At 41.6% G+C, this 71,275-nt stretch overlaps 3 protein-coding genes across 15 annotated transcripts in view; 1 reads left to right on the plus strand and 2 right to left on the minus strand.

The window, feature by feature from the left end:
* The first annotated feature begins 23,329 nt into the window (after positions 1-23,329).
* Positions 23,330-30,846, plus strand: LOC145523901 (acrosomal protein SP-10-like). 4 transcript variants are annotated; one of them, XM_081535158.1, is made up of 5 exons: positions 23,330-23,476; positions 26,076-26,139; positions 26,380-26,618; positions 29,355-29,474; positions 30,464-30,846. In XM_081535158.1, the coding sequence occupies exons 1-5, from the start codon at positions 23,425-23,427 to the stop codon at positions 30,586-30,588; spliced, it is 600 nt and encodes a 199-aa protein (XP_081391284.1). In that variant the 5' UTR covers positions 23,330-23,424; the 3' UTR covers positions 30,589-30,846. The 4 variants fall into 4 exon arrangements, with proteins under 4 accessions (XP_081391284.1, XP_081391283.1, XP_081391281.1 ...); XM_081535157.1 differs by having other exon boundaries at positions 26,076-26,128; positions 26,324-26,618; XM_081535155.1 differs by having other exon boundaries at positions 26,076-26,618.
* A 4,174-nt stretch (positions 30,847-35,020) lies between these two features.
* CHEK1 (checkpoint kinase 1) lies at positions 35,021-54,869 on the minus strand. 4 transcript variants are annotated; one of them, XM_081535110.1, is made up of 14 exons: positions 54,800-54,869; positions 53,966-54,050; positions 52,022-52,245; positions 50,861-50,925; positions 50,697-50,766; positions 49,553-49,741; positions 49,032-49,136; positions 46,437-46,532; positions 44,046-44,154; positions 43,675-43,852; positions 42,955-43,086; positions 39,223-39,324; positions 37,736-37,810; positions 35,021-36,952 (listed from the first exon to the last, which is right to left on the minus strand). In XM_081535110.1, exons 2-14 carry the CDS (start codon positions 54,028-54,030, stop codon positions 36,947-36,949), a joined length of 1,416 nt encoding a protein of 471 aa, XP_081391236.1. In that variant the 5' UTR covers positions 54,031-54,050; positions 54,800-54,869; the 3' UTR covers positions 35,021-36,946. The 4 variants fall into 4 exon arrangements, with proteins under 4 accessions (XP_081391236.1, XP_081391234.1, XP_081391235.1 ...); XM_081535108.1 differs by lacking the exon at positions 35,021-36,952 and having other exon boundaries at positions 37,137-37,810; XM_081535109.1 differs by lacking the exon at positions 35,021-36,952 and having other exon boundaries at positions 37,137-37,810; positions 54,705-54,869.
* A 6,243-nt stretch (positions 54,870-61,112) lies between these two features.
* STT3A (STT3 oligosaccharyltransferase complex catalytic subunit A) overlaps positions 61,113-71,275 on the minus strand; it is a 23,210-nt gene continuing 13,047 nt past the window's right edge. For all 7 annotated transcript variants that reach the window (XM_081535061.1, XM_081535063.1, XM_081535059.1 and 4 more), the window contains 8 exons: positions 71,224-71,275; positions 70,408-70,563; positions 69,934-70,122; positions 68,918-69,034; positions 68,698-68,800; positions 63,290-63,478; positions 62,350-62,465; positions 61,113-61,393 (listed from right to left, as the gene is read on the minus strand). The exon at positions 71,224-71,275 is cut by the window's right edge and continues 40 nt beyond it. In XM_081535061.1, the coding sequence (XP_081391187.1) occupies positions 61,355-61,393; positions 62,350-62,465; positions 63,290-63,478; positions 68,698-68,800; positions 68,918-69,034; positions 69,934-70,122; positions 70,408-70,563; positions 71,224-71,275 (961 nt within the window). In that variant the 3' untranslated portion in view covers positions 61,113-61,354. The remainder of the gene's footprint in view (positions 61,394-62,349; positions 62,466-63,289; positions 63,479-68,697; positions 68,801-68,917; positions 69,035-69,933; positions 70,123-70,407; positions 70,564-71,223) is intronic.

A 71,275-nucleotide genomic window follows, 5' to 3' on the forward strand; every position in this document is an offset into this window, starting at 1 on the left:
CTTAGACTTAGTAAAGTGCAGACCAGACACAAACAGATTTTGACGATAGTGTTACCAACCAGGGTTCTTGGCCTTCTTAATCAATAGAAATTGATCAGAGGATAGACAGAAAATTCAGGCAAAGCTTTACTGGGGCCCCTGCTGCAGCAGGGGAAGCAGGAACAAGTAACAGGTTCACTTGCTCCCTCACTAGCTCAGGGGAGGCAAGCTGGTTCCTTATATGGGGTGATGGTAGGGGTGTGTCCAGGGGTCAGGCAAGAAGGGTTACTTAGGTGGTTTGCACATCCCTCTAGTGGTGTTGAGTGCAGGGGCCATACACAGTACTCTACGTTTGCTCCCAGCTCTTCAGTAATTGGGTTTTTGGTCTCTTTGCATCTTGTTGTCCATAATCTGCTCCAACTGCACATGTACGCAGTTATTTTTAGTTTCTGTGGGTTTTGCTCAAGGAGACATTTGTCAGATACAAGCAGTGGAGCAAATTGTCCCAGCCTGTTTGTCAGACACAGGCACTTGAGCAAAGGATCCCGGCCTGTCTTGGTAGTATTGTTTCCTTTCTTGGAAATGAAACACAATTGCATTTGTTTTTTTCACTTTTTGGCAAATAAGAGCAAAATGGAATATTTCTCCCCAAGTCATCAAGATCTGTACTACAAGTGTTACCGAAAGAGTGTAGGGGTTCCGGCTGCTCACTGCTCAAAAGCCAAAAAAACAGGCCAGGTTGGTGGAAAGTTTGCTTTATTTCAGGTTTTGGCAACTGGCGGTGGTGGGGGAGGTGGGCAGGGAGGGTGGTGGACGTCTGTCCAAAGGCTGACTCCCCTCCCTCCCCTGGCAGTAAGTGGGGCAAGAGCTTTTATAGACAGAAGGAAGGGCCACATGCAGAAACAGCACAGTCAGCTGCTTCACACTGGTCATTGATAGTCTGGTCCACATCATCTTGACTATTTTAGGTATAGTGAATCTTCACTTCCAGGGTCCATTTGTCCCCCTCTTTTAGACGAATTCTCAGAATTGTGACAGCTTATGTCACGGGTACAGTTTGGTCATAATGTAGCTAATTTCTTCACACTAGTGTTTTCGTATCTATAAAACAGCTCACAGGATGTAGCTCAAAATATTATCTATAGTCCTTAGTGGCTCAGATGATAAAGAATGTGCCTGTAATGCAGGAGACCCGAGTTCAATCCCTGGGTCGGGAAGATCCCTTGGAGAAGCGAATGTAAAATACTCACTCCAGTATTCTTGCCTGGAGAATTCCATGGACAGAGGAGCCTGGCGGGCTATAGTCCATGGGGTCACAAAGAGTTGGACATAACTGAGTGACTTTCACTTCTCTTGAGAAAGAACTAAAAGTCCTTGACTATATTCAATGACCATATTATTATTATTTGGTCTCCTTTGACTGTTTCCCTTTATTTCTGTATTTCTCATTTCTCTGATTAAACTTATTCTTGGACTAAAGTTTTCCATAGACAAAAGGCAGGTACAGGACATGGTGGGGTGGGAGGGAGTGGGAGGGGGTGGGGAAGGACCATAGGGTCCTGCTCTGTTTCACAAGAGACCCAGAGTTCTCATTATTTTTTTAATTCTCATTTTTCCTTTTTAAATAAAATTTTCTTTTCTATTCTGGATGATGGACTACAGCTAATGGAGAACTCATTTTCCAGAACGGTGTCAGGAGAAAATCTGCCGACCCATCCCCACACCATCCAATGAAATAAGTATAACTGGCCAAAAGGATCTTAAATACAATCATTCTAAATCTCTGAGAATTGTCATAAGGGCATATAGCAAATCAAGAAACTTTTTTTCAAGAAAATCTACTAAATCTCAGTAGGAACAGTGAGAATCTGGGCAGGTAGCAGCACCAAAAGTGGGATCCAGATTCTTGCCACTCAGAAGCCATTGGAGAGGCCAGGTTGATGAAAGGAAAGTTTGCTTTAGTTTGGATGCCAACAGTCCATAAGAATATAAGAATCTGAAGTTCTCACCCAAAAGAACAAACTTGATTTTAAACAGAACGTGGGGATGTTCAAGAAAAAGGGCTCCCTCAAAACAATGGAGATTTTGGTGGTAAGTAAAGAAAAGACTCTTATCTCCCTGCAAGGAACACCGTAAGCTGTAGGTTAGCTAGTTTACCAGAGAGACCCAGAGAGAAAAACAGCCGAGAAAATCCTACTTGGGTCAGAACAGATATGAAAGACTGGCCTGAAGGTTGACCTTTGCAAAGGGGCTTGAAAATAATTGAATCAGACTCTGAAGATTTTCATGTCCCAGGAGGCCATCAGCCAGTAAGCATGAAGTCCACAGCTTGGTGTAATGACAAGTTTCACAGAAAATTAGGGAAAGAGATGGTTTTAAGAGATCTGGCATACCCCTCTCATCCCAGGATGGCTGTGCCCTCTAAGGGTGACATCAGAGCTGACATACTACAGGGGAAATAGATTTCACTACACTTGAAACCGCTGGGGTGTCATCTCAGGGGGCTCTGAAGAGCACTGGTACCATAGTCCCTTATGTCTCAGCACAAAAAGAATTCGGTGAGAGGCAAAGTGATAGATGAGCTTCCCAGGTGGCACAGTGATAAAGAAGTGCTCTGCCAATGCAAGAGATGCAAGAGACGCAGGTTCAATCTCTGTGTCAGAGAAGATCCCTTAGAATAGGAAATGGCACCCCACTCCACTATTTTTGCCTGGAAGATTCCACGGGCAGAAAAGCCTGGTGGGCTATAGTCCACGGGGCTGCAAAGAGTTGGACACAGCTGTATTACTGAGCACACACAGAAGAGCGATAGATAAGAAGTGATGTATTAGAACAGGATGCTTGTGAGGCTTACAAGTAGGTGGACGAGGGGGTACTATGCCCTGAGAACTTATGGGGCTACAGTTTTATAATCAAAGGAAAAGTGGGGAAGTGGAGAACTTCTTGGTCTTTCTCAAATAGATATCATGTTTCTGTCATCAGCTCCTCCTCCAGTTGACCAAGGGAATTTTCTTATTTCTACATGGTCAAGCTAGGCTCACAAATTACTGTTTTTGTGTGTGCAGAGCACATGTCCTAGGGATCATTAATTTACTGAGCTCACCGGGAAGGCTGTGGGTCTCATACCACTATTGTTTTATTGTTTGGGGCTATGTCTCATGCTTCTGTCTCATGGTTTTGTTGCTAAGCAAGCCTGCTTGGTTTTGTGATTAAGCAAACCTGTTTTCTTGAGTAATCATTAGCTTAAGAAGTCTCTCATATTTTTTTCCACTTACAATCCTCTAGTGGGATTAACTAGTCACCTACTTTGTCCCTTTACTCTGTCCCTATCACAGTAGCCCAACCAATTCACTAAACAAATAAACAGAAAGTCACAACAAAAACGACAAACCCTGGGAGGTAAGGTGAAAGAGCAAGAATCAATATCCAGAATTGCAGTGATGATTTATTTAAATGTTCAGTTTTCAACCCCAACTCATGAGAAATGCAAAGAAACAGGAAAGTATGACCCATACACAGAAAAAAAAAAAGAAACAGGCAATAAAAACCACCTGTGATTGGGGGGTGGGAGGTGTGGAGGGGGAAATGTTGGTCAGAGGGCACAAATTTTCATTGTAAGATGACTAAGTTCTGGAGACCTAATGTGCAGCATGGTGACTATACTTAACAAAACTGTATCGTGTACTTGAAACTTGCTAAGAGAAAAGATCTTAAGGGTTCTTACAACATACACACCCCCCGCCAAAGATAACTATGTAAGATAGATTTTTAAAAATAATTTTATTTATTTATTATTTGTTTTTGGCTATACTGTGTCTTTGTTGCTGTGTCCTGGCTTTTCTCTAGCTGTGGCAAGCTGGAGTTACTGTCTAGTTGCAGTGCTCTGGCTTCTTATTATTGGTGGCTTCTTTTGTTGAAGAGCACAGACTCTAGGTGTGCAGGCTTCAGTAGTTGCAGCACATGGGCTCAGTAGTTGCGGCTCCCAGGCTCTAGAGCACAGACTCAGTAGTCGTGGCCCAAGCAACACACGCTCTGTGGCATGTGGGACCTTCCTGGACCAAGATCGAACCTGTGTCTCCTACACTGGCAGACAGATTCTTTACCACTGATCCACCAGGGAAGTCCCATAGATATTTTAATTAGCTTGACTGTGGTAATCATTTCACAGTGTGTACATACATGAACCCATCACACTGTATCTTTTAAATATACATAATTGTCATTATCAATTATACAGCAATAAGGGCTTCCCTGTGGCACTAGTGGTAAAGAACCTGCCTGCCAATGCAGGAGACATAGAGACAAAGGTTTGATCCCTGGGTCAGGAAGATCACTGGAGAAGGGCATGACAATCCACTCCAGTATTCTTATCTACAGAATCCCATGGACAAAGGAGGCTGGCAGCCTACAGCTCATAGGGTCACACAAACTCACACTATTGAAGCAACTTAACATGCATGCATACCTCAATAAAGCTGGGGTAGGGGTTTCAGCTAAAAAAAAAAAGTGCAGTCTAAAAGTTGAGTTGTTTTTCAGTCGCTTAGCTTTGTCTAACTCTTTTTTGATCCCATGAACTGTAGCCCAACAGGCTCCTCTGTCCATGGGATTTCCCAGGCAACAATATTGTAGTGGGTTACCATTTCCTTCACCAGGAAATCTTCCTGACCCAGGGATTGAACACGTGTCTCTTACATTAGTAGGCAGATTTTTTACCACTGAGCCACTGGGGAAGCCTATGTTGAAAGTTATGTCAAATGTTTATTGATAATTAAAGAAAATCAGATATCCCAAGTTAAGGAATTTAGTGCTTTTCTATATATGGGAAGATCCAAGAATCTGAGCTCACTGAAATCATTCCTTTGCTATGCACCTCAGCTATCTGGGGCCAGTATCACATCCTAAATTCCCTCAGGGCTCACCAGTGTTGCAGAGAAGAAGCCAATTGTAACTCCATGTTGGAAGCTGTTTTTTTGACTTGCTTTTCATTGCTGCTGTTATTATAATCATACATAATGGCTTGCCTCATAGGACCCTACCCCTATGTCTATGTTAAACTAAAGTGCCTTTGTTCAGCTCACAGAGAGATAATCTGACCCTGCCCACGTGTGAATGGCTACAAAAAAGAGATTAACACACCCCTTCCAAAGGCTGGCCCTTCCCAGAGATGTTTTGCAAGACTGAAGACCCTTCTTACTTCCTCTCTGCCTCTCCCTCTCTATTCTGCCTTTTGACTTTAGTTCCTCATTGCTTCTGTCTCCCTGACTCTGTAAAAGAATCTGTCATCCAGACCCTGACAAGATGGTTGCTTTGAGATATTAGTCTGCCATCTTCTCGGTCAGCCTCGGATTTATTGGCCTCTCATGCAGTGAGCAGAGTGAGCTTGGACTTGGTAACAAACTTGGAAAACTGGCCAATAAAACTGAGAGATGAGATGTTGAGGCAAGGAATACAACTTTATTTGGAAAGCCGGCTGACTGAGAAGATGGCAGAGTAATGTCTCAAAGTAGCCATCTTGTCAGAGTCTGGATGCCAGGTTCTTATAGGGTCAGAGAGAGAGAAGCAATGAAGAACTAAAATCAAAGACGGAATAGAGAGGGAGAGGCAGTGAGGAAGTAAAAAGGGTCTTCAGTCTTGCAAAACATCTCCAGGAAGAGCCAGACTGTGGAAGGGGTGTGTTAATCTCCTCTTTCTGTCTAGCTATTCACAGGTGGGCAGGGCCAGATTATCTCTCTATGAGATGAACAAAGGCTTAATAGTTTAATAGTCAGGCATACAGGCAGGGTCCACTGATGCAGGCCATTGTGTATGATTGTAATAACAAAAGCAACAAGAAGCAAGTCAAATAAATGGTTTCCAACATGGAGTCAGAATTGGTTTCTTTATAACAATATGGTTGGTTCTGTTTCTCTGGGGAACCCTGACAGGTACATTATCCAGAAAGCTCAACAGATTCTTAATAGGGTAAACCCAAGAGAGATTTACACCTAGGATTATCGTAGTAAAAATGTTTAAAGATCAAAAAACATCTTGTAAACAGCATGAAGGAAAAAATGACGCATGACATACAAGAGACTTCCTTAATAAAGTTAGAAGCTGACTTCTCTTCAGAACTAGTGGAGGCCAGAGGACTCCATAATAGCAGAGGACTACCATAATAGCAGAAAGTGAAGAGGAACTGAAGAGCCTCCTGATGAAGATAAAAGAGAGTGAAAGAGTTGCCTTAAAACTCAACATTTGAAAAACTAAGATCATGGCATCTGGTCCTGTTAGGGGAAGCGCACTGATTGAAACCGCCCACCCTGGTCAGGCACCATAGTAACCATTCGCATGAGTTGTTTTAGGACAGGAGATCCTGTTAAAGAATACGGAACTAATAAGCCACCACCAACCGGAAGAGTTCGGGAAAGGTCAAAAGGAGACACCGCGTGCCAGTCCACTTCCCAGAATCCCTCTTGCTAGCATCCATCTTGGCTGAGCGATGCGTGCACCACCAGGAAAAGACTCTGAATTAGAATGATTGGCCAAAGACCACCCAGAAACTAATCCCATCACCATAAAACCCAAGACTGTGAGCCACGTGGCAGAGCTGTTCTCCTGGGTTCCCTTACCCTACTGCTCTCCACCCGGGTGCCCTTTCCCAATAAAATCTCTTGCTTTGTCAGCACATGTGTCTCCTCGGACAATTCATTTCCAAGTGTTAGACAAGAGCCCAGTTTTGGGCCCTGGAAGGGGTCCCCCTTCCTGCAACAAATGGCGACTCTGATGGGGACTCTTCTTCGCTGAGACTGACATCCTGACCACTCGGGGTACTCAGAGGCCAGCTTGCCTGCCAATAGACCAGACCCAGGGGCCGCAACTGGGACTGTTTGTCCCTGGTCTCCTCCTGACGCGGACAACTGGCCAGAGTGCCCTGACCGGTAAGGAACAAGAGATTTATTGACCTCTCTCCCCTTCTCTCTCTTTCCTCTCCTTAACCCTTTCTATCCTTCCCCTTTTTTTCTAGTCCCCTGGTCCTGGACGCAGGAATCTGATGGTCGAAGGGCCTCAGCCTGAGCTGAGGATTGGAGACTGATCACCTTCTCTTGGCAGAGAACTTGAATTCTGGTAGGGCCGGGTTCCAGTCCTCCCTTCTCTGGAGACCCAGGGAAAAGTCCCGTAATGCCTGGGTATCTGCAGGTGGCAGGAGACGTCTGTAAGGCCACCCCTTTTGCCCCCCTCTCCCACCTCCTCCCCCTTCTTCTTTCAACCTGGCTTCCTTTCCTCCCTTTGAAATCTTTGAAGACCTTAGATATTTTCATTTACTCTGTTAGTACTTGGATCTGAAGTTCTGTGTCTCTATAGGAGGTTTTCTGAGAAACTGTATTCTTGTATTTAAGACAGTGTCTGATGAGGACTGTCAGGTTTATATGTGTGTGTTTTAGCTCTGTGTTCTGTGTTGTGATTTTTGATGGCCATTTTGCTTTGTCTGGCCACCATTTGGTTTAGACCTGCTGCCATTTTGTTAGAACTTGATTTTCTTTCCCTGTGCCTTGAGACCAGGGCTCTCAGGAACACTTATCTAGACCATCTCTAACTCCTGAGACTGAGAAAAAATGGGAAAAAGCCTTTAAAATTTTTATTTATTCTAACTGTTTTTTATAAACTAGTAAATTTTATATTATAATATCTAATTCTTGCCTAAACTTAGAAAATGAAGCTAGATCTTGCACTGTGTCTGTCTATATATGTCTTGGTTTGTCTTTGTCTCTTGGGTAATATTTTTGAGGTTAATTTGTAAATGAGCTCTATTTAATTGGCTTAAAGAAAAGTAAGTGCTTACAAATCAAATAATTCTAAATTAAACAATAAATTCCAGGTTCATGTGAACTGGGAAGTATTCAGTATTAAATACCTTATATTAATGTTTGTTTATTGACCTATCTAATATAGACATGTCTTAGAGTAGTTAACATTAAATAGAATATTTTCATTGTACCCAGGTTTAATATGTTAAATATTATCATATCTGTTACAAGTTTGTCAACAAGGAAATTACCTCGAGTGAAGAAACTTCTTAAAAAAAATGTAAATGAGATATGAGCTTTTAGGTAAGCTCTATTAAAAATAATTATGCTTTAAAAATATCTGTCTAAAATAGTCTCTCCAGATTGGCGTAACTTAAATTTCTAAGGGTTGTGCTAAACGAAGTGTTGGAAATCTATTAAATAGTTAGGTCATTTCCAAATAAAATAAGATTTTGAAACATTTACTACTAAACACTGACTTCCTTTTACAAAAAACTAAAGAGATTTGAGACTATAAATGAATAATGTTTGGTGCCATCCTAAAATGTTTTAAGAAAACAAGGGTTTTAGAAATTATCACTGGTATTTATGCTCACCAATCTATAAAATGCTAATATAAAAAAAGTTAGTTCTTGGTTGCTAAAAAAAAAAAGTAGGAAGTGTGTTTTCAAAAAAAAGCATATGAAAAAATACTAAAAAGAGTTATGCATGATCAAGATTTTCTAAAATTGGATTACAATTAGTTAGATGAATGGATTTTGTTAGGAATGACACAGCCATAAGAAAACAAGTTAGAGCCAACTAGGTCCAAGATGGCCGAGCTAACTTTCACTAGACCTTGAGCCTTGGTATTTATGCCCATTGTGACATATCAACAAGCTAAATGATACACCCATCAGCATTGACTAAATCTGATAAAATGTTCTAAACCCCTTTAATTGATCTTTTCAATAAAACTTCCTAAATCGAATTCTTTTAAAGTTCTTTTGACCTCTAGCTAACTTTGGGGTGCTTCAGAGGGCCCATGAAACATCCCAAAGAGAGATATTAAACTGTGTTTGTTTGGTTGGTTAAATCACATGGAAAAGATTATCAAATGAATAATGCCGCAGAACACATGCCACAGAACAGCTAAGCCCAGGAGCCACAACTACAGAAGCCCATGTGCCTAGAGCCTGTGCTCCACAGCAAAAGAGGCCACCACAATGAGAAGCCCTCATACTGCAACTGGAAAATAGCCCGCACAGCAAAGAAGACCCAGCACAGCATAAAATCTTTTTAAAATGAAGGTGAAATAAAAGACATTCCCAGTTGGACAGCCAATGCAGATGGTGAGGGGTGGGAGGGTGGTAATAGACATTCCATCCTCTGGTTTGTTCTCCACACTAAAAGAGAGATTTCTGCCAAATAACATATACTATGTATAAAATGCATCCCAATGAGTTCATGTACACTCTGCTGTATTTAAAATGGATAACCAACAAAAACCTATCGTATAGCACATGGAACTCAATGTTATGTGCCAGCGTAGATGTGGGGGGCGGTTTGGGGGAGAATGGAAACATGTATATAAATGTCTGAGTCCCTTCACTATTCACCTGAAACTATCACAGTGTTGTTAACTGGTATACCCCAATACAAAATGTTTTTGGTGTAAAAAAATAAATAATTTTTTTTTTAAGTGCATCCCAATGATACAATGAAAGTGATAGTTGCTCAGTCTTGTCAAATTCTTTTCAACCCCGACAGGCTCCTCTGTCCAGGGGATTCTCCAGGCAAGAATACTGGAGTGGGTTTCTGTTCCCTTTTCCAGGGGATCTTCCTGACCCAGGGATTGAACCTGAGTCTCCTGCATTGCAGGCAGATATTTTACCACCTAAGCCACTGGGGAGGCCCAATGACACAATGAAAGGTGTTGAAATAAAAAAGTGGGTTTTTTTCCCTCACACATATATTAAAATGATTTCTAATGTGTTGTTGAGAAATAAATATTCCCTGGGTTTGTTTGTGCTCATATAGAAGGTCCAGCCTCCTGGGACATGGCCATATACACAGTTTAAAGATAAGAAGTGTTTGCCCTCACTTTTTTGGGGAACACTTCCGTTCTCATAGACCAGAAGGATTCAATCTCTAATTCCTTGTCTACTAAATTGCTCTGATTCAGGAAAATAATATGCTTCCCTTATCTCTCTGAAAGGGCCAAGTAGTTACTGCCTGAACTAGGTCCCTGGGTTAAACTCCCAGGAAGACTGGAACACTCACCCTTAGGCATTTACATTTCAGACAGGAAGGAGCCTGGTGTCTTGGAGACACCTCTAGGTTGAGAAGAAAGATAGTCACTCAGTCGTGTCCGACTTTTTGCGACCCCATCAACTGTAGCCTGCCAGGCTCCTCTGCCCACGGAATTCTCCAGGCAAGAATACTGGAGTGAGTTGCCATTTGCTTCTCCAAGGGGATCTTCCCAACCCAGGGATTGAACCTGGATCTCCTGAATTGCAGGCAGATTCTTTACCGTCTGAGCCACCAGGGAAACCTAGATTGATAAACTCAGGGACAAATCATGGCCCCTGGAGGCATTTACATAGCAGAGAATTGCGGGGAGAATCCAGGAAGTCTCCGAGGAGCAAAAGTTTTTCCCCCTCCTTTCAGGAAAGCCTGAACTCCTTATGGATTTAGAAAAGGCAGAGAAACCAGAGATCAAATTGCCAATATCCATTGGATCATTGAAAAAGCAAGAGAGTTCCAGAAAAGCATCTATTTCTGCTTTATTGACTATGCCATAGGGGATCACAACTAACTGTGGAAAATTCTTCAAGAGATGGGAATACCAGACCACCTAACCTGACTCTTGAGAAATCTGTCTTCAGGTCAGGAAGCAACAGTTAGAACTGGACAAGAAACAACAGACTGGTTCCAAATCCGGAAAGGAGTACGTCAAGGCCGTATATTGTCACCCAGCTTGTTTAACTTATATGCAGAGTACATCATGAGAAACGCTGGGCTGGAAGAAACACAAGCTGGAATCAGGACTGCCAGGAGAAATATCAATAACCTCACATGTGCAGATGACACCACCCTTATGGCAGAAAGTGAAGAAGAACTAAAGAGCCTCTTGATGAAAGTGAAACAGCAGAGTGAAAAAATTGGCTTAAAGCTCAACATTCAGAAAACTAAGATCATGGCATCTGGTCCCATCACTTCATGGCAAATAAATGGGTAAACAGTGGAAACAGTGACAGACTTAATTTTTTTTTTTTTTTTTTGGCTCCAAAATCACTGCAGATGGTGACTGCAGCCATGAAATTAAAAGATGCTTACCCCTTGGAAGAAAAGCTGTGACCAACCTAGACAGCATACTAAAAAGCAGAGACATTACTTTGCCAACAAAGGTCCATCTAGTCAAAGCTACGGTTTTTCCAGTAGTCATGTATGGGTGTGAGAATTGGACTATAAAGAAAGTTGAGCACTGAAGAACTGATGATTTTGAACTGTGGTGTTGGAGAAGACTCTTGAGAGTCCCTTGGACTGCAAGGAGATCAAACCAGTCCATCCTAAAGGAGATCAGTCCTGAATATTCATTGAAAAGACTGATGCTGAAGCTGAAACTCCAATACTTTGGCCACCTGATGCGAAGGACTGACTCATTGGAAAAGACCCTGATGCTGGGAAAGATTGAAGGCAGGAGGAGAAAGGGACGACAGAGGATGAGATGGTTGGATGGCATCACCCACTCAATGGACATGAGTTTGAGTAAACTCCTGGGAGTTGGTGATGGACAGGGAGGCCTGGCGTGCTGCAGTCCATGGGGTCGCAAAGAGTCAGACACGACTGAGCAACTGAACTGAACTGAATTACAGGAAAGTCTGAGGACAGCACTCTCTCTCTCTGGTAAATAAATGGCCTCAAATCCATTTTCTCCCACTTTCGCCTATGGACGATGCAGCCACTTGTGTAGGAGATTTTTCTACTTTTATTGCATCACCCCAAGAGTAAAGGCTAGAGCAAGGGAGAATCACACACATTACTTACTATGAGATCATTAATTTAAAAATAACCTTTGACACAGAACATCTTCTATGCACATTCAGGGAAAAATTAGTAAAAATACATGCCATGAGCCCAGCATTTTAAAAGTGTTTTGAAGTGTTATTTTAGAAGTAAAATATCAGGCTTTTCTGGTGGTCCAGTGGTTAAGAATACACATTACAATGCAGGGGACCACAGTTCAATCCCTGGTCCTGGAAGATCCCACATTCTGCAGAGCAACTAAGCCCATGTACAGCTGTTGTTGAGCCTAGCTCTAGAGCCCAAGAGCTGCAACTACTATGCTCTGCAACAAGAGAAGCCACTGCAATGAAAAGCCTGAGCACCACAACTAGAGAGGAGAACCTGCTCGCCACAACTAGAGAAAAGTCTGCACAGCAACAAAGACCCAGAACAGCTAAAAATAAGTAAACAAATAAATAAGTAAATATATATATTGGAAGGAAAGTTATCATCAACCTAGACAGCATATTAAAAAGCAGAGACATTACTTTGCCAACAAAGGTCCGTGTAGTCAAGGCTATGGTTTTTCCAGTGGTCATGTATGGATGTGAGAGTTGGACTGTGAAGAAAGCTAAGCCCTGAAGAATTGATGCTTTTGAACTGTGGTGTTGGAGAAGCCTCTTGAGAGTCCCTTGGACTTCAAGGAGATCCAACCAGTCTATCCTAAAGGAGATCAGTCCTGAGTGTTCATTGGAAGGACTGATGTTGAAGCTGAAACTCCAGTACTTTGGCCACCTGATGCGAAGAGCTGACTCATTGGAAAAGACCCTGCTGCTGGGAAAGCTTGAGGGCAGGAGGAGAAGGGGACAAAAGAGGATGAGATGGTAGGATGGCATCACTGACTCAATGGACATGGGTTTGTGTGGACTCCGGGAGTTGGTGATGGACAGGGAGGCCTAGCGTGCTGCGGTTCATTGGGTCACAAAGAGTCGGACACGACTGAGCGACTGAACTGAACTGAACTGATATATATATGCTCTGAGAATTATTTATAAAAATATAAAAATAAATCGCTCTCTCTCTCTCTTTAGTCGCTAAGTCATGTCCGACTCTTGTGACCCATGGACTGTAGTCCGCCAGGCTTCTCTGTCCATGGGATTCTCTAGGTAAGAATACTGGAGTGCGTTGCCATTTCCAATTATCCCTTTGTCAATGCCTTGCTTTCTGAGAGGTTTCTTTTGGGGTCCTTGAAACTGAGTAGGACCCCACGGGGCTCCTGGGCATGAAAGCCTTTCTGTGTCCCCTTCCCTGAGTTCTAAAGGGCAGGTTCAGACAGTTGCTGATCATGGAAAGGATGAAACGCAGAGATAAGGCAGGAACAGTCACAATGCAATAGTGCAGCCTTGGGAGCAAGGCTCTGGTCCCCCCTCAAGGCTTACACAAAACAATATTTTTGAGCTGTTTTTCAAATAGAGAAAACCCTCCATATGGGAGAGGCAAGCTGCCCACAGGCACATAGACCCCAGATAGCTGGAACCAGAGGCTGAAGATGATCACTCCCACTGACCTCTCCACCAACCATTCAGAAGAATGTCCATGAGCTGATCACATCCTGCTCCTTGAACACAACTCACTACTCCTTCTAGGTTGGAACACATAGTTTTGACGGCTCTGGACCCCTTTGCCTGGGAAGGCAAAAAAGCTATTCTTTTCTACTTCACTCCAAACTCTGCCTCTGAGATTTAATTCGGTGTTGGCACAGATACCTATTCGGCTTCACCCTCTTCTGGCCTCCATGAGCATACTGACTGAAGAAAGCTGCTTTACCAAGTGGTTTTTCTAGTCTCCCGATTATGTGGTTTCTGAGGGGCTCAGGTAGGAAGAAGCAGTGGACCCTGCAGCTTAGCTCAGCCCTGAGGGATTCAGTCCCTGGGAGTTCCTCTATAAAGAATCTAAGTCTAGGGATGCTCCCAGTTCAGTGGGTGTTACAATCACATAACTGCTTTCCTTGTTCGAGAGTGCTGACATTAGGAAAAAAAAAAAAAGGACAACATGAGGGTTTTGTGGTTGGTTTTATTTGGGGAAAAATGAGGACTATAGCCCAGGAGATTGCATTTCAGATAGCTCTGAGAAACTGCTCCACAGAGGTAGGGTGGAGAAGGTCAGTATACATGTGATTTGGTGTATAATTTGGTGAAGGGGGAACTCATGCAATCAAGCACATTTTTTTTTTCAGAAGATTTCTGCTAGTCATGAAGAACAGACATCATCATGAAGGATTTTAGTGCTTTTCTAGATATAGGAGATAAAAGAACTGGGCTCATAAAATTGGCTCCTGAAGATATCTATCTAAAGACCTGTTCTGCCAGTTTCCCCAGAGAACAGTGTGTCTCATTGCTGTTCTGCACCCTGAGCTTCTTTCAGGGGGCTGTTTTAAGTCAGCAGCTGCAGCAGTACATAATTTAATCCTTGAAGAGGTAGATGGCAAGTGCTAATTTAAGAGGGACAAACCTCCGCCTTGGGGTTATGAAGATGGCTGAATACACAACAAGTAAGAGATTGATAGCAGTTTATTGGTCGTGTGTGAGTCTGTGTGTGTGCGTGTGCTCAGTTGTGTCCAACTCTTTGAGACCCCATAGACTGTGGCCCACCAGACTCCTCTGTCCATGGGATTTCCCAGGCAAGAATACTGGAACAGGTTGCCATTTCCTCCTTCAGGGGATTTTCCTGATCCAGGCATGGAAGCCACATCTCCTGCATTGGCATGCAGATTCTTTACCACTGCGCCACCTGGGAAGCCACTACAGTCACACAAGATGCCCCAATTACATGGCAGGATAACAAACCGACACACTCAACTCTATGCTTCCCTCCTTCTCCTTCCCAAAAGAACTCTAATTTCTTCTAAGAGGCATCTAGGCTTTTTCAAAACCTGGCCTCACAGAGGGTTTTTTGGCAAGCACAAACAGAAGTTGTTTAGAACAACTTCGGGCTTCCCAGCTGGCTCAGTGGTGAAGACTCCACCTGCCAATGCAGGAGACACAAGAGACATGGGTTTGATCCCTGGGTCGGGAAGATTCCTTGGAGGAGGAAATGGCAACTCACTCCAGTATTCTTGCCAGGAGATATTCATGGACAGAGGAGCCTGATGGGACCCCAGTCCATGGGGTCCCAAAGAGTTGGACATGACAGAGCAACTAACACTTTGAACTTGAGATCTTATAGACTGGTGAGGTAAAGTTTCATTAATTGTTCTTTTAGGGGATTTTTCTCGTTCTCTTAATTGAGAGTCATTCCTCTGCATTTTCATTTTACTGAACTTCATCTTTCTCTATGAATTTAGGAGAAACTGTTATCTGCTGTGGTCTTGAAGGAGTGTTTTTATGTGGGAGCATCCCTGTGTAGTCTGTGTCCAGTATTTTTGTTACAAGGGTGTAAGGTGGCATTTAACAGAAGGCTTCCAGTATGCTGCTTTTGGTCTCACATAAATCCTTTGTTCCTCATAGCACCTGAAAGCAGGCACTGGAGGAACCACACCCGGTTCTGGAACAATAGGAATTTATGCATCTCGTTCGTATGGAAAATAACTTCTCCATATGGTGAATAGCAGCCATTTACTACTCTTTTCCCTTCTGATATGGAAAGTAACTTTTACAATCCCCTCCCTTGAAAATGATTCTATCCTCCAGCTTTCTGAATAACTTGTAAGATTTTTTTATCCCTGTCTCTGCTGAAAAGGGCTATCTTGTAAGAGAGTATATATATGCCCACAATATGTTGAATAAATGCCTTTGTTCCATCAGAGCACTGGTCCCCTTGTCTTTCTTCATTTCTCTCTCTCTCTCTGTCCCCTTCAGGCTGCTCAGCCTGTTTTCTTCCTTCTTTCACTTTCTTATCAGTTGACTCTGTACCCCCAAGTTCCAGTCCATTAAAGGACCCCAACACAAGGGCTGGTTTTGGTGTGGACGCCAGCCATGTCTTTCCTCTGAGTGTGCTGGCCATTATGCCCTTGGTAGGCTGTGTGTATCATATTGGGGTTTTAGAGCCTGTGCAGGATATGAGGTGGGGCTTCCTCTCCACACTGTGCTGTCCCTGCTCTGGCAAGGGTGGGGTCTGCTCCCCTGTTGCTGAAGTAGAGGTCCCAAGGGCCTGCTTTGATCAGGCTCCATTGCCGTTGAGTGCATTCCCTGCCCCAAAGGAGAAGATTGCTGAAGCAAGTGAAGCCTGTGCAGTCACAGAGGGTCCAAACGCTCCTGCATAGGCATCTGTGGTTCCGTTCAGTCCAGCCCAAGTTCACTGCCTTTTCTGTTGTGTCGATCTCAGATCTAGGGTACACCTATGGTGTGGAGTGGTGGTGTGGGTTTGGAGGTTGGGGTGTTGTGGCTGCAGGAATTGAGGTGGCTGACGTTTTCCAAGACCTGTCTTCCCCAGACCCTGGGCTGTAGCTAAACCAAGTCCTCTCCCAGGGCCTATCCAATGTTCAGTGCTTAACCACTGCACCCTCTTGTGGCACCACCCAGCCTCTTGTGGAGGCTGTGGCCACTAAGGCCTACCTGAGTCATACCCCAGTCTCCCTTGTCTGTCTGTGCTGAGTGCTTAGTCACTAAGTTGTGTCCGACCCTTGCAACCTCTTGGACTGTAGCCCACCAGGCTCCTCTGTCTATGAGGGTTCTCCAGGCAAGAATACTGGAGTGGGTTGCCATGCCCTCCTCCAGGGGATCCCTCCAGGGGATCTTCCCAAGCTAGAGACTGAACCCAGGTCTCCCTCATTATAAGCAGATTCTTTACCCTCTGAGCCACCTATGCATGCTTGCTCCTTGGAAGAAAAGCTAAAACCTAGACAGCATATTAAAAAGCAGAGACATTATTTTGCTGACAAAGGTCCGTCTAGTCAAAGCCATGGTTTTTCCGGTAGTCATGTGTGGATGTGAGAGTTGGACTGTAAATAAAGCTGAGCACAGAAGAATTGATGCTTTTGACCTGTGATGCTGGACTCTTGAGAGTCCCTTGGACTGCAAGGAGATCCAACCAGTCAATCCTAAAGGAATCAGTCCTGAATATTCACTGAAAGAACTGATGTTGAAGCTGAAACTCCAATACTTTGGCCACCTGATGGGAAGTACTGACTCACTGGAAAAGACTTTCCAGTGATGCTGGGAAAGATGGAAGGCAAGAAAAGGGGACAACAGAGGATGAGATGGTTGGATGGTATCACCGACTCAATGAACATGAATCTGAGCAAGCTCTGGGAGTTGGTAATGGACAGGGAAGACTGGCGTGCTGCAGTCCATGGGGCCGCAAAGAGTGGGACACGACTGAGTGGCTGAACTGAACTGGAAACCAAGTCCTCTCCCAGGGCCTGAGATTCAGTGCTTAGCGGCTGCGCCCTCTTGTGGCGTCTCCTAGTACATACTCTGACGTCTACTGTGGCCAGAGACCTGCTGCCCACTGTGTGGGCCCTCAATGGGCTCTGTGGCTCCTGTGCAATCACACCCCAGGTGCCCTGGTCTGCTTCTGCAGAGCTAGAGCAAATCTTACCCCAGATCTCGTGTCAGCCTTTGGTGTGCTGTGAGTGGGCCAGGGTGTTTGCACCTTCAGACTGGGAAGTAAAGCAAGGCAACAGCAAGCCAGCATGCATGCATTCCTCACAAGTACAGTCTAGCCTTCTCCAACCCTTTGTCTGTGTCAGTGGATTTCCTGGGAGGCAAGGGGACTTATCTCCTCCACTTGGGAACCTGGATGGGATGCCCTAATTGTAGCTTTACTTGCTTACCCCCCAGGACAGGAGTCCACCTGTATTGACCTTCTCTTCCTTACACATCCCTTCTAAGTGTGCAGATTACAAAGAGATGCCTTTGTTTTCATCCTACTAGGTTACTTGAAGATCTTTTTTACAGCTTTGGTTGTATAGTTCTTTTGCCAGTTTCCAGTTTTAAATGGAATTTTTTCTCATTTCTCTTTTTGTTCATTATTGGTGTATAGAAAAGCAACAGATTTCTGTATGCTAATCTTATACTCTGCAACTTTACTGAATTCATTTATTAGTTCTAACAGCTTTTTGATGGAGACTTCAGGGTTTTCTTTATAAAGTATCATGTCATCTGCAAATAGTGACAGTTTTACTTCTTCCTTTTAAATCTGGATACCTGTTATTTCTTTTTGTCTAAATCCGGTGGCTAGGTCTTTGTACACTGTTAAATAGACATCAGTCCCTACTATTTTCTATTTTCCTCAGAGCTCATCTGAGTTGCCACTTGAATCTGCCGGCTCCCTGATTGGAGCCCAACCTCAAGTTCAAGTTGGAACTGATGTCTGGAGGGCAACCGCTAGGAGCTGGGAGAGTCAGGGAAAGGACCTGCAGAGGATCCTCTAGGAGGAGGAAGATGACAGACAGGATGACAGCTGGCTGCCTCGGGGATGTGGCCCTCTACAACATGGGGTGATGGAATGAAGGAGTAAACAGTTATGTCACATCTGTAAAATGAGCATAATAATTTTACCTCACCCATTTCCTGGGTTTTGGGGGGTAATGTTTTATCTGATAGTCTACATGGAAAGTACAGATATTTTTATATAGGTATCACCAACTTCTGGACATACGCTGAACCTGAAGGTGCATGTGAAAGTAGAAATGTGGAAAGTAGCCTCTATGTTGGACTTCCTGGGTGGTGCTGTGGATAAGAATTCAACTCCCAACGCAGGGGACATGGGTTCGGTCCCTGGTCTGGGAAGATTCCACATGCCTCAGAGCAACTAAGCCTGTGTGTCACAACTACTGAGTTTGAGCTCTAGAGCTCATGAGCTGCAACTACTGAAGCCTGTGTACCTAGAGCTTGTGCTCCGCAACAAGAGAAGCCTCACATTGAGAAACCATCTCACTGAGAAGGCCGAGACCTGCAACGAAGACTAGCCCCTGCTTGCTGCAACTAGAGAAAGCCTACGCAAAACAACAAAGACCGAGCACAGCCAAAAATAAATATTATTGAAAAGAAAAAGTAGCCTCTGTGTTACAACCAGCTCTTCATTCGTAGTTAACTAAAATACTAAATTCCTAATTGCATGTCATCATTTAGAAACAAACTATAATACATTTACTTTCAGCGTTCAAACGTACTCCTTATGTCCAGTGATCCTCACAACTGTTCATGCATAAGGTCAACTGGATTAAGTCCAAAGAGCATCCAATTGAGGTTCAAGGTTCTAATTTTGGTGCAGTAGTTTTTCATTTGTAGATCAAATACTAAGTTTATGGAACCTAATATTCTTATTTCTGGTACCACCATTTTTGTTTTTCAATTTCCCACTTTATTTTTGCAATCAAGAGAAGCAAAATGAAACAGTTGAGTAATCTCCTGAACACTGGTGAGACCAAGCTGCCCGAGTTAAGCGAGGTGGGTCTGGTCAGTGGCGCCCCCTTGTGTCAGATGGGAGCATTCTTTGACAGCAGCTGCACCAGATTCAGCATTTAGTGTTCAAAAGTACAGATTGAGTAGTAGCTCATCTGGTAAAGAATCCGCCTGCAATGCAGGAGACCCCGGTTTGATTCCAGGATTGGGAAGTTCCTCTGGAGAAGGAGATAGGCTACCCACTCCAGTATTCTTGGCCTTTTCTGGTGGCTCAGACAGTAAAGAATCCATCTGCAACGTGGGAGACCTGGGTTCGATCCCTGGGTTGGGAAGATCCCCGGGAGGAGAGCATGGTAACCCACTCCAGTATTCTTGTCTGGACAGAGGAGTCTGCCAGGCTACAGTCCATGGGGTCACAAAGAGTCAGACACGACTGAGCGCCTAAGCACAGCACTGAGCGTAGGAATGCATAGGACTGCTGGCATGTCAGTTTAGTGTGTGAGCTTCAGCAGCCAGCAGCCTGACAAAATTAATGTAAGAATTAACTGTCAGAACTAGACTTCTGAGCTTTTCCACAGGTGTGACCCATCAGACTGAGCCCAGGACTTCTTTCTCAGATTTGCAGAAAGCCCTGTATATAGCCAAAGTTTAAAACTGTTTTCTGAATGTCTGCTAAGAAGTCTAGAGAAGTCTACTGGCAGAAATGGGTATTATAGATTAATGAGAGGAACATATTATTCATGTAATGGAGAAATATAATCATTGAAAACACTGATTCTAAGTGAATTGGCATCGTCTTGGATGGATTAAGGTCCCTACTGATGATGGCAAAAAAAAAAAAAAAAAAACTTTTCCAGTTCTGAAAGTAAAGACCTCTGTTTTTGTAGAGAAATGGTGGAATATGCACATCTGTGAAGGCAGAACCAAGGGTAAGACAGGGGATGGAGAATAAAATAATTGTTTTTCCTAAGGATGTGAGGATGACTGGGGGAGATTTGTGGTTATTAGGGCTCCAGAGAAAAGAGAGAGAGGCGTGGAGAGGGAAGGGCAGTTGTAAACAACACAGTGATTACTTACATCCTCAAACCTCAGATTCTCAAAAACCCTGTGTACAAAATGCCTTTTTTTTTTTTTTTGGTCACACCAGACAGCATGTAGGATCTTAGTTCCCTGACCAGGGATTGAACCTACACCTCTTGCATTGGAAGCACAGAGTCTTAGCCCCTGGACTGCAGGGAATTCCCCTATTTTTGTTGTTGCTGTTGTTTGTTGGTTGGTTTTTCTTTGTTGTTGTATTTCTTGATTTGGCTGGGTCAAGTCTTGGTTGCCCCACCACATGTTTTGAGCCATATATATCTAAGCATGCACAATCAGGGTAGGAAATTTGGCATTTTGCAACAGTTCATTCCCCTAATAATAGAAATTGAATGAAGTTTATAGTCCAAAGGGAGCCGAGGTGAAGGGCTGGGCTTCCTCAGGAAGCGGTAATCCTAGTGCCTGATGGGAGCCCTTCAGTCCTGCACACAGTCTCTGCTCACCTCCACCTACTCTACTGAAGAAGCCATGTTCTTTCCTGGCTTTCTTTTGCTCCCATTTTAACTAACTTTAAATTTTTTTAAAAAATTTTATTTATGTATTTATTTTTGGCTCTTCTGGGTCTGTGTTGCTGAGCGCAGGCTTTTGCCTGGTTGCTGCCAGCGGGCGCTTACTCTTCCTTGCAGTGCATGGGGCTTCTCATTGTGGTGGCTTCTCTTGTTGCAGAGCACGGGGCTCTAGGTGGGCGGGCTTCAGTAGTCGCGGTGGGCTTCAGTATTTGCAGCTCCGCAGCTCTAGAGCACAGGCTCACTAGTGGTGGTGCACATGATAAATTCAGCATCACAAATGTTGAGTTTCAAGTGTTCTGGGATATCAAAATGGAAGTGTCCAGCTGGTATTCCAGCTGGTATTCAGATATATGGGTCTGAACTAAAAAGAGAGGAGTCTGTGAGACAGATTGGTGGATCTGGGGAGTCTCCAGTTGGTAGGTGGTGACTGACATAGATTAAGAATTAATTCTTGTCAGCAAGTTGAGATGGAGAAGTACAATGGCAAGAAGTGGGGGAGGGGAACCATAAAAATGCAGAGGGCATTGCATATTCAGAGAATAATTAGAAGTTGTGTATGGATGTAGCCAAGAGAAGATTCTTGAGAGAGTCCCTTGGACAGCAAGGAAATCAAACCAGCCGATCCTAAAGGAAATCAACCCTGAATATTCATTAGAGGGAGTGATGCTGAAGCTCCAACACTTTGGCCACCTGATGCAAAGAGCTGACTCATTAGAAAAGACCCTGATGCTGGGAAAGATTGAGGACAGGAGGAGAAGGGGGGCGACAGAGGATGAGATGGTTGGATGGCATCACCGACTCGATGGACATGAGTTTGAGCAAACTCTAGGAGATTGTGAAGGACAGGGAAGCCTGGCATGCTGCAGTCCATGGGGTCACAAAATCAGAAGGGACTTAGCTACTGAACAATAGCAATGGATGTAGCTTGAGATGGAGCTTGGGGTAAAAGTGGAGGAAGGAAAGGGGAGGAATGGAAGGACAAGACAGAGGAAGGAAATGTCAGGACAGATTTTGCACAGTCTTGATGGCTTCCCCTGGCAGTAGGACTGCCCAGATGAAGCGAAAGACCTGAGAATCCTAGTTTTGCCCTTCAACTCAAGCCAAGTAGGGTAGACCTCTGCAACATCTGACCCCTGAGGTCCTACTTTCTCCAACTGACCCAGAATCTTCACCCAGCCCACTCTAAGGGCTACCTATACCTCTGCCTCCATGAAGTAGAGAAAAGGCAACTCATTCATTCCTTCATGCAGGAAAAAAATGTATTGGGGTGGCCAAAAAGTTTGTTCTGGTTTATGGGCAAACCCAAGTGAACTTTTTGGCCAACCCAGTATTAAACACCCGTTGTGTGTCAGCATGCTCTCAGGTAGCAAGGACACAACAGTAATCAAGACAGACTGAAATACCACTTTCATGGAGCTTAAAGTCTCATGGGGGAGAAGAGCATTCAGTAATGATGAGAGTGACAAATATGTCTATTCTAGATCCAGCATTCTGTGGTGTATGTAATGAAGGGTCCAAGAGAGGTGAGCAAGGAAGAGGGAAGAGATGGGGGCTAGGAGATCCCTGCCACCAGTCATGTCTGTAGCCCTCCAGGCTCCTCTGTCCATGGGATTCTCCAGGCGAGAATACTGGAGAGGATTGCCATACCCTCCTCCAGGGGATCTTCCCAACCCAGGGATGGAACCCACATCTCTTACATCTCCTGCATTGACAGGTGGGTTCTTTACCACTAGCACTTCCTGGGAGGCCCCGTCTTCCAAAAGTTGTAATAGCAGGTAGATGCTTCACAGCACCCATCTTCCCAGCAGTCACAGCTCTAAGCTGTAGATCCCTTTTCCATGTCCATATCATGTACATATTCTCCTGTCACCCATCTGAGTTTGCCATCTATTTCCTGCCCAAACCATGATTGATATGGACCTTTATGAAAAGATGATTGACAGAAGTGAGCAGGGTTAAGGAAACAACAACAACTAAAATAAAGTTGGGGCATCCAGGTATAGCAACGGTAAGAAATCATCGTCCTTCCTAGGCCTGAGAGGGGGAGGGGAAGGAAGCCATGCTACTACAGCCTGGTGGGGAACTGGAGCCATGAGGAGAGACACTCAACAGAAACCTTCCTGTCAAGACCCAGCCAGCATCGGAACTGTGGTAGGAAGGTGACAGGAGGAATAAATCCTTCAGTCTCAGTCTGTGTGTGCATGTGTGTGTGTCCCCTTCTCCAGTCTTCCACTGGCTAAACACAATCTGAAGCCAAACCCAACCAGCATTCAGGTGGTCAGCTCAATAGAGATCAGCCTTCTGAGGCCCCCAACCAAAATAAAAGGGCTGATACAGAGAACCAAATAAAAAAATAACCAGCTAATCACACCTCACTGTCGTGAACACTTTAAAAAGAGAGTAGATGGCTTTTAAAATTTATTACATAGAGTATCTGTTATTTTGGCAACTTGATTTTTTTTAAAGAAAAGGCAGAGAGCCACAGTGAAGTGCCAGGCATGGGGAATATCAGCCCTCACCGTATGGTTTGCCAGGAGTTGCCAGAGCGTTAACATGCTGGATCAGGCACCTGTTCAGCGTAACCCATTGTGAGGAATCATGGATTGTTTCTGAGGTTCTAGAATTCCCAGACTCTCTGGCTTGGCACTGGGAGCCTCTGCTCACAGTTTTTCTTCACCGCTCTTGGGCGCCCCACACCAGGGTCTCCTCTTGCCCAAAATCCAGATGAAGAATTTCCTTCTACTAGTGAGTCTGTGTTTCCTTGGATCTGCCAGAGGTGAGTCCTCAGTCTTAGCTCTAGGTGGACATGGAAGAGGCCTTTAAGGCCCTTGAAGAAGGAAGACCAGTATCTTAGTTACCCAGACCAATCTGACTCAGAAATAGGAGTGGCTGAAAAAGTTCAACTCTGAGAGTTGCTGAATTGGTTGATTCCTCCTAGTTAATGGCTTCACCATCAGAGACTGTGCCAAGCTTGGCACAGTCTCATTCCTAATACTTTCAGCCACTCGACGTTGTATCTGATGCTCTGTGAAATGAGAAGACAGGTCTAGGGTTCTGGAAGTCTGGGAATGTTTGCCCCAGTGAACTGAGTGTGTGGGATCCTTGCGTAGTTAAGGTAGAAGGAGAGACACAAGAGAAGGGAGTGAGGTATGCCTGAAAAGTCATCCCGGGGCCAGAGATCCTAGAAGCCTGCCCTCCCCGGTTCTGGTCTGTCCCTTCAGTCATCCGTTTTTCCTCTTTCAGGGTCCCCATTCAGGGTGGGCTCTGTTCCCTTCTTCCTCCTGCAGAAGTGAGAGGCCATGAGCTTCGAGCTCTCCATTAAATGACAGAGTGTTTGCTGTAATGTCGCTTCTCTGAGATTTTGTCTTTTGCCCTCTTCGGTTTTCAAAAATTGACTCAGAAACAAGCTACATAGTTACCAGATGGTAGTATGTGCCAGCCACTTGGTGAGGCAGTGAGTCATAAATGATAAGAATGACTAAGAAAGGAGTGTGCTTTTTCAAGCCTCTTTTTTTGTATCAAAAAATCTCTTTGTTAAAACTTCTGTTCACTTTTGAAGAATTGGTCAAGCAGGTAGTATTTCTGTAACAACTTTTTAAAATTAAAAACTCCTAAAAGCCTTAGTTGGATTTCCCAGGTGGCACAGTGGTAGAGAATCTGCTTACCAATGCAGGAGATGCAGGTTCTATCCCTGGGTCAGGAAGATCCTCTGGAAGAGGAAATGGCAACCCACTCTAGTATTCTTGCCTGGAAAAATCCCATGGACAGAGGAGCCTGGCAGACTCACAGGGTTGCAAAGAGTGGACACAACTGAGCACTTATGCAAAAGCCTTAGTCTATCTTATCTTTCCTTTATCAACATATTCTAATGCTAGTCTTTTGAAAGTCATTGGTTATAAGGACTTCAAATCACTCAAGATACACACACACACACACACACACACACACACACACAAATTCTTACAGGATTATAATCAGGATGATACTATATTATATTCCTCTCAGCTTTTTGATAGGATTAATAACATACTCATCATTAAAGTCTATTCCCCACCCTCTTCTAGGTTATTCAGGCTAAATCAGTTACTCAAAGAGTAATAATAATTTAAAAAAAGAGTAATAATCAAATTGTCTGCATGATGCTACACTTAATAAAATAAAAGCTGTACTTAAGGAGTATTTCGGAGAAGGCAATGGCACCCCACTCTGGTACTCTTTCCTGGAAAATCCCATGGACGGAGGAGCCTGGTGGGCTACAGTCCATGGGGTCGCTAAGAGTCAGACACGACTGAGTGACTTCACTTTCACTTTTCCCTTTCATGCACTGGAGAAGGAAATGGCAACCCACTCCAGTATTCTTGCCTGGAGAATTCCAGGGATGGCAGAGCCTGGTGGGCTGCCGTCTATCGGGTCGCACAGAGTCGGACACGACTGAAGTGACTTAGCAGCAGCAGCAAGGAGTATTTGTCTGATGGTCATTGATAAATGGATTAAATGTAGAAGAGACAGGTCAGAAGAGAATGACCAGCTAAGAGTTTTGTAATTCCAAACGCAAGGTCAGGAGGAGGAAAAATGAAAGTTAATTGAGTACTTCAGCAATGGACTAGGCACTTCACAATTTACCTTATCGAAGACTCATGACAACTCCATGAAGTAGGTGTAAATGGTACATCAAAAGGAATCTCAATGCAGATATAGAAGTATGTAATATTTTTATCTTAATAATTTGTAGCAACTTGGTTTTCGGTCCCCAATCACATGGATAGGGGATTGGGTGTGGGAAAAAAACATGAACTTGCCAAATAAAGGTCTTAATCCCTTCTGGTAATTCGTGGCCTGGTTATATATTTGTCATCTCTAGCTTCAAATTCATTTTGTTTGGAGTTTAAAATCTTCCACCCTTGGTTACAGCAAGAATTACTCAGCTGCTGAAACACTGTGCAGAGTCTCTCCATCGTATCTCCATTCTGACCTTTCACCCACAGGGGAACCGGAGGGAGGCGAGCGGTGGAATTCTGGTTACATGAACGATGGGACGTTGATTTCCTGATGCTGGCTTTGTCAGGAAGCACAGGCAATTTTGGTGCCCCTGTGCCCGCTCAGGGTACACAGATCCACACAAATATTGTGGATCTTAAAATTCTTCCCTTCAATCACTAAGGTAGTCTCTGCGGTTCCTTAACACCCCTGGCCTTCACGGTCCCTCGAGCAATCGGTTGACTGCCTCCAGCCTCTGCAGTATCTTCAGGTGCTTGACCAGACCCCCAGAAACCTAGCGATCCCACAACATTAGCCTTGCTCCCTAGGAAAGGACTCCTTACCCGGACATCCTCTCTCACCCTCACCATCTCTCTTCTATTACTTCTCCATCCCAGGATCATCAGCTCAATCTGATGAGCTTCTTGGCTCTGTGGATCATCAAGCATCAGTTCAGCAACTCTCAAGCGACTACTTTTCACTTGCAAACCCTTCGGATGAGGCTTTATATGAGGCTTCTTCAGTCGACAACACTTTGAGTGAGCATGGTTCAAGTGAGACCGCCGCAGCCCATCATGCTTCCGGTGAGCCAATGGCAGTTGAACACGCTTCAAGTGGGCCTGCTTCAGGTGATCACGCTCCTGAGGTTGAGCATACTCCAGGGGAGGCCACTGTAGGTGAGCACACTCTGACTGAGCACACTTCCGGTGAACAACCTTCTGTGGAACAACCTATAGGTGAGCAGCCTGTAGGCGAACAGCCTGTCGGTGAACAGGCCATAGGCGAACAGCCCACAAACGAACAGGTTGCAAGTGATAAGCCTGCAGGGGAACAGCCTGCAGTTGAACCGGTCTCAGCCGAACAGATCTCAGGTGAAAAACTGGGCGATCAATCATCAAGGGAACAGCCCTCAGACCTCCCGCCTTCAAGCACATTTTCAGGTGAGTCGTATTTGCATGGGTGCCCTTCCTTGACCTTCGGTGGGAAGTAGGTGACACATCAAGAAAGCCAGTTTTAAGGCATTCAGAAGAAAGAACAGTTCAGGCACAGCACAAACAACTCTCTCAAAGAATCTCTTTATGTTTCTTTGCAATAATCCCCAGAGGCAGGATTCAGGTGTTGTGGGGCTTTTGAAGGCTGAACAGTTCAGAGGGCCCTCTTTAAGAAAAACAAAATACAAACTGCCAGCTCTCCCTGCAACTCCATTCCACATAAGGAATTATGAAAATGAATGCCCACAGCTCCACTGGAAGAAGGGGCTCATGGAAGACAACCTTGGTGAGCTTCAGGCTAAATCGGCCTGTTCACAAGCTATGTTAAAATCTTTGCAAATCCTCCAAAGGCATGTCTAGCACCGGAACTGGTAGCTCTTGGCTTTTTTTGTTTGAACATGATGTCAGTGGAAATAATAAACAATCATTAATAATAGAAAAGTTTTATTTGAGCCAAACTGAGGACTAGTTGGCTTCGCAGATTAGTCTGAGAAATGGCCCTGGAGAAGCAGTTTACAGCACAGTTTTATATCTTGTCCAGACAAGGCACATTGAACAAGTCAGGGATATATTTCTTCACGGTTTTAAAAAACACAACAGACCAGTTCATACACATACAGCAAGTCCAGTTTGGGCTCCCCACCTGGAAAGGGAGTTTAATCATTAGTGGAGTGTTGTGGCCCTTTAAATGGGCTGGAACTTGGGGGTACAGAGTCGACGGATAAGAAAGTGAAAGAAGGAAGAAAAGAGGCTAATATTCCCTGGTTTACACAGTGTGCCAATATAACTCTAGGACAAAGAGCTAGCACTGTCTACGTAGGCTCAGGGCACCCTCTCAGAGAGGTCTTGAAAGCCCAGGCAAGTAAGTAGACATGGTGGACACCTGTGCTCCGTGGAAGCAGCCTGAAAGGGAGAGGGGGAGAGAGCGAGCGAGCGAGCGAGCGAGAGAGAGAGAGAGAGAGAGAGAGAGAGAGAGAAATGAGGAAAGACACGGGGACCAGTGCTTTGATGGAACAAAGGCGTTTATTTAACATATTGTGGGCATATATATACTCTCTTACAAGATAGCCCTTTTTAGCAGAGACAGGGATCAAAAATCTAACAAGTCATCCAGAAAGCCAGAGGCTAGAATCATTCTCAGGAAAGGGGGTTGTAAAAGTTACTTTACATATCAGAAGGGAAGAGAGTTGTAAATGGCTGCTGTTCACCATATGGAATTTCCATACGAATGAGATACATGAATTTCTATTACTCCCGAAAGCTGGCTTGCCAGCTCTCTGGCACCTGTATTCAGGTGCTGTTAAGGAACATAGAATTCATGCAAGACTGAAAACGGCACACAGGAAGCCTCCTGTTAAATGTATCCTGACAGTGGAGGACCAGAATCCGTGTCCCAGAAAGAAGGGTATTTAATCTTTATCTTTAATGTGGACATTTTTTTTTTTAACTTCTCTGGTCAATGTGACCTTTTCTTTAATAATTTAAGGAGATGTACAATGTGTGTTTGATAGGCCACAAAGAAGCTATTGTAGTTAGCAAAAAAGTCAAGTTAACTCATGTATAAGCCAGAATGACCTCCAGACCTCAGTATGTGAACGTTTCTTTTATCAATGGAAAGTAAAGCATGCCGACACTTCTGTCTGCAAGATACAGAAATAAGTTCCCAGGACAACTGCAGTTCTTTGGCTTCTTACAAGGGTTTGTTCAAGGAAGAAAAACAAGATTTAAGGTTTAATGTCTCAAGTTATTACTAAACATAAACACTTTATGGTCACCTCATTTGTGTAAGTAGCAGTATTCCAAATTTTCAGAAGAGAGAAGTGAGGTGTACCTCATCTGGCTAGAAAGAAGCAAACCTTGGATTCACACTGAAGTATGACTCCAAAGCCCGTATTCTTTCCACTTTATGCTTCCTTAATTAGGAAATTGGCAGTGGAGATAGGCAATATTGAGTCATTTCAGAGAGACTCTGCCCTTTGTGACAAACTGCCCTGATTGAGGTGAATTTGAGAATAGAGAATTGATACAAACACTTTATGAGGTTTGCAACATTAGAACATTCCAACATAGTCTTTTTTTTTTTTTTTAAGCAATTTCTCTTTTCTCTCTTATTTACTTTTGTTGCAGACCATTTAAAAAGTCTTTATTGAATTTTACAATACTGCTTCTGTTTTAGTTTTGATCTTTTGGCCTGGAGGCATGTGGGTTCTTAGCTCCCCAACCAGGGATTGAACCCTCCCTGCATTGGAAGGAGGAGTCTTAACCACTGGATCACCAGGGAAGTCCTTAACACAGCTTATTAATCAGTCAAATTTTACTACAAGTGTCTGTGCCTTGTGGGTAAGTGAGAGTATCGTGGGGAGTATGAACATCACGTGAAAAGTTCCATTGCTCCTATCGAGTTAGACACAGCAGAAGGGCATCTAATGATAAATGTCCAGGAAGACATTGGGCTATGAATTAAAGTCAATACTAGAGGGTGAAAGGTGGGATTCATCAGCAATGAATATCATAGATGAATCAGTAAGGATGAAATCGTTTTCTCTGGTATGGAAGAGAAAAGATGCTTTTTCAGACCCACGAAATGGTTCTACTTGTTGTCCATCATCCCTTCCCAGATGTGTGACTCAAGGCTACACATCTGGATCACAAGGTTATTTCATCAGGCTGATCTTAAATTTTCAGGCCCACCGTTAAGCTGCTATACATGCTCTTATATGAATGACCAAGGAAAATGTCTTCGTGGAGAGGGAGTCTGCTCCACTCAGAATTCCCAGCAGTGCATGTTAAAGAAGATCTTTGAAGGTATGTGGGGACTTCATGGGCTGGTCTTTGACAGAGAACTCATCACCCAGCTTTAGTACTGATGGGGGAGGGGGGGTTAGGGTGGCAGGGGCCGGAGGAGGGATCAAGCTGGGACTCCCTAGAAGCTTGGAGATTCAGGAGGACCTCATTCTTTCAAGAATGAAGAATAGAATTCCAGCAATTGAGGAAGAGGCCCTTCCCCGAAGGCCTCCGATGTCTTAAAAGAAGACAGGGAGATTGCCTCTTTCTATTAATGTGTGAGTTGCCCCTTGAGCCAGTGGGACATTGACTGCAAGCTCAGGAATGTGTCTATCTTGTTCATGGCTATATATTCCTAGCACTTAGCACCATGCCCAGTCCATGGTAGGCATTTAGTAAATATTGAATAAATGAATTAAGTAATCAACAGTTGTCCACCAGTCTGTGTTCACAAATTGCCAGACCTGTCGGAGTGTATTCCCACACCCCTCTACCCTTATACCCAGTCCTTGTGCTCGGTTGCTCAGAGGTGTCCAACACTTTGTGACCCCATGGACTCTAGCCCACCTGGCTCCTCTGTCCATGGGATTCTCCAGGCAAGAATACTGGAGTGGGTTGCCATTTCCTACTCCAGGGGATCTTCCTGACCCAAGAATTGAACCTGCATCTCCTGTGTCGCCTGCACTGGCAGGCAGGTTCTTTACCATAGTGCAACCTGTAAAGCCCATATTCAGTCCTTATCCCTCAAATAAGGGAAGGGATCTTGGTTACTTTATCCTGTGAACCCCATTGCCTGACTTCCCTTGTGGTTTGTCTTGTCCTTCACTAGAGAGAGTAGGCAACTGATGGAGAAACAGCCCAGAAGAAGCAGGTGGGAGGGGAGGGGAGAAAGAATATGCAAGTTGGAGGACTTGGTCATGCCTGTGCAGGGACTCTGCGGACCATGGATGAAAGGTAAGACTCAACAAGGAAGCTCTGTGCTCTTTACAGTCTGTCTCTGCTTCTTTCAGGTGGTAAACTTCAATTCATGGTTCAGGGCTGTGAGAACATGTGCCCATCCATGAACCTCTTCTCCCACGGAACCAGGATGCAAATTATATGCTGTCGAAATCAGAATTTCTGCAACAAAATCTAGCAGCCTATGCCCTAGCTTCTTGATCTGACTCAGGCAGCAAAAATCCTCCACTACTCTACTGGACTCAATTTATATTTAGTGTCTTCCTCAGGCAACTGCTAATTACATCTTTCTCTGCCTGTCAGACCAGAAGCTCTAATATCCTATCTTTCCTCTCCATGCCATCACCCATCCTTCTCTGCCCTCTGTCTTTCCTACTCCTTTACCCCATCTCTCAACATTCTTTTCTTTCTCAATAAATTATGCATAAGTAAAGAATATTGACTCTAGGCAGACGTCTTTTCCCATCAACCAGGGGCAGGGTTACCCTGAGCTTCCTTCTGCTCCACACACTAAAATGGTTGCATTTTTTTAAAAGATTTCATTTTTTTGTTTACTTTTGGCTGTGGTGGGTCTTCGCTGCTGTGTGTAGGCTTTCTCTAGTTGCAGCTGCGGAGCACAGGCTCCAGGCACGCGGGCTTAGTTGTCACAGCGCACCGGGTTTAGTTGCCCCGCAGCATATGGGATCTTCCCAGAGCAGGGAACAAATTCATGTCCCTTGCATTGGCAGGTGGATTCTTTACCACTGGACCACCAAGGAAGCCCTAAAGTGGATGCATTTTTAAACAATTCCACATTCCTCAAAGTGAAGGGGTCCCCCAGGGCAGGGACCATGAAGAGGAATGCAAAGTAGGTGTTAACTTTTTAGGAGCTTAAAATAATATTGCAAGTCCTTGTCTCTGACCCCAACCTTTCCATCCCTATGGAAACCAAACTCACTTCTACTTACCACGATGTTCAAAACCCACCCCTTCTTGGGACCTTGAGAGTTGTAAGTGGAGACTCTATGCTTAACGGAATTATAACAATGATTCCTTTTAATTTATCTGCTACATAAATAGAACAGGTCATAATTATCTTAATTAAATCTTTTTCTCACACACAGCGTCACTGGTTTGTCTCAGCATAGAGGGGCAAGTGGAAATTGTATACAGCCCCTCTCATCTTGTATTAGGGTTACACTCTTCAAAGTGTTTTCACATCTGATCTGCTGAAAAGAGGCCAGAAAGGCAGTGAGGAAAGATATCATCATCCTGAGTTCACAAGTAAGAAAGTCTGACATAGAAATGTTTTATATATTCAGAGTCCATGTCGTTCCAAACATATCAAGGTTACAGAGCAGCAGTGAGCCAGGGCTAGATTTCAAAACCAAAGCTGCATGATCTCAATCTGAGCAAATAGCACAGTATAAATATTAGCTAAAACAGTTCTTTCAACACCAAAATCAAACCTCTGTCCCACACAAGCCCATTTCTTATCAGCCACTGCTCCCCACACCTCTGTTTAAAAGCCCCTGAAAAATCAATGTTTTTGCTCTGGTTCTTTTCAAGGATTTTTTGTGTGTGTTTGTAGGAAAGATTTCCTTTCCTTTCCTTTCCTACAAAAGGAAATATTACAACATACAAAAACTACATTAGGTCTTAATTTCCACTCATACAGTGGTAAATTTGATACGATACATAATAAAAAACTTTAAAATCCAGAATGGACACAGTACTGCACAGTTTGACCACTAAGTCAAATTAGCTGATAAGCAAACCTCACAGAACAGGTCAAAAACACGATGTGCAACACATCTGAATGGACAGATTTAAAAATATATTAAAAACATAACAATGGCGGTGCATGTTGGGGACCCCTGGTGTCAGAAACAAAGAGAAAAAAAATCCTCCTAACATTACAGATGCTATTTTTTTGATGGAGGGAGATAAATATTAACTAAATGTATTAAACATAGCTAAAACTATTGCGCTGTGCTTAGTCATTCAGTCGTGTTCGACTCTTTGCGACCCCATGGACTGTAGCCCACCAGGCTCTGCTGTCCATGGGATTCTCTATGCAAGAACACTGGAGTGGGTTGCCGTGCCATCCTCCAAGGGATCTTCCCAACCCAAGAATGCCGCATTGCAGGGGGATTCTTTACCATCTGAGCCACGAGGGAAGCCCAATCTATTAGCTATGTATTTTGAGGAAATAAATTCAAATATGTTGTTACAATTGAAGGGTAGGGGAGTTTTGGCTTCCAATAATGGTGGATTATTCAGTATCACAGTATTCAATATCCAAGTCTATGTCCTGATCAGTAATGCTGAAGAAGCTGAAGTTGAGTTCTATGAAGACCTGCAAGACATTCTCGAACTAACACCCAAATAAGATGTCCCACTCCAGTATTCTTGGGCTTCCCTTGTGGCTCAGCTGGTAAAGAATCCGCCTGCAATGCGGGAGACAGGGTTCAATCCCTGGGTTGCGAAGATCTTCTGGAGAAGGGAAAAGCTACCCACTCCAGTATTCTGGCCTGGAGAATGCCACGGACTATACAGTCCATGGGGTTGCAAAGAGTCGGACATGACTGAGCAACTTTCACTTTCACTTTCATTATAGGGGACTGGAATGCAAAAGTAGGAAGTCAAGAAACACCTGGAGTAACAGGCAAATTTGGCCTTGGAGTACAGAATAAAGTAGGGCAAAGGCTAATAGAGTTTTGCCAAGAGAACGCACTGGTCATAGCAAACACCCTCTTCCAACAACATAAGAGAAGACTCTACACATGGACATCACCAGATGGTCAACACCGAAATCAGATTGATTATATTCTTTGCAGCCAAAGATGGAGAAGCTCTATACAGTCAGCAAAAACAAGACCGGAGCTCACTATGGCTCAGATCATGAACTCCTTATTGCCAAATTCAGACTTAAATTGAAGAAAGTAGGGAAAACCACTAGACCATCCAGGTATGACCTAAATCAAATCCCTTATGATAATACAGTGGCAGTGAGAAATAGACTTAAGGGACTAGATCTGATAGACAGAGTACCTGATTAACTATAGACGGAGGTTTGCGACATTGTACAGGAGGCAGGGATCAAGACCATTCCCAAGAAAAAGAAATGCAAAAAGGCAAAATGGCTGTCTGAGGAGGCCTTACAAACAGCTGTGAAGAGAAGCAAACAGTAAAAGAGAAAAGGAAAGATATTCCCATCTGAATGCAGAGTTCCAAAGAATAGCAAGGAAGGAGAAGAAAGCCTTCCTCAGTGATCAGTGCAAAGAAATAGAGGGAAACAATAGAATGGGAAAGTCTAGAGATCTCTTCAAGAAAATTAGAGATACCAAAGGAACATTTCATGCAAAGATGGGCTCAATAAAGGACAGAAATGGTATGGACCTAACAGAAGCAGAAGATAGTAAGATGAGGTGGCAAGAATACACAGAAGAACTATGCAAAAAAGATCTTCACGACACAGATAATCACGATGGAGTCATCACTCACCTAGAGCCAGACATCCTGGAATGTGAAGTCAAGTGGGCCTTAGGAAGCATCACTAGGAACAAAGCTAGTGGAGGTGATAGAATTCCAGTTGAACTATTTCAAATCCTAAAAGATGATGCTGTGAAGGTGCTGCACTCAATATGCCAGCAAATTTGGAAAACTCAGAAGTGGCCACAGGACTGGAAAAGGTCAGTCTTCATTCCAATCCCAAAGAAAGTCAATGCCAAAGAATGCTCAAACTACCGCACAATTGCACTCATCTCACACGCTAGTAAAGTAATACTCAAAATTCTCCAAGCCAGGCTTCAACAATACATGAACCATCAACTTCCAGATGTTCAAGCTGGTTTTAGAAAAGGCAGAGGAATCAGAGATCAAATTGCCAACATCCGCTGGATCATACAAAAAAGCAAGAGAGTTCCAGAAAAGCATCTATTTCTGTTTTATTGACTATGCCAAAGCCTTTGACTGTGTGGATCACCACAAACTGTGGAAAATTCTTAAAGAGATGGGAATATCAGATCATCTGACCTGCCTCTTGAGAAATCTGTATGCAGGTCAGGAAGTAACAGTTAGAACTGGACATGGAACAAAAGACTGGTTCCAAATCGGGAAAGGAGTATGTCAAGGCTGTATATTGTCACCTGCTTATTTAGCTTATATGCAGAGTGCATCATGAGAAATGCTGGGCTGGAGGAAGCACAAGCTGGAATCAAGATTGCCGGGAGAAATCTCAATAACCTCAGATATGCCCGCCAGTCTCCTGTTCATGGAAATCTCCAAGCAAGAATACTGGAGTGGGTATTCTTGGGGAAAGGAGAAGACTCCCTTCTCCAGGTGATCTTCCTGACCCAGGATCAAATCTGGGTCTCGTTCACTGCCGGCAGATTCTTTACCATCTGAGCTACCAGAGAAGCCCAAAATGTCTCTATTTACAGAAAACACAGAAGGTAGTTGAAACATGTGGAAACTGAACCACAGTGATGCAAATTCAGACTAAGAATTAGACAGTAAACCAGCTAGGTTCTTCTACCAATAAATTACAAGGAGAAAAAAAAATCAGACAGAGGGAGAACAAAGGGGAACTTACAACCGAAAGCAACTTAGACATCAGTCAATTTCTAGTACGGACTTTATTTCAATCCTGATTCAAAAAACTGTAAAAAGTAAGAATTGGAAATCTGAACACTGGATGGATATCAATGAAGACCCATGGGGAAAGGATAATCTTTTCACCAGTGCTAAATTAGATAGCCATATGGGGAAAAATGCTACCTGACATCCTATTATACACAAAAATCATTTTCAGGTAAACTGTAGATCTAAAGGTGAAAGCCAAAACTATACAGCTTTTGGAAGATAACATAAAAGAAAATCTTCATGATCTTGAAGTAGGGAATGAGTGTTTAAGTAGGAAACAAAAATTGCTAGACAGAGGAAGGTCTTAATTGGACTACATTAAAACTACAATCTTATATTAAGTGTGAAATGATAAGTCACAGAATGGGAGTACACATGTTGCTGTTCAGCGGCTCAGTCGTGTCTGACTCTGTGACCCTATGGACTGCAGCCCACCTGACTCCTCTGTCCATGGGATTCTCTAGGCAGGTATACTGGAGTGGGTTGCCATGTCCTCCTCCAGGGGATCTTCCCAACCCAGGGATTGAACTTGAGTCTCTGATGTCTCCTGCATTGGCAGGCAGGTTCTTTACCACTAGCACCACTTGGGAAGCCCTATTTTGTACATACCTGCTGAATTAAATAGGAGCTGCTGAACTGAATTCAGAGTATGAAAACCATATCAAGGATGATTTCTCGAGTTTTGGCTTAAGAAACTAGGGGGCTAAATGTGGCATTTATTGAGGTGGGGGACACTAGGGAGGAGTAGGTTGGAGGACAGGAATCAAAAGTTGTATTTGGTCAGGAGATGACTATTAGTCAAGGGGAAATGTCAGGTAGCATGGCTGTAAAAGTCTGCAGTTCAGGGGAGAGGTCAAAGCCAGGGACAACTTTCTTTATCAGAGTTAGCAATGGTTGGCTGACAATTCTCTCTCTTTTTTTATTCTTTTGGCCATGCTGTGTGGCGTGTGGGATCTTAGTTCCCCAACCAGGGATCAAAACCTCACTCCCTGCGGTGGAAGCTCGGAGTCTGAACCACTGGACCGCCACAGAATTCCCTGGCTGACAATTCTCAACAACAAAATTTCTTATTTGAGAATGTACTGGCTTAATTCTTAGAAGTTGCCTATAGGTTTAAATTTATTCCTCCTCTGGGTTGTTGTTGTTGCTCAGTCACTCGTGTCTGACTCTTTCCGACCCCATGGACTGCAGCACACCAGGCCTCCCTGTGCTTCACAATCTCCCAGAGTTTGCTCAAACCTATGTCCATTGAGTCGGTGATGCCATCCAACCATCTCATCCTCTGTCGTCCCCTTCTCCTCTTGCCTTCAATCTTTCCCAGGATCAGGGTCTTTTCCAATGAGTCGTTTCTTCGCATCTGGTGGCCAAAGTATTGGAGTTTCAGCTTCACCATCAGTCCTTCCAATGAATATTCAGGACTGATCTCCTTTAGGATAGACTGGTTGGATCTTCTTGCAGTCCAAGGGACTCTCAAGAGTCTTCTCCAACAACACAGTTCAAAAGCATCAATTCTTCAGCGCTCAGTCTTCCTCATGGTCCAGCTCTCACATCTGTACATGACTACTTGAAAAACGATAGCTATACCACACACAATAATACAATTTACCAAGATGTACAAGATATGATAAACTCAAAAAGTTTCATGTTCTTGGCTTCAGACTAGAATAACTGGCTAATTTTTATAAATCACCAAGAAACAGGAATACTGGGACCCAATCTAACACATTCAAATATTAATATAAATTTCATTGAAAGAATGAGATCTTACTAAAATTAACAGGCAAAAAAAGCCAGGAATCAGACCAATTTCCATTACTTACTTACATCTCCACCTTCTTTCATTACTTACCACCTAGGAGTTTAGTCACCAATGAGTTTATAGAGTTAGTTATTCATTTTCAAAATAGAATTTATTTCTGTAATAAAGAATTAAAATATGGCTGTGAAAGTAGAAAATAATATAGAAAAATATTTAAAATGTGCAACAGTAATTTCGAGTAAAGATAGTTAAGCACCAGAGTTTATGCTCAACTTCTATTTGAAAGACCAATCATACATATTAACTATACCAGAAAAAAACATACATACTTGCAATTTTAATTATTGTTCAAAAACAGCTTTATGTACCTGGTCAGGCCCTTTTAAGTACAAATCTTGGGGTATACACTTTGAAGCTGGCTTCACTTCACAGACTGACTGATAAATTTACTGTCCCACTAATAACAAGGTGTTTTTTGTTTTGTTTTGTTTTTTTACTAATTTATCCATGTGATTAAGTCAATGTGCAGGAAATATGTACTTTTTAGATGGAACCAAATGTTTTGGTAGAATGGGACAAGAGTATAATTTTTCATTATATTGGTATAAAAGCTGGTAAACTCATGTAACCCCAGAGCATAGTTTCCACCAGGCGGGTCTCAATTCAGACGCTAAATGCAAATGAAGGAATATCTAAATGAATTCTATCCACCTTTTCCCCAAAGTTTCAGTTGTAGTTAAGATACAGATGTTATTTGTATGAAGAATATACAAAAGAATTGGAAAATATTTGGCTAGAGGGAAGACAACTCTTCAGGGACTATTGTTTGCAGTTTGCAGAATAGATAATCTTCTCTAGGAAGAATAATGTCCACATAGCAGCACTATATTCACCAGGAATCCCAGAACCAGTGGATCTATCATGTGACAGGAAGCCAAACCTTCTGGCTGCTCACAACATCACTCAGCTTCCCCTTGATCTTCAGGAAGTGTCTCTTGAATTCCAATCCATCACCCTATATTAGGAATAATATCCAAAACTCATGTTAAAAAAAACGAAAGGCTATGCCATAAAATCAAACTTTCTTTAGTGGTACGTAGAGACAAACATCCATAGATATGTCCAGCTATCTTCATCTTCAGGTCCTCTTACAAAGACAAAACACCTTCATAGAAGAAAAGTGAAAGTGAGTCGCTCAGTCGTGTCCGGCTCGTTACAACCCCATGGACTATATAGTCCATGGAATTCTCCAGGCAAGAATACTGGAGTGGGTAGCCGTTCCCTTCTGCAAGGGATCTTCCCAATCCAGGGACTGAACCCAAGTCTCCCGTATTGCAGGCAGATTCTTTACCAGCTGAGATACAAGGGAAGCCCACGTAGAAGAAATGGCTACATAAATAATTCTGACTTGACTTTGGGCCCATTACACTGGGCCCAGAGAGCAGAAACCAATGGCATCTTGTTCGTTTCAATTGTTGATATCTCTGGACCTATGTCACTGTTTTTCATAGGCATTGGGAGTTTATAAACTAAAAATAAGCTACACGACTACACTTAAGTCTTGCCAAAACACTGTGGCAACAAAGCCAGTGATTCAGTTATGAGAAGGATTTCACTACTCTAGGATCTTAATTTAATTCCATACCAAGCATCTGGACAATAGTATTGCAGCAAGCTGCCAATATAAAGAAAGTGACCAACTCTTCCAGCCTCATTTAGAGCCATGTACAATCTTTCAGGAAATAGAGAAAATGCTATTTTGGTCTTATGTATCAAGGGCTTTAAAACTATAACCTCAGAATCACTAATTTCTAAAGAAAGAATGAGAAATGTGAATAAAACTCTGTGTATGAGTATGAATCACAAAGTAGCTTGTAACAGTTAAGAGGTTCTTTAACTATAATGTGCAAGCATTTTGACAAATCACAATTTTTATGAAAAATACTATATATAAATTCAATAAGAAAAAGCTTAGAATGCTACAAAATGCCAAAGGTAATTAAAGATAAAAATAATTTATGACTGTTTTTATTTTCTTTGTTATTTACAGATTACACAAAAAACAAAAACTTTTAATAAGTAATGTTATTTGAAAAACTCTTTTGGAAGAATAGATAATGACAAGAACAAATGTTCATATAATATTAAATAAAAAAACAAGTTAACATATATCTAAAATATAATGCCAGTAAAAAAAGTCTCCACATAAGTGTATTTCCATATAGCATGTATTATAAGTAATAGTAAGGTTACTCTAATACAATATCAAAAATAAATCTGTTTTCTACAGATGATAAAATCAAACTTGATTCTTACTTTCTTCTTTACGCTTTGTATTTTTTAAAATTTCTAAAATGAACACGTAATACTTCTTCAAAAATAACAAAACAAAGTCTTATCTCTTAAAAAATGTGCTAATCTATCTACCTTAGAAAGCCGGAAGTCAACTAAGATCTTCTCATCCATTTCTACCAGATTCACTTTGAAAATCAGCTTATTGTTTCTTCTGTCAGTTGTTGATACAGTAACCTAAGACAATAAAAATAAGGTTAATGCATATATGTGGGTAGAAAATACTCTAAATAAAAACTATAATCTCAGTTCAGTGATACTGCTGCTGCTGCTAAGTTGCTTCAGTCTTCCGACTCTGTGCGACCCCATAGACCGCAGCCCACCAGGCGCCCCCGTCCCTGGGATTCTCCAGGCAAGAACACTGGAGTGGGTTGCCATTTCCTTCTCCAATGCATGAAAGTGAAAAGTGAAAGTGAAGTCGCTCAGTCATGTCCGAAACTCTTCATGATCCCATGGACTGCAGCCTACCAGGCTCCTCTGTCCATGGGATTTTCCAGGCAAGAGTACTGGAGTGGGTCAGTGATACTACTGGGATGCAAATTCGAGAAACGCTTCTCTAATAGGAACAGCGCCATCAAACATCCCATTCCTTCCAGGACTTTCCTCTCCCAACGGGTACGTGTGTCCACCCAGATCGACCTGTAAACAGGATGCAGCGCCATCACTGGGGATTGCGTCTATGTGAACGCTTAGCAACAGAAGAAATTTAGTGTTTTATCAAAATACAACTAAAAGAAGAAACTGAAGAGAATGAAACCAGAATGAGAGGGAAAACAAGATTATTAAAACGGAAGAAAGAAAAAGAGAGCTAGGTTTTCGGGTAAAAAGCTACAATGATGATCAGAAGATGGTGAAAGTTCTAAGAGGTCTTTCAACTTCCACTTTCAGGGTTTTAGAAGCACAGGCTAGAAGACTGACATGGAAAGAAAGGCCCAACCAACAGCCAGCACCAAGACCCCAAAGGTGGATGAGGCTGTCTTGGACCACCAGCCACAGAAAAGCCATCAACTTCAGCTGGATGGATAAGCCCAAGTTAGGATCAGCAGATTTGTCTAGCTAAGCCCATCCCGAAGTAAAAAAACATTTTTAATAATTCTCACCTCACACAGGGAGGGCTTTCATTAAAAAGAGACAATAACAAGTGTTAACAAAGATGAAGAGAAATTGGAACCCTCATACATGGCTGGTAGGAATGTAAAATGGTGCCGCTGCTTTGAAAAATCATTTGGCAGTTCCTCAAAAGATTAACACAAGAGTTACTGTATGCCCAGCAATTCTGATCACAGGTATATACCAAAGAAATTGAAAACATCTCCTTCTGGACTGAAACTGTGTCCCCTCAAAATTCAGATGTTGAAGCCCTAATCCTCAATGCCTCAGAATGTGACTATTTTGCAGATAAGACCTCTTTAAAGAGGTAGCTATTATTGTTGTTCAGTTGCTCAGTTGTGTCTAACTCTTTGCGACCCCAGGGACTGCAGCATGCCAGGCTTCCCTGTCCTTCACCATCTCCCAGAGCTTGCTCAAATTCATGTCCATTGAGTGGTGATGCCATCTAACCATCTCATCCTCTGTCGTCCCCTTCTCCTGCCTTCAATCTTTCACAGCATCAGGGCCTTTACCAAATAAGTTGGCTTTGCATCAAGTGACCAAAGTATTGGAGCTTCAGCTTCACCATCAGTCCTTCCAATGAATATTCAGGGTTGATTTCCTTTAGGATTGACTAGTTTGACCTCCTTGCAGCCCAAGGGACTCGCAAGAATCTTCTGCAGCACCACAGTTTGAAGGCATCAATTCTTTGGTGCTTTAGCCTTCTTTATGGTCCAGCTCTCACATTCGTACATGACTACTGGAAAAACCACAGCTTTGACTATACAGACCTTTGTTGGCAAAATAATGTCTCTGCTTTTTAATATGCTGGCTAGGTTTGTCATTGCTTTTATTCCAAGAAGCAAGTGTCTTTTAATTTAGAGGTGACTAAGTTCAAAGGACACCATTCAGAGGGCCCTAATCCAATTTGACTGGTGTCTTCATTAGAAAAGGAAATCAGGATACAGAAAGTGACAGATACAGGAGATGTGTGCACAGAGAGGACAAAGCGTACGAGGAGACAGCAAGACAGTGGCCACATAAAAGCCAAGGTTCCAGAGGAAACCAGCCCTGCCAGAACCTTGGTGTTGGACTTCAGTGTCTAGAACTGTGGGAAAATAAATTTCTGCAAATAAACAAATAAATATCTCCTAGTCTGTGGTATTTTGTTATGATGGCCCTTGCAAATTAAAATACCTGTGTTCACACAGAAACCTGAATGCTCACAGCAGCATTATTCATAACAGCCAAAAAGTAGATATATCATCCCAAATGTCCATCAATAGATAAATGGTTACACAAAACAGTCTATCCACATAACAGGCTATCATTCACCCATTAAAAGGAATAAAGTATTGATAAATGCTACAACATGAATTAACCTTGAAAATACTATGTTAAGTAAAAGAAGACAAGCACAAAGGGTCATATACTATATGATTCCATTTATGTGAAATGCCCAGAAACAGGTAATCCACAGAAAGTATATTAGTGGTTGCCAGGGAGGAAGAAATGAAGAATGACTGCTAATTGGTACAGTTTATCTGGGGGGCAGTGGGAAGTTCTAGATTTAAATGGTGATAATTCCACAATCCTGTGAACATACTTAAAACCACTAAATTGTACACTTTAAAATGGTTAAAGTGATAATTTTTATATCATCTGAGCTTTATCTCAATAAATCTACCTAAAAAAAAAAAAAAAGAGTAAGATATTTATATAAGTGAGAGGATAATCAGGCTGGCTTCAGGTTTCCTCATAGTAACATTTTCCACTAACTTTTAATTTTGAAAGCTTACAAATTTACAGAAAAACTGGAAGAATCCTACAATAAATAACCACAAACGTTTACTGGCCTTATAAACCTAGATAAGCATGTTTACTTTGTTTTTACGTGATTGTCTTTTTTTTATAGTTTTTAAACCAAGTTATAAATCACATACACTTTACCATGTGTCTCCTGGAGACATTCTCTTACAAACCACAGTATTATGATCACACCAAAGAAATCTGACACTGATACAAAAACATTATGTAACATAAAACTCATATTCAAATTTTCCCAGTTGTTCTAATAACATCATTTATAGCTTTCTTTTTCTTTAAATCCATGATCTAGTGAAAGATCATGCGTTACATTATTCATCAAGTCTCTTTAGTCTCCTTTAATACAAAATATTCCTTTCTCTATGTTTTTCACGATATTAAGACTTTTGAAAAGCCTAAAGACAGATCAGAATGTCAATATTATAAATATGCTGTAACAATATAAACAACAAAAATTGGCAGTTGGGAGCAGGGAAGATGGAGGAAGCATGGAATTATTAATGGATCCATCTTTCACAGAAGGACGCTGATTGCTGTTACAATTTAAGTATAATGCATAGTTTTAAAGAAAATAAGACTTGAATCTCTTAGTATTTGTAATAACCTTAGAGAAGTCTTCTTTTAAGAAATACTAGTTCTTAAGGAAAAAACATTTTACTTAAATTTCAATGGTTTCATTTTCAAATTAAACTAATTGTCATATTTTTAATATATACAGAAAATGATAGCACTTTTAAATTTATTTTTAATTGAAGGATAATTGCTTTTAGTATTGCATTGGTTTCTACCAAATATCAACATGAATCAACCATAGAATGATAGCTCTTTTTTTACTCAAATATTTTAAATTTTTCTTTAGGAAAAGATCTAACAAAAATCAATGAAACATACCTGATTCATACAACTTTTCTTCCATTGATAGCCCAATTTCTCACAAGTCTCTTTCAGGCATTGATAAGATTTGTCTGCATCCAATTTGGTAAAAAATCGTGTCATTCTTTTGACTAAGCGCTGCCAGGGGTTCTACAGGTCAAATAGAGGAAAGCTGAATAAATTATCAGATTTATCACCCAAAGTAATCATACTATAGCTATTTGGCCTGAAAATTCTTTTTTCTGACTTCAGATTCTTATACCTAAGTGTCTCCTCTAGGGAATTCCCTGGCAGCCCAGGGGTTAGGACTCTGCTTCCAGTGCAGGGGGCCAGGGTTCAATCCCTGGTTAAGGAACCAAGAACCTACACGCCATGATGCAGCTAAAAAAAAGAGAAAAAAAAGTCTTGAGTCTCGGGATTTCTCTGGTGGCCCAGTGGCTAAGACTCTGCACTCTCAATGCAGTGAGCCCAGGTTTGATCCCGGGTTAGGGAACTAGATCCCACGTCCTGTAATGAAGATTGAAGATCTTATGTGCCACAACTAAAACCTGGTGCAGCCAAATAAATAAACATTAGGAAAAAAAGTCTCCCCTAATTCTCTCCTCCATGTCAAAAAAGAAATCTGTATCAAGTGTTAATACTGTATTTCTTAGATTGACAAAAAAAAAAAAAAAAAGACTTTAAGACAATAAAAAATAAAGAGTTGTCATTATTTATTGAGGAACTAAATTCCTTTACCTGTGAGGATCCTGGAGTGCCGAGCAATTGACTATTCAGAAGCATGTGATCAGGACAAGTAGGCTGGGAAAAGCTGATCCCTTGTACCAGTTTGTCAATGTATGAAGGGCTGGTGTCCCATAAGGAAAGGCCTGTCCGTGGTTCTGGCTGAGAACTGGAGTACTTCACACTTTCTTCACTGAGGCATTACGATATGGAGAAAAATATACCTTTAAATAAAGTGCTTTAGGCCTTTCTTACATGGTATTATGATTCTCACACTGAAAAAAACTATTCACCTTAAGAAAACATTATCTACATGGATTATTTTTCATGGGGACTATTGTATCCAACAACTACTTGATCTTTTATTAATTATTAACTGATCTTACCTAGAAGCACAGTTTACTGGAGAGAAGTCCAAGTTGGATTGAATATGCTTAGAGAATCCACCAGGAGACTCTGATACGCCACCAGAAGTAGCCCGGGGCCTCTTTGCCCCTAAAAGAGAACATAAATACAAATGCTTTCCCAGTTTGCAACTTGAAGAAGTAAAACCATATCTAAATTCATTTTTTAAAGACAAAATACTTATACGATAGATAGTGGCTCTTCCTACATGATTTTATGAGAAATGTGGTTAGGAACTTCTGACTTGGATTCACTTGTCAAATTGTGCAAACTACACATTTCATAAATCTTGACCTATAAGTATGTTCCAAGTGCACGGTGTCAATGTTAAGGCAATCATTTTAATGGTACCGTTTTTGGTAAGAAAACAATGTTCTCTGAAGACTGAGAGACCCAGCAACAGGATCAAAATCTTTTAAAATAAAAAATAATTTGTGATAATGACAATGAATGTTATGAATCTGCTCTACTCAACCTTCTTTGCTCCTAAGAGTCAATTCCTAGGTAGGTTGATAAGAAGTCCAGGGTTTCCGAGGAGGAGGAGAAAGGGGTCTGGGGCTCTCAAGGAGAAAGGACAAGCCTTCTTTTCTACATTGCTTTGTCTTAGTCAATATAACAATGTATCTTGCCCAATGACATGTTTCTCCTTAACAAGAACCTTTTGACTAATCCTGTCATCTTAAAATGTGTATTATGGGGATGGGTCTGGTAAGATCTTTCTGTTGTTTGTTCTAATCTTGTTAATTTAAAATGCATGTTGTGGGAGTGGGTCTGATAAGGCCTTGGTAACTGGTGGGGTGTGTGTGTTTGTGTCTGTGTGTGTGTGTGGCACTCCCCTTCCCCCTCTAATGTCTCTGTCAGAAGCTTCCTCTGTCCCTTTTCTAGTTTAATAAAACTCTGCTACACAGAAACTCTTGAGTGATCAAGCCTGGTCCCTGGTCCCTAAGTTAAATCTTCTTTGGAGATCACGAATTCAAGATTGTTCACCGTAAGCTTTCACTCCCTTGGAAAAGCTTTACCGAAAATAATCTTTATAGAGAATAGGATGCCACTGTAGATTCACAGCTACTCCCCTCCACTGGATCCTCACCCCTGACAGGCTATGCTACATTTCTCTAATCAGTTTCCTCTTCCTTTCCCCATAATGATTCTTTCAAAACTTCCATACTCCTGCCAAATTACCAAGACACCCTCCAACACTTCATTACTTACATATATCTCCCATTTCTGTCATTGGAAGCACCCTCGATTTGCCACTACCAAATCTAACTTACTTGCATTCCTACCTGTCCTCTCTTCCCTTCCATTCTCCCATCAAATGTTCATTCCTCTACTTGAAAAGGAGCCCATACCCTCCTTTCTCCTTAGGGACTTTGCTGCTCTTTTATTATCTCTCTCTTAGACTTTTAGCTTCCTCCCCCCAATTGGATCTGGTGGCTCAGTGGTAAAGAATCTGAAATTCTAGAAAGATCTTTTAAAACCAAATATATAAGCATGTCATTTTCTTGCTTAAAATCTCCCAAAAGGTTTTCCCACAGCCTTCAGTTAAAGCCCAAGATTCTTAGCATGGGTTATAAGGACCTCCATGGCTTGGTTCCTATCTCCCACCTCATCTCAAATCTCTCTCCCTCCTCTCCTTCTCTGCTCACTTATTCACTCCATGAACATTGATGAAATGCCTACAATGGACCACACATTGTACTAAGCACTGGCGATGTAACGCTGAACAAGCCAGACATGGTCCACGCCACACATGCCTTCTCTCAAGCTCCTCAAATGCACTACTTTCTAACCACCAGGTCATCCCTGATGCTGCTTCCGTGTTTGGAATCAGCCACTCGTCTTGCTACTCATCTGGCTAGCTCCCCTTTAATCTTCAAATCTTAGATTTAATGTTGTTTCCTCAGCAAGGTAAGCGTTCTCTGTCACTTAAGATTAGGTCAACTACTGTATAGCTCAGAGAATTCTGCTCAATGTTAGCTGGCAGCCTGGGTGGGAGGGGAGTTTGGGGGAGAATGGATACATGTGTATGAATGGCTGAATCCCTTCACTGTTCACCTGAAACTGTCACCACATTGTTAATCAGCTATACTCCAATACAAAATAAAAAGATAAAAAAAAATAAAAGACTTGGTCAAATTTTTAGCTACAGTACTCTGATTTTCTACTTTATAATTATTAATGAACTAAAAATTATTTTTTATATTTCTGGTTTTTGTACTAGAGGCTATCATCTCCATGAGGACAGAGACCACAGCTATCTCGTGTTGTTGACTTATGCTGACTTTACAAGTACCTTTTCTTTCACAGAAAAAAAAAACAAAAACCACCTTTTTTTTTTTTTTTAAATACTTGTATTTTAAGCATATTACCTTTCTTGAGTGGTTTGTTGTACCATCTATCTTTCTTGATGTCTGGGATGGTAATCCTTACTGATGGGTTCTCAACTAGGATTTTATGTAGCAGAGCTGAAAACAAAATATTAAGACAACATTTACAATAGTCATGCAGATTAGAAAAGCCTATAGCTTGTGGTGTAAAACACACATTCTCTATTGCTCTCCTTATGTCCAAATATTACTTCTGGGGAAGAGAAAACAAAGCGACTAAATTTTTGCTTGAATTTCATGCAATTATTCCTTGCTACTGTCTATATCTTTGAATATTCTTCCCAGATCAGACTCTCAGTTGTTTGCAAATAGAACAAGAACCAGGTGGAAATGCTTCTCTCCACTCGATATTTACACAAAGATACTAAAAAAAAAAAAAAAACAAAACCAGAAAACCCCTATTTACACAAAGATGAAAAAAAAAAACCTCATCTATTTTCAATACCAGACTTCATTGTTCTAACATGTCATATTAAGTTCTCATTCACACAATTTTATAATGAAAATTTACTTTCCAATAACTTTTTAAGAGACTGTAATAAAAGCAACCATCATCCTAAGACCTTAATTATATTGATAAAAGAATTCATACATCTCCCAACACCAAAAGAATCTTCTAATGGACCAAAGATTTAAATGGAAAACAAAACAAAACAAAAGCCATGAAAACATAGGTAATTTTTTTCTACTGCTGAGGGTAGAAAAGACCTTTTCAAACACAACAATACAGTCAGAAATCAAAAAGTACACGATACTAGATTTAAATAAATATAAAACTTCTGTATGTCAAAACAGCATAACAAAGTAAAAATACATGACAAACTGTCAAAAATATTTGTAACAAATGCAATAACATAATGACACTAATATTTTCTTAAAAACTTCATATAGAATAAAAGGGAAACTTCCTACCAAAAATGAGCAAAATAGACAAGTCCACAAAAATAGACAAAAAACTAACAAATCCATAATGGATGTACAACTTCACTGATACTAAAGTTATAATAAAAATGTTAAAGTTAGAATATATTTCTTATAAGTAGGCCTATTAGATTAGTCAAAAAGAAAAATGTTTAAGGGGCTTCCCTGGTGGTCCAGTGGTTAAGACTCCCTGATTACACTGAAAGGGTACTGGTGGGAAAACAAAGACCCATATGCCTCAAGGTGTAGCCAAAAAATAGCTTAAAGGTAAACTAGGTAGACTGTGATGAAATGGTACAAACTTTCTGGAAAACAATTTGGCAAAGTAAACCATAATAATTAAACACTGTACACATCTTTGACCCTGCAATTCCACTTCTGGAGTTTCACTTTAAATAACAGAGGTATGTAGATAGCATATTTAAAAGCAGAGACATTACTCTGCCAACAAAGGTCTGTCTAGTCAAGGCTATGGTTTTTCCAGTGGTCATGCATGGATGTGAGAGTTGGACGGTGAAGAAAGCTGAGCGCCAAATAATTGATGCTTTTGAACTGTGTGGTGTTGGAGAAGACTCTTGAGAGTCCTTTGGACTGCAAGGAGATCCAACCAGTCCATCCTAAAGGAGATCAGCCCTGGGTGTGCATTGGAAGGACTGACATTGAAGCTGAAACTCCAATACTTTGGCCACCTCATGTGAAGAGTTGACTCATTGGAAAAGACCCTAATGCTGGGAAGGACTGGGGGCAGGAGGAGAAGGGGACGACAGAGGATGAGATGGTTGGATGGCATCACCGACTCAATGGACATGGGTTTGGGTAAACTCCAGGAGTTGGTGATGGACAGGGAGGCCTGGCGTGCTGAGATTCATGGGATCACAAAGAGTTGGACATGACTGAGCGACTGAACTGAACTGATGTACAAAGATTAAAGTATATGGATGATCATCATATCTCTTTCACAACAGTGAAAAATTAAGAAAAAATTCTGAATCTCTAAAAAGGTGAACTGGAGAAGTATAGTAAGGCATGTCCATATAGCAGAATACCATCACAGCTTTTAAAAACAGTGATGAGGAGGGGGAACACATGCAAACCCATGGCTGATTCATGTCAATGTATAGCAAAAACTACTACAATATTGTAAAGTAATTAGCCCCCAACTAAAATAAATAAATTTATTAAAAAAAAAAAAAAAAGAAAATCACATCAGAAACAAACAACAACAAAAAAAACACTGATGAATACTTACAAGTATAGTCATAAAAAAGTGTTCACTTAGCATTAACACACACACTCACACAAAGTTTACAAAATAACATGTATAGTGTGATTTTTTTGTGTGTGAAAACAAATATACTTATAAATAATATACATATATACATATATAACAAACATATATACTTACATATTTTTTACTACAAAATACAGAAGCAGATATCAAAATATTAAAGGAAGCTATTTCTGAATACTAGAATTATACGGTTGGATTTTTAATAATTTTATTTATTATTTTTCTACTTTATCTACAAAGATCATGTATTATTTATATAATGAACTAAAAGTTAAAAAGAAAAAAATATGTTAGAAAAAAATGCAAACAGCACTAGGCTTCATTATTCAGGAAATCAGTATTTTACATCAAGATAACCCAGTTACCTAGAGGAGCGGAATCAATTTTTTTCCAAGGGTTGAGGTATGTTTTCTTTTCTTTCCAATCACAATATTCCTGACAACTATCACTAGGCTGGTCCCACGGCAATTCTAAAAAGGAAACAAGACTCGGTTTTCTGAATGTTCAAATCATTGTACAGTAAAGATTTTAAGGGAAAATAATCAGTGACACAAATCCATTAAAAGTTTTCTTCAAATTAATTAAATATGGTTTAATGGTTTAAGAAATTTTAAAGACACTTCTGAGATAAATAATCCACTTCTGCCTTACTATTTCCAAAAGTATTCACATAATTTTAAGAGAGAGCTACTGTGAAATTTCATTTAATAGCTACACATAAATCATTTTTTTAAATCTTTGGGATTAAAAGTTCCAACTTTGTTATAAATAGGTTAATATTAAAATACTATCACATAAATATGGACCTCCTTGATTTATTTATTTTGGTACAGGAAACCTGGCTTTCCAAAGGACAGAAATTTTATCATGATTAAACAGCTCTTACCTCCAGCCAACATTGCAGTAAGTACTATTCCACAGGACCAAACATCGACTGGCTCTGCATGAAATTCTTTTCTCTTTAGAAGTTCTGGAGCAACATATGGTAAAGTACCACACATCTTGTTCAACAAACGCTCCCGATTATTATGCCGAAACACGGTTGCCAAGCCAAAGTCAGAGATTTTGAGGTTATCTAAGTCAAAGGAAAACAGGATGGCACCGAATGAGAATGTTTTGTAAATAGGTATACTTAAAGGGGCTTCCCAGGTGGCACAGTGGCAAAAGAATACACCTGCCAATGCATGAGACTTGGGTTCAGTCCCTAAGTAGGGAAGATCCCTGGAGGAGGAAATGGCAACCCACTCTGGGGTTCTTGCCTGGAGGATCCCATGGACAGAAGAGCCTGGTAGGCTACAGTCCATGGAGTCACAAAGAGTCAGACCTGACTGAGTAACTGAGCACACACACAAATACTTAAAGGAGTCAAAGTTTACTGGAAAACTGCTGGTGTTATTTCAGATTTGTGGGACTTCTCTACCTTAAAGTGATCAAAAATAAACTGTAATAAAGAAGAAATAAAAGACATCATCATATAACTAAAACTAGAAAAAGGCCTCATGGCTTCTATTAACTTAAGACAAATACTGTCAATATACAAACAGCATGGACCAGGTTAAAGGAAGATCCTGGAGTCAAAAGGGTCTTCTAGAAAAGAGCACTTAAACACTGGGGGCAGAGCCATGTCCTCACCCGGCTGTGCAGAGGCAGGAGGTATCGATAATATTCTAGGCACACCTTTCTCAGAGATGTAAAAACCCAGCTGGATGGAAGGAAGCACATAAAGACACACAGAAACTCAAGATCCACAAACCTCCAGAGCTTCCCATTAAGGTGGCTATGTTTATAAAAGGAGGAGGAACTCTGTACAAAAAACAAATAAGAAGAGCAAATTTCCTAACTTCCCATCTTTAAGACACACAAACTGTAGGCAGAACTTTCACCTTAACTATCCTTACTGAATATTTACCGTAACTGAGTGGCAAATTAAGAAGCTGCCCTGAAATTTCAGTAATGCAAAAGCCTTGATTCTGCCTTTGTATGGCTGTATTAAAATGATTTTGGTAGCAGTGACAAAATGCTAAACTTACCCCTTTCATCCAATAGGAGATTTTCGGGTTTAATATCCCTGTGAGTTATTCCAATACCATGCAGATAAACCTAAAAGAGAAGCAGAGGGAAGAATACCAGAACTGAGTAACTTATTTCACTAAGACTAATTTTAAATAAAAGTTAAAGAGACCACTGTACCTACCACCCCTGCCATAAGTTGATGGAAGAACCTCTGAGCATCTTGTTCAGGCATGCCTATGTCTGGCTCTATAAGAATTAATTGTGAGAGTTAGTTTATCAGGTAAATATAGTCAGGCATCAACCACACAGTGTCCTAATTCTAAAGTTAAACATCTGTGATTGTACTTTTGCAAAGAGAATCTAATGCTTACAATGAAATGATTCTGGAGTCCACTAATACATATTGCTAACAACTCACATTTCCCCAACTGTTAAGTGGCAAAAATAAGTTAACATCACAGGAAAATGAGAGAATAACAAAATATAACCCAAATCGAGAATGCAAGATATACGTTGAAAGCCCTGACCTGTACTACTTATGATTTACTTGATATCCTTCAAATTCACCCTTAATTTCTTCTAAATGCTATGCCAATATTTTTTCTACTCCTGAAATGTAATTGTCAAAGTGGAAGCCTAGGCAAATCTAAGCTGATTTCCTAAATATTTAACAACAAATTTAAATTTCATATAATTTCTCCCACCACAAAGCCATGCATGTCTGTGAATTGATTTCTTTTTATACTCAATTCTTTTCTGAGATATATTTTTTTGGAGATTCTAATAATCACTTTTTAACTATTAATACAACATATCCAAATAATAAATTTAGGTCCACAGAATATATTTTATGTACTTTTTGGTATTCTTTAATATCAAGACTTTTAATCTTAAGTAGCAAAAACAGTACTTAATATATATATATTTAAATCCTATAAAATTCTCAATTATTTCACTTATATAAAAGCCTCTTATTTCAGATCTGTAAATGAATGCAACGATTTCATGAGACTAGAATGTCTACAAAGAAAAAAATTGCATAGGCATACAATATATTGCACTTATGATACTTCACGCACCAAGAAACCACAGCTTATCATTCTTAAATTCTACAAAACAGAAATGCCAACCAAAATCACTTATACAACTTGGGGAAAAATTTCTTTGATGACTCTACATATGCATTCAGTGTTGACATAAGTTGCAAAAACAAAAAATTTACTCCAGTTTCACTATTGCATAAGCAACTCTGAATGGACAGTGAACAAAGAGAAGCCCCAAGATTAAAAGATAAATTTAAAAACTTTTTTAGCAGAAGAATTATCTGAAATTTTTTCCATACCTATTCTATCAAAAAGTTCTCCCCCACTGCAGTACTCTAAAAATAGATACTGGATATTGCCTTCTCTTCTGTGACCATAAAATTTCACTACATTCTCATGATTTAACATTTTATTGATACAGATCTCTTTCTTAATATTTTCTGGACAGTCTATGGCACGTTTCATATCCACAATCTTCACTGCAACTGCTTCTTCAGTTCTTCTATTCACAGCAAGTTGAACTCTTAAAAAGAAAAAGGAAGAAATACAATATTCCAGACATTTGAACTGTATTTCTTTTAAAACTTACATAACTCATCCAAAACTATTTTACCTTTATTACTTCCGCCACCTGGAAGAAACCATGCGAATGGTTTCTGCCATGTCCTCAACAGATAATACTCCTTTCTGAAATGTGAAGTATAATAGCTAATACTCCAAAGAAGTCATTATGTTGTACGTCCAAAATTAATATATAAACACTTGATAAATTAAAATGGAATAACAACAATTCTAGGCCACATCACACATATACATGCTCTATTCATTTCTCTTCCAGTTTTACTGAGATATAATTGACATAAAGCACTGAAATGATTATCACAATAAATTCGGTGACAATCCATCATTTTCTACAGATAAAAAACTTTTTAAATAGAAAAAATCACTTCCCTTGTGATGAGAACTCTTAGTATTTACTATTTTAAATTTCATGTATAACATATAGCAATGTTAATGATATTAATCATGTTGTACATTACATCCCTAAAACTTATTTATCTTATAACTGGAAGTTTGTATCTTTTGACCATCTTCATCCAAATCCCCCTCCCCCCACACCCTGCTCTGATAACCACAAATCTCATCTCTTTTTCTGAGTCTGTTTGTTTTTGAATTGACTTACAATGCTGTGTTAGTTCCTGTTACAAAATGGTGATTCCATATTTCTATACATTTCAAAATAATCACCACTGTATGTCTAGTTAGGATATGCTACCATACAAAGATATTACATAATTACTGACTATACTCTCCAATTGTACATTTCATACTGGAGACTAATTTTGCAACTAGAAGTTTGTAAGAGTATTTCTCTCCTCCTCCCACCGCCCTCCCTTCTGGCAACTACCTGCTTGTTTTAACTCTGTTTCTGTTTTGTTGCCTTTGTTCATTTGTTTTGTTTCACCTAGTAAGTGAAACCACACAGTATTTGTCTTTCTCTGTCTGACTTATTTAAACTTAGCATAATACCCTTCAGGTCCATGTTGTCCCAAATGTCAAGATTTCATTCTTGCTCTATTCATTAAATTTTAATAACATTACCTAACATTTATTAATCTGATAGTATATATGTCTATGGTAAATGCTCTAAGTACCCACAGGATATGTACTATTATTGCCATGTTACAGCTAAAGAAACAGGCACACAAGGATATTAGGAAGCTCATCTAGGGCCTTCCTTGGTGGTCCCCAGGTTAAGACCCCACCCCACGCTTCTACTGCTTGGGGCACAGGTTCAATCTCTGGCCCGCCTCCCCGTAAGCAAGATGGCACGGCCAAAAAAGAAAAAGCTTGCCTAAGCTTCACAAAACAAAGACCAGTAATGGGGCTCCCGAGTCTGTTCACTTGCTCATTTAACCACTATGTTTAAACCCCAGGAAAGAATATATGGGAGAAGAAACCGACTTCAGAAATCTCCTCTAAATTTTAGGGAAAAAATGTTTTGCTTTGCTCTGTTTTGTTTCCCGAACCCCAAAAAAATAGAATAAGAAAAAACAAACAGTTAACCCTTACAAAAGATTGTGTAGCTTCAGTTTCCCAAAGTTTTGGAATTTGCATGCAAAGATCTGTTCTTTTGGGCGCCACAGTGTTAAAATAAACAATTTCAGAACAATGAATATGTACTCAAAGGAGACAGAAAACTAAAGCAAGTGTGAAGGCGGGTAAAACGGACTCAGACTCACTCTCCATAGGCACCTTCTCCCAGGGTTTGCACCAAGTCCCAGTCTTCCACAAAGGGCACTGCCATGACTCCACTAAGTTCCGCGGCTGTAAAAGCAGGAACCCAGAAAAGACGGTAGGTGAGGATGAGCTTCAATCATTTCTAAAGCCTCTAAGCTCCGCCTCTTGCCGTGATTCCCCCAAGATAAATCACAGCTCCTGGTTTCACATCATCCGTATTTTATCCAAGTCTTTTAAAGCATGAGCAAATATCCTAAACTGCGGCATTTGATTGATAACTCGCAAGCCCCACTGCCACGCAAACCCGAAGCTGAAACCCCGCTTTCTAGGCGGCAGAGGAAATGTAGTAACAGCGCTGAGGAGTTGGCGACCAGTGCTGTACGGTGGGGACTAGTGAAGGGGGGGAGAAGTGAAGTCTCGGGTTAGAGTAAGGGGATGAGGGCTAGTGGAGGAGGAAATAACCGCGGGGACCGCAGCCACTCCTCCCCACCCGCTCATTCCCAATTCCCACCCTACCCCGTCCCCAAGGCCAGGAGACCGGGGCGGGGCCAAACTGCCCCAAGAAGCGGAAGGAAGGGCTGGGTGGCACGCGGACCGCCGGGCCCCAAACCTTGGGGGCTCCCAGACAGCAGAGGAGGCTTCTCTCCAGTCTCTGTACAACGGGGACCCCCGCCACCATACTCCTCCACCCTCCGAAACCACCCCTCCGAGGCAGCCTCTCCGATCCTTTGGGATCGGCACCGAGAACATTCTGTCGCCGTGCCCCCCCCAAATCATGTAGTCCCCGAACTCCAGCTCCAGGCGCCTTTCCCACTCTACCGGCCGCCCTTCCTCACCAGGCCGTCCTTTGCCCGCCACCACAGGAATCCAAATGCAGGGTTTTTCCCGCCAAAACTTGCTGGCGTCACATTGTCGCAAACGCGCGCTCCCTTGCCGTAAAGCAGAGAAGTGCGCGTTCCCAGCCCGGCGGATCCGCAGCCGGGGCCAGCCCCTGGGGTCAGCGTTGGCCTTCCGTGCCAGCGGAGACCGGCAGGACCAGGGTTACTTTGGAATCGGGACGAGATCCTGGCTGAAGAGGTTTCGGACCTGCGGAATGCGTCGGTTGCGAATGACCTCCGGGTCCAAACGCGAAGTGGGACCCGGTCTGTGACTCCGCCGTCCGGCCTAGCGCTCCCAGGGAGAGCGGCACCGCGGGGCTCGCTGCCCGCCCCCCCCCGAACCCCCGAGCACCTCGCCCCGTGGCCTGGCAGGGTAACCAGGATCACACGCTGCTTCAGTGACTTTAAAGCTCGGCCCAGGTAAAACTGGAGCCTAGAAACCGGGAACAGCTGTTGAGAATTGATTCTGTTTAGAATGAAAGGAACTGAGTGATGTGAGCGAGAAGCATCAAACACTGGCCGCACAGCAACGAGGTGGGAAGGCATCCAGGTGAAGAAAGCTATTCTTTTGTGGCTTGAGATAATGTCAAGAAAACCAATTTTTCCCTGTCTTGGCCGAACAGGCACCAAAACAATACCTCCAACTCAACCTTTTTGAAGGAAGTGCAACTGCATAGCTTAGTTCTACCCACTGTCTTTAATGTGTAAGAAACAGGCAGGTATAAGCAAAAAACGCTGCATTTTTACAATGCATAGTTTAAAAGCAGAATAACCACTTTAGGTGGGAAAGTAAATTCTGGGAAAGAGATTGGCTAGAGAACAAAACAATGTGGAAAAACTGAAACTGATACTCCCTCTCGACAGTAAAGACTAGGAACTCAAGGCGCAAGTAAGGTCATCTTCATCAAATTCTCCAGTTCTTAAAACTGGGCCACATACATTTAGCATAATTAGCTCGATTGTGATACTGGTAAAATAAGCGTACAAAAATGCACACACTGGATTTAAAGAAAAGTCAGGGACAAAAAACAAGTCAGAACACTTCAAAATTCAACCACGCTTGAGGTTTCATGTAAGTTTTCCAGATTGTTTACTCCATTTTCTCTAGTTTCTGCACTGCCTGTTGCAAATAAATATGAAGTGAAGGCCTGCAGTTTTTTCTGTCTGGATACAGTAAAGGTATCTTACCCTGAAAAAACAAATGAGGTATACACATTTCAGGCAGAGTATCAGCTAAAGATAGCATATGGGAGAATAGATACAAAAAGCTCTGTTCCTTTCTGAAACCTTACTAAAATAGTAAATTTTAATAGTAAATATTAAAATAAATTAATGGAATAAAGTTTACTATTTTTAAAGTGGATTTTTAAAAGGCAATAACCTACAAATACAGGTGAAAAAACAAAATTTTAACATAGATGAAAGAAGATGAATTCCATCTTAGAATTCCCTGAAGGCTCAAGTTGAATTAGTTATATGACAACATGTAATTGAATGGGGTTTCGCAGGTGGTGCTAATGGTAAAGAATCCACCTGCTAATGCAGGAGACTCAAGACACAGGTTCAATCCCTGGGTTGGGAAAATCCCCTGGAGTAGGAAGTGGCAATCCACTCCACAACGGAGCACACACATACATGTAACTGAATGAGGCAAAAGTGAAGTCGCTCAGTCGTGTCTGACTCTTGGTGACCCCATGGACTGTAGCCCACCAGGCTCCTCCATCCATGGAATTTTCTACACAAGAGTACTGGAGTGGGTTGCCATTTTCTTCTCCAGGGGATCTTCCAGACCCAGGGATCGAAACCTGGGTCTACAGCATTGCAGGCAGACACTTTATCCTCTGAGCCACCAGGGAATCCCTGGTGGTGAATGAGGCAAAGGTGGGGTTAAAAGATGGTGAAGTCTCCTCCCTTCTCTGTGTAGGGAAGGAACTGCCCCTCCCTAAAGTAGGTCCTAGACTTGAGAGGGAAAATACATGGTTATCTGAACTGCAGAGGGTCAGGCCCAGTTAAGTCTTGGGTACCTAACTGAAAACAAAAGGATTAAGTTTATGCACTGCAGGTTTTTTTCCAATCCCAAAGAACGGCAATGCCAAAGAATGTTCAAACTACTGCACAACTGCACTCATCTCACACGCTAGCAAAGTAATGCTCAAAATTCTCCAAGCCAGGCTTCAACAGTACATGAACCGTGAGTTTCCAAAAGTTCAAGCTGAATCTATAAAAGGTAAAGGAACCAGAGATTAAATTGCCAACATCTGCTGGATCATCGAAAAAGCAGAATTCCAGAAAAACATCTACTTCTGCTTTATCATCTACGCCAAAGCCTTTGACTGTGTGGATCACGACAAACTGGGGAATATTCTTCAAGAGATGGGAATACCAGACCACCTGACCTGCCTCCTGAGCAATTTGTATGCAGGTCAGGAAGCAACAGTTAGAACTGGACAAGGAACAACAGACTGGTTCCAAATTGGAAAAGGAGTACATCAAGGCTGTATATTGTCACCCTGCTTATTTAACTTATATGCAGAGTACATCATGCAAAATACCAGGCTGGAAGAAACACAAGCTGGAATCAAGATTGCTGGGAGAAATATCAATAACCTCAGAAATGCAGATGACACCACCCTTATGGCAGAAAGTGAAGAACTAAAGAGCCTCTTCATGAAAGTGAAAGAGGAGAGTGAAAAAGTTGGCTTAAAACTCAACATTCAGAAAACTAAGATCATGGCATCTGGTCCCATCACTTCATGGCAAATAGATGGGAGAAATAGTGACAGATTTTATTTTGGGGTGCTCCAAAATCACTGCAGATGGTGACTGCAGCCATGAAATTAAAAGATGCTTGCTGCTTGGAAGGCAAGTTATGACTAACCTAGACAGCATATTAAAAAGCAGAGACGTTACTTCGCCAACAAAGGTCCATCTAGTCAAAGCTATGGTTTTTCCAGTAGTCATGTACGGATGTGAGAGTTGGGACTATAAAGAAAGCTGAGCACCAAAGAATTGATGTTTTTGAACCATGGTGTTGGAGAAGACTCTTGAGAGTCCCTTGGACAGCAAGGAGATCCAACCAGTCCATCCTAAAGGAAATCAGTGCTGAATATTCATTGGAAGAACTGACGCTGAAGCTGAAACTCCAATACTTTGGCCACTTGAATCAAAGAACTGACTCATTAGAAAAGACCCTGATGCTGGGAAAGACTGAAGGCAGAAGGGGACGACAGAGAATGAGACGGTTGGATGGCATCACCGACTCAATGGACATGAGTTTGAGTAAATTACAGGAGTTGATGATGGACAGGGAGGCCTGGCGTGCTGCAATCCATGGGGTCGCAAAGAGTCAGACACGACTGAGCAACTGAACTGAAGGTTAAGAACCTTTTTTCCTCACTTGACTCCCAGAAGTCTGGCAGCCTGGCTTATATTCTTCCAAGGCATAAAAGCCTTTCAAGGAAATCTTACCTACACAGAAAAGATTTAAAGATACCGATATCAGGGGCTTCATGTTAACAACTCAGCCGGATCACAGGAGAATGAAGCCCACATTCAATAATTCTCTACCCCACCCCCAGCAGATCTTCCAATCAGCTTTTTAGGGTCCTTCTTTTTAAAAAGAGCAGACAAGCAAGAATTTGAAAAGGACTTCATATGAAAGATGTCCAAAGGAATATTCAAACACAGAAAGCTCTTGGATATTAAAAAAATACAATAGTAGAAAAAAAGGAAACAAAGTAGATAGGAAAAAAAGTTTAGGAGATCTCCAGAAGGAAGAATAAACATAGAAAACAGAGGAATAAATATAAGAATATTGGAAGACTAATCCAGGAAGTCCAAAATCCAAAAAACTTGTTTTTCAGAATGAAAAAGGGAGTTGGGGGAATGCAGAAACAACTCAAGGAAATTTCCCAGACTGAAGAACTTGACCTTCCATATTTTTTTCATATTTTTCCAAGTTTAAAGTACCCAGCTTTCTGGATACATTACTGGGAAAATTTCAAATTTTACATATAAAGGGAAGAATACTAAGAGTTCTGGGGAGGGAATGAGATGGAATGGACACATACAAAAAATTAAGAATCAGAATATCATTGCACTTCTCAGCATTTGGAAGACAGAAAACAATGGGCCAATGCCTTCAAAAATAATTCTAAGGAAAAGTTATTCCCAACCTGGAACTCTACACCAAGCCAACCTATGATTCAAGTGTGACAACAGACACTCAAGAGCTCAAGATATTATCTCCCATACACTTTTTCAGGAAGGTAGTGGTGATAAATCAAGAAAGAAGTCAGGAGATTAACACATAATATGACAGTGAAAGGATACATGACACCAAGTCCAAACTGGAATATACCAAAAGAGAAGACATTTCTAAGAATGAATACCTAATAAATCTGAACATACTATAAGGAAGTTGGCACAAATGAAGGAGAGCTTGGGGAGAAATTAGTGACAAGTACAAAACACAAATGAAAAAACTCCCTCATCAAAAGTTATGCAGAAAAAAAAAGTTGTTGCAGTATATCATATGATCTAGTTGTGAAAAGCCTTAAGGTAAAAACTACTGAGTTAACCTAAACCATAACTGTAATAGAGCCTTGAGATGGTAAGGATGTGTCCATGGGAATAGCAGGATGGTGAAAAAGAGCTAAATCCTCATTTTCCACACCAGAAAGTCAACAGATGATATTAAAAATTGAAAAGCCAACACATACCAAAATAAAGCAAGTTATTTAATGATATGGAGGTAAGTAATGTGACAATCAGCAGAGTTGAAAGTACCTGAACCTTTGGGTACCTCTGAGGGGGGTCTTAAACAGTGTTGTCTCTTTTTAGAATTGATGTTTTTTTACACTTAGTTCACTGTAACAGTGGAAGTTAGAAGTAATTTTTTTAAAAAAAATAGCTTTGTATAGTCTAGAAAGTAACAAAATTAAAATCATAAGAGCAGCAAGTGCAGTGATAAATTAAAAGGTTATCATCCTTACAGAGGAAAATCACTAATGATCTCTGGTATTACTCACATTGGTTTAAAAATAAATAAATAAACAAAAAAACCCACCTTAGAACAACCTCCACTAGGGAGGAATTCTGTATATAAATCAAGTCATGTATTTACATATAGTAAGTCAAGTCTTAACATCAGTTCTAAATCTCACCCACAATGAAGCACCTGGTTCATAAATTGGTTTGGAAGGCTGCTCCCTGGGTACACAGGTAGACCTAAGCATACCTTTAGGAACACCATTTTGACTTATCTGAAAGTCATGTCATTGCTCCTGCTTCTTAATTAAACAGGTAACAGTGAAGAGTTACCTTGTATTTTTTTTTTTAATAACTAAGGGTTTATATACATTACTGACCTATGTCTTAAAATACCCTATTATAAATGAACATAAGGCTGTTTGTCCTGACATTAAACATGATGGGACTCCTGTGCTTTTTGTAGCTAACTTGGCAAGGCCTTCAAAACCAGATCATAGAGCTTCTTAGTAAGATGTAATGATAAAGAGGCTGAAACGAAGGGACAAGAGAAGCTCACCTTTAGGTAAAACCAACCCGCTGAGTGCACAAGCTAAAGGAAACTAGCAGAGACAGGGACTGTATCATGGATGAGTGAGAGTGCTGAAAAGCAAGATTTCAAATAGATATGTATGGTTACAAGTCAGCTAATTCAAGAACACCTACTGACCATCAAGTTCTATACGTAACTTTGGAAGAGATTCTTCCTCTCCATTGAGAACACTGTACTGTTTGCCTTCAGTCTTCAAAACTATTGATTTAGTCTCCCTGGATTTACTCCTCCTCAAAAATAAAAAACACACAAAAATACCTAGGCTAGTCCCAAAGAAGACTGGTGTGATCAGGTCTGGGTAGCCACCTCCTGTCCCTTGTAGTCAAAGCACCGCTAAGGACAAATAATGCTGAGAACAGAGACATGATGGCAACACAGCTGCCTTTCCTGCTCAGAAATGGCACTCCTCTGGCCCCCTTTTATTCATTCAGTAAACGCTTAATGAGCACCCACTATGTGCAAGGCATTGGGCTAGGTGCTGCAGTTTTTGAAATGACCAAATTGTTTGTATGTGTAGGATCGGCTAGTCCTTGATAGTTTTCCTGATTTGAGAGAATGACAGAATGCTCCATACATGGCTCATTTAGGGAGCTAAGACCACAGATGCGGTCTGCTCTCTGTCCTTCTACCAGCCTGGCATAAACTTTAGGCTTCCTCAAATCAGTTATAAGTCAAAACAAATAAGGCACATTTAAAAAAAAAATTCCCCCCTTTAATTGACCAAAGTAAAGCCATGACATTTCATTTGGTAACCTGCTCAGAATTATAAAGATCATTCCATTTGGCCCAGCCCACACTGCCCAGGGCAAAACCGCCGGACAATTCTAATCTCATCGCGCTCTGTTCTTATAAACTGCATATTTTTTAAACTGTCTTCAGCGCCCTAAATGGGACGCACTCAGTGCGAAGCAGATCAGAAACAGATGTAACATTTATGTTCTTGACAAGCCTCGATTATCCAGGTCCTTCACCTGCAACACAAAGGTATCAGTTTAACGTTTACAATCAGGTCAGCACGGGAGAGCTTCTCTACTAAGTTGGGTTCACCCAGACAGGAAGGGGTTACGCTGGATTCTGCTCCCTGGTTTGGCTCTGGTGTGAGACTAGCTACTCACTGCTGAGCTTCTTGGAGTACCTTGTGAGGAGCTGTGTAAATGATCTATCCTCCAAATATAGCAAAGGTTCTCAATCTTTTCTTATGTGAGAGATATAACACACTTCTATGTGACTCTGAGCACTGAAGAACTGATGCTTTTGAACTGTGGTGTTGGAGAAGACTCTTGAGAGTCCCTTGGACTGCAAGGAGATCCAACCAGTTCATCCTAAACGAGATCAGTCCTGGGTGTTCATTGGAGCGACTGATATTGAAGCTGAAACTCTGATACTTTGGCCACCTGCTGCGAAGAGCTGACTTTCTGAAAAGACCCTGATGCTGGGAAAGATTGAACGCCAGAGAAGAAGGGGACGACAGAGGATGAGATGGTTGGATGGCATCACCGACTCAATGGACATGAGTTTGGGTGGACTCCAGGAGTTGGTGATGGACAGGGAGGCCTGGCGTGCTGTGGTCCATGGGATCACAGAGTCGGACACGATTGAGCAACTGAACTGATGTGACTCTCTATGCCATAAATTCTTCAGTGGGAGAGAAGAAAACATAGTTCGAACACACACACACTCTCCTACTACTCCCCCCTCCCCCAAGCCTGATAATCACTAAAACAGATCAAGCCTAACCCCAGCTGGGAAAATATCACTGCAACCACTGCCAGAATGACAGCAGACTGGGGTGTCTACTAAGAACAATCTAAATTATAAGAAAAATTCCAAGCAGGCTATTTTTCAGACACAGAAATATCCCTATTTTAGAAACACATGGCCTGTTTCTAAGCTCTAGAGCTGCTTTCACAGTGTAACACCTGCTCACCTTGTATATCCTGACCAGCCAATGTTCTGTGGTGTATGCTTCCTCCAGGACATCAAGCTCGAAGTCTTTATTCCCAATCTCAGCATTCCGGACACGGTCATAGCCCAGCGGACGCTCTAAAAAGGGAGAGAAAAAGACAACAAATTTCTTTCTACAGTGCTCATTTCCTAAGGAAACAGTAAGTCCATGTGGAAAATCATCCCAGTGGAATGTTACTCCCTAGCATGCAGTTTGTTTAGAGAGTAGGGCCTACAAAAAAGGACATCAGTCAGGAAGGGCAAATTGAGTGCTATCCTAACTCACATCTTCCCCAAGATGGTGCTTGGCAGAGTCCACGGAGGTTATCTCTTCTAAGAGACAGAGGCCTGACCTCCAACCACCTCTATTCCTGAGGACTGCCACCCAGGACCACTGGGACACACTAGTGACCGTTCCATGGGACAGAGAACTTTCCAGATGTCACAAGCCTGCATCCACTTCAAAAACAGTCCCAATTGCAGAACCAAGACATTGAATCAGAAGGAAAGACTTAACCTAAGCACATCCCTTTCAATTTATCTGAAGAAATGTGAAGTCCTTTATCATACTCTATTCCCTTTCATAATCCTTTCTCCAGTATAACACCTTTTACTGAGAGGTAATAAAAAGTAATGAATAAAAGCACAGACTTTTCTAGAGCCAGACTGAGACTGCCTGAGTTTAACCTGACTCAGCACTAGTTATAGGACCCTGGGTGGTTAAGGAACCTATTTGTACCTCAATTTCATCATGTATAAAATGAGAATAATATTAGCATAACCTTTTGGACTGCTGTATAAGGATTACATGAATTAGTAGAAATAAACCATTTAGAGCAGTGCCTGGAATATAAAAAATATCCTGTATGTGTTAGCTACTACTCTTCTCACTGTTGTTATTAAGGTTCTCAGGAATCACTTACTGGCTTCTGTGTAAACCTGTCCAAATCGGTAGTAACACATCTTGTACATAAGGCAGTTGAGCAGCACTGGAGAGCCCTCACGGTCCACACGGAACTCCCCAGTTGGAGTATAATAATCATGCTCCTTGATGTGTTTCCCTGTATCTGTGCTCCCTCCAATCCGGACCATCCACAGAAATTTGTTGATGTCTAGAAAAAGAAAAAACTGCTTTATCACCAAGGTAGCTACAGCTAAATCACATAATGAAAATTCACTATTCCTAATACTTTTCTAGTGGCATACAGTACCATTTAACTCTAAAGTTATAAAAATAAGAAAGCTACTAATGAGCATTGTGATGAGGGTGAAAGAAGAGAGTGAAAAAGCTGGCTTAAAACCCAGCATTCAAAAAACTAAGATCATGGCATCCAGTCCCATCACTTCATGGCAAATAGATGGGAAAAAAAGTAGAAGCAGTGACAGACTTTATTCTCCTGGGCTGCGAAATCACTGCTCATGGTGACTGCAGCTATGAAATTAAAAGATGCCTGCTCCTTGAAAAGCTATGACAAACCTAGATAGTGTATTAAAAAGCAGAGACATCACTTTGCTAACAAAGGTTTGTACAGTCAAAGCTATGGTTTTTCCAGTAGTCATGTAAGGATGTAAGAGTTGTACCACAAAGAAGGCTGAGTGCTGAAGAATTAAAGCTTTTGAATTGGGATGTTGGAGAAGACTTGAGAGTCCCTTGGACAGCATGGAGATCAAATCAGTCCATCCTAAAGGAAATCAGTCCTGAGTATTCATTAGAAGGACTGCTGCTGAAGCTGAAACTCCAATACTTTGGCCACCTGATGCGAAGAGCTGACTCACTGGAAAAGACCATGATGCTGGGAAAGACTGAGGGCAGGAGGAGAAGGGGGCAAAAGAGGATGAGATGGTTGGATAGCGTCACCAACTTACTGGACATGAGTTTGAGCAAACTCCAGAAGATAGTGAAGGACAAGGGAAGCCTGGCATGCCCTACAGTCTATGGGGTCGCAAAGACTCGGACACCACTAAGCAACTGGGCATGCACGCAGGCAAATCGCAACTACAATGAGGCATCACCACATACCTGCTAGAATGACTCTCATCAAAAAGTCAAAAGTCATGCTGGTTAAGATGGTAAGAAAAGGGAATCCTTGTGCACTGCTGGTCGTAATGTAAATTGGTACAGACACTATAGGAGTCACTAGGTAGGTTCCTCAAAAAATTCAAAATAGAACCACCATGTGATCCAGAAATCCCATTTCTTGGGATATACCCAGAAGAAATGAAATCACTATTCCCAAGAGAAATCAGTATTCACTGCAGCATTGCTCAAAATAACCAAGACATGGAAATAACCTCAGTCTATTGACAGATGACCTAATAAGAAAATGTGGTAGACAGATATATATATGTCTCATGGAATACTAAAGATTTCATGGAACCATCTATTTCTACCACCTATCTGTGTACATTCACATATATGAAAATACATATGCATACAAACATACGCGCACACAAACACATATACACAAAAAACTTTCTGTACTATTTGCATATATTATTATCAATAAGAAACAAGCCTAGAGTCACACCCAACCAAACAGTGCTGAGGCCAGTGTTTATGAAAGTGCAAGCCCACTGCACGTGCTAGTGGTAGAAGTCCCTGCCACTGTCATTCCTCCTCGCCTGCACGGGACACACACAGAAACTAGTCTTCTACTTCATACGGACATTTCATACATTCTATCCAGGTGAACCTGTTAAGTCTGTCCATATCAGAAGCCAGATATAATCTAAAATTTGAACATCTCTAAGAAGCAACCATATAGTCAAAGAAAATTAAGACAGAAATAAGAGGTAATTATTAACTGCAGGAAAACAAGTTATTCTAGATGAGAATGGTTAACCACAGTGTACAGGTTGACTCAGCAGTACATAGTATTTATTTAGTCATGATTTTGAAAATGCTTTATCTGGATTTAACCAAAAACTGATCGTTAACTCTACTGAGAAGATGCAAGATGGAAAGGGGGAGGGGGAAATAGAACTAAATTCCTTATCTAGTACAAGAAAAAGTTGATAAAGGGTATCTAAAATGATCGATCTGTGAATAGAATATACATATTATTTAGAAATATGAATATTAAGTACTAGAAGAAATAACTGAAGGAATAATTTTACTGGGAACTGATATTATAAGGTGGTTTAGAAGCAGAGGACTATCATTTTTATTATAAATTTTCAGCAGTGTTTAACCTTTTAAAGTTGAAACAGGTATTGCTTTAAGTTTTTCAAGCTTTTTTTAAGGCAGAGAACTCTATTTGGATGATTCTTCTAACCACAGGATTTGCTAATAATTATAGGGAACATGATTAACATATGCCATATATACAGGTATATATATCAGTCAGTTCAGTTCAGTTCAGTCGCTCAGTCATGTCCGACTCTCTGCGACCCCATGAACTGCAGCACGCCAGGCCTTTCTGTCCATCACCAACTCCCGGAGTCTACCCAAACCCATGTTCATCGAGTCGGTGATGCCATCCAACCATCTCATCCTCTGTCGTCCCCTTCTCCTCCCGCCCCCAATCCTACCCAGCATTAGGGTCTTTCCCAATGAGTCAACCCTCCGCATGAGGTGCCCAAAGTATTGGAGCTTCAGCTTCAACATCAGACCTTCCAATGAACACCCAGGATTGATCTCTTTTAGGATGGGTTGATTGGATCTCCTTGCAGTCCAAGGGATTCTCAAGAGTCTTCTCCAACACAGTTCAAAAGCATCAATTCTGCAGCGCTCAGCTTTCTTCACCGTCCAACACTCACATGCGTATATGACCACTGGAAAACCCATAGCCTTGACTAGACGGACTTTTGTTGGCAAAGTAATGTCTCTGCTTTTAAACATGCTATCTAGGTTGGCCATAACCTTCCTTCCAAGGAGTAAGCGTCTTTTAATTTCATGGCTGCAGTCACCATCAGCAGTGATTCTGGAGCCCAAAAAAGTAAAGTCTGACACTGTTTCCACTGTTTCCCCATTTATTTCCCATGGAGTGATGGGACCAGATGCCATGATCTTAGTTTTCTGAACATTGCGCTTTAAGCCAACTTTTTCACTCTCCTCCTTCACCTTCATCAAGAGGCTCTTTAGTTCTTCTTCACTTTCTGCCATAAGGGTGGTGTCATCCGCACATCTGAGGTTATTGATATTCCTCCCGGCAATCTTGATTCCAGCTTGTGTTTCTTCCAGCCCAGCATTTCTCATGATGTACTCTGCATATAAGTTAAATAAGCAGGGTGACAATATACAGCCTTGACGGACTCCTTTTCCTATTTGGAACCAGTCTGTTGTTCCATGTCCAGTTCTAACTGTTGCTTCCTGACCTGCATACAGGTTTCTCAAGAGACAGATCAGACGGTCTGGTATTCCCATCTCTTTCAGAATTTTCCACAGTTTATTGTGATCCACACAGTCAAAGGCTTTGGCATAGTCAATAAAGCAGAAATAGATGTTTTTCTGGAACTCTCTTGCTTTTTCGATGATCCAGCGGATATTGGCAATTTGATCTCTGGTTCCTCTGCCTTTTCTAAAACCAGCTTGAACATCTGGAAGTTCACGGTTCACGTATTGCTGAAGCCTGGCATGGAGAATTTTGAGCATTACTTTACTAGCATGTGAGATGAGTGCAATTGTGCGGTAGTTTGAGCATTCTTTGGCATTGCCTTTCTTTGGGATTGGAACGAAAACTGACCTTTTCCAGTCCTGTGGCCACTGCTGAGTTTTCCAAATTTGCTGGCATATTGAGTGCAGCACTTTCACAGCATCACCTTTGAGGATTTGAAATAGCTCAACTGGAATTCCATCACCTCCACTAGCTTTCTTCATAGTGATGCTTTCTAAGGCCCACTTAACTTCACATTCCAGGATGTCTGGCTCTAGGTGAGTGATCACACCATCGTGATTATCTGGGTCGTGAAGATCTTTTTTGTACAGTTCTTCTGTGTATTCTTGCCACCTCTTCTTAATATCTTCTGCTTCTGTTAGGTCCATACCATTTCTACCCTTTATCGAGCCTATCTTTGCATGAAATGTTCCTTTGGTATCTCTAATTTTCTTGAAGAGGTCTCTAGTCTTTCCCAATCTGTTGTTTTCCTCTATTTGTTTGCATTTATTGCTGAGGAAGGCTTTCTTATCTCTCCTTGCTATTCTTTGGAATTCTGCATTCAGATGAGAATATCTTTCCTTTTCTCCTTTGCTTTTCGCTTCTCTTCTCTTCCCAGCTATCTGTAAGGCCTCCTCAGACAGCCATTTTGCTTTTTTGCATTTCTTTTCCATGGGGATTTTCTTGATCCCTGTCTCCTGTACAATGTCACGAACCTCTGTCCATAGTTCATCAGGCACTCTGTCTATCAGGTCTAGTCCCTTAAATCTATTTGTCACTTCCACTGTATACTCATAAGGGATCTGATCTAGGTCATACCTGAATGGCCTAGTGTTCCCTACTTTCTTCAATTTAAGTCTGAATTTGGCAATAAGCAGTTCATGATCTGAGCCACAGTCTGCTCCTGGTCTTGTTTTTGCTGACTGTATAGAGCTTCCCCATCTTTGGCTGCAAAGAATATAATCAATCTGATTTCGGTGTTGACCATCTGGTGATGTCCACGTGTAGAGTCTTCTCTTGTGTTGTTGGAATAGGGTGTTTGCTATTACCAGTGCGTTCTCGTGGCAAAACTCTATTAGCCTCTATTAGCACTTAGCACTCTATTAGTGCGTTCTCGTGGCAAAAACTCTATTAGGTATATATATACACACACACAACCACACATATATATATATATGAAATATTCTAAGTTGGGAGATGACTCTATGGCTTAAACCCACTAAAAAATGCTAATTCTTAAGTTCATTCTCAGAGGCCTTATGTTCTTTATTGTTCACTGCTTGTGGAACTATTCTTAGGTCTTCAGACAATTATAGCATGCCACACTTACATGGGGCTTCCCTGGAGGCTCATGGTAAAGAATACGCCTGCAATGCAGGGGACCCAGTTCAACCCCTGGGTTGGGAAGATCCCCTGGAGGAGGAAATGGCTACCCACTCCAGTATTCTTGCCTGGAGAATCCCATGGACAGAGGAGCATGGCAGGCTACAGTCCATAGGGTCACAAGGAGTCGGACACGACTGAAGTGACTAACACTTTCACTTTCCATACTTGCATGAGAATTCTTTACACCTACTTTCTACTTGTTCAAAACAAAATCAAAATAACTAAGCCTCAAGTTGCAAATGTGTATCAATTAAGAAAATATGTTGATAAGATTAGTAAAAGAATAGAAAAGTAGGAGGTTCATCTAGTTTTCTTAGCCTTGTAGCTAGAAATATAATCAAGTTCATTACCATCTGAAGAATACCCAGTGAGGCCTCCGAAAATGACCAGCACATAGCTGACATCAAGCTCCCTCATGATCTCATAGGCTTTTTCTTCTGTGGATGCCATTGCCTGGAAAAACACAGGCACATTTCTCAGAGCAGAATTCCAGGCCATATGATCCCTCAAGGAGAAGTATTTCTCATGAGACCCTGTGCATCAAACACTCAAGTGACCCCTTCACCTTACCTGCCCTACTCGAGATATATGGGTATTATTCCATGTGTTATTATCCACTAAAATCGTCCGGTTCGCCATAGCTGTAATCTGGTAGCCATAATCCCACCATGACATGACCTTCGCATCCTTTAAAGAATGGGAAATAGAAATTACAAGTGTCTCACCAACTCCAAAAATCAAATACTAGGAGTGGAAGGGCACCTGACAGGAATTAACATACAGCTAATTAATTTCTTTACAGAATAACGTATGCCTAACAAGAAAATAAATCTTGGCACCTGGTCCAACCTTTGTATACGATAATGAAATCTCAATGCAAATTATACAACCCAACATTGCCAATACTTTAATTCCAGATCATCTTATAAAAATAAACATAATGGTGTGGGAGGTGTAGGGGGCTGTGTAACATTTTCAAATAAACAGCCTGGTGTTATCAGAGAACTGACCATAAAAAATGATCATAAACAATATCACAAAAATCAGCTCCTATAAAGAAAGGAGGTGGGAGGGGATAAATCACAGGATATGATGAACATAGAAAAAGAAATTCTTATAAGAATTTAACTCACAATTGCCAATCTCAGTAGCTACTGGAAAGGAAATGACTTCAGATGCTCCAAAGGTATAAACCAAAATATTAAAAGTGGTTATCATTAGGTGATCCTTTATGGAAAATTTGTATCTTTATTTTTTGCTTCTGTTTTCTGATTTTTCTACAATAAACATGCATTACTTACCGTTAACCTTTTTCTTTTATAATTGGGATGGCCTACCTCACAATAATATCACCATGCTGTCAATACAAGTGTCCAAGCAGAGTGCAGATAACCTGAATCAGGAAGGGCTGCTACAGAAGACATCCTGACTTGAATAGAGGTTGACTTTTAAGGCCCATTCAATACCAGGTTCTATAGTTCCAATTTCTCCAAGCTTTCTACCATCTAAAAGCTATTTGATTCACTATAACACGAAATGTCTTTCCCTTCCTCCTACCCCACAATCCCACACTCCCAAATTCTCACCTCTGGAGTATTGTGACGAAGCCAATAGTACGCTTCTCGAAAATCATCAAAAATGATCCTACTGCCATCTCCACCACGAGCAGACAGCACAATGGAGGGAGAAGAGTAGGCCTCACTGGTCACCCAGGTCGAATGAAAGGTGTAGGTGATGAGAAAGAAAGCCATGACCAGAATCATGCCACTTGCCACCTAGACAAGGAAGAAGAATTGTGCTGTAAACCAAATTAAATTTACACAGCACAGAACAGCTTCTTACATACAGTCAATGATTCAGATGAGATGAACCAAAATAAATCAGAGGCTACATGAATTAATTCTGACCTCTGGTGACAGTGCTCCACTTTACTCCCCCTCACTCGAAACAAAAAACAAAAAACCCCACAGATGCTTGCACATGCGCTTGCGCACACATGCGCACACACACACACACAACACACACAGTTCCCCAAGCCTGTTCTATGTGTTGCTTCTCACTTCATTCTTAATAGGGTAAGTAGAATCCTGCTGTTTCTTGCTCTTCTTGTCTGGCCGACTTATGTCCAAATTCTTCATGTACGTGGACAGCACCTGAGAGACTCCAATGCCAGAAAGAATGCACATAACAGGTGCCAACACCAACATCAGACGCACCTAAAAAACAGGAAGCAAGATCACAATCTAATCGGTGTTTTACAAATTACAGATTTCAACCTATTAGTAGATGATGACATCTGTTTAGGGGTTTTCAACAAATATGGTCTGTCAATGGAACAGAACAAAATAGGAGAGAAAATACTTGACACCTCTATAGTAGAAGTTATGTGTTTTATTTTTTTTTCCAGTTCTACATGTATGTATGTATGTACATCCTGAGTAATGATAGGCTATAAAAAGTATTTCTTAATTGTGGTTTGGAATCAAAAAAGTCTGAGAAGCACTATCTTGACTACAATATATAAAATCTCTCCTTTCTTTTAACAACCTGGCACTCAGCACCCAAGCCTTTAAGAAAAAAACATCATCTCCCTTTTTCAGACTCCAGGAAGAGAGGGGAAGGAACCTGCCCAGGGCCTCTCCCTGGCACAAGGGTATGAATCCAAGAAAGGTGGGCCTCACAATCAGAAAATGTGAGCACCCTGTACATTTCCAGGAAAGATCAACAACAGGGAGCAGCTTTACCACTCAGTCCCTCAAGCGCTCGGAAGGAAGCCTCTGCACAACTGTCAGCACTGACTCCTCCCATGCCGAGGGATGAAGAAAACCCCCAGAGTCAAGCATGGAAGGTTCACCAGGACTGAGGGCATTCCTCACCATTACAGCTGAAAAGTACATGCTGGTCACACCATACATGATGATGAAAATC

The sequence above is a fragment of the Giraffa tippelskirchi genome, chromosome 10, assembly GCF_054371585.1.
Source record: "Giraffa tippelskirchi isolate mGirTip1 chromosome 10, T2T-mGirTip1v1.2.pri, whole genome shotgun sequence".
In the NCBI taxonomy this organism is placed as follows: Eukaryota; Metazoa; Chordata; class Mammalia; order Artiodactyla; family Giraffidae; genus Giraffa; species Giraffa tippelskirchi.

Excerpts from the sequence above, each read along its gene's own strand:
- LOC145523901 (XM_081535155.1), top strand. The coding sequence starts at position 23,425 with ATGAAGAATTTCCTTCTACTAGTGAGTCTGTGTTTCCTTGGATCTGCC. Across the intron at positions 26,619-29,354 it reads GCCTTCAAGCACATTTTCAG|GCCCACCGTTAAGCTGCTAT; the intron begins GTGAGTCGTATT and ends TTAAATTTTCAG. Across the intron at positions 29,475-30,463 it reads GTTAAAGAAGATCTTTGAAG|GTGGTAAACTTCAATTCATG; the intron begins GTATGTGGGGAC and ends TGCTTCTTTCAG.
- CHEK1 (XM_081535108.1), bottom strand. The coding sequence starts at position 54,030 with ATGGCAGTGCCCTTTGTGGAAGACTGGGACTTGGTGCAAACCCTGGGA. Across the intron at positions 50,767-50,860 it reads ATCAACTTATGGCAGGGGTG|GTTTATCTGCATGGTATTGG; the intron begins GTAGGTACAGTG and ends CTTCTCTTTTAG. Across the intron at positions 43,087-43,674 it reads GCACTCCAGGATCCTCACAG|AACCCCTGGCAGCGCTTAGT; the intron begins GTAAAGGAATTT and ends TTTGACCTGTAG.